General features: G+C 39.9%; 3 protein-coding genes across 3 annotated transcripts; all 3 read right to left on the bottom strand.

The window, feature by feature from the left end:
* Window positions 1-569: 569 nt before the first annotated feature.
* TOPBP1 (DNA topoisomerase II binding protein 1) lies at window positions 570-25,331 on the bottom strand. Its single transcript, XM_018075852.3, has 27 exons — window positions 25,189-25,331; window positions 24,504-24,638; window positions 23,792-23,935; window positions 22,817-22,998; window positions 22,502-22,695; window positions 21,496-21,675; window positions 20,440-20,609; window positions 19,749-19,912; window positions 18,504-18,751; window positions 17,895-18,214; window positions 16,973-17,145; window positions 15,788-15,999; window positions 14,104-14,393; window positions 12,304-12,477; window positions 11,156-11,265; window positions 9,972-10,095; window positions 9,550-9,699; window positions 8,950-9,058; window positions 8,139-8,331; window positions 7,108-7,334; window positions 5,962-6,125; window positions 4,915-5,029; window positions 4,233-4,396; window positions 3,184-3,324; window positions 2,073-2,162; window positions 1,451-1,612; window positions 570-1,119 (listed from the first exon to the last, which is right to left on the bottom strand). Exons 1-27 carry the CDS (start codon window positions 25,267-25,269, stop codon window positions 976-978), a joined length of 4,560 nt encoding a protein of 1,519 aa, XP_017931341.1. The 5' UTR covers window positions 25,270-25,331; the 3' UTR covers window positions 570-975.
* A 4,402-nt stretch (window positions 25,332-29,733) lies between these two features.
* LOC103762872 (C-C chemokine receptor type 5) lies at window positions 29,734-46,673 on the bottom strand. Its single transcript, XM_008929562.2, has 2 exons — window positions 46,581-46,673; window positions 29,734-31,080 (listed from the first exon to the last, which is right to left on the bottom strand). The coding sequence occupies exon 2, from the start codon at window positions 31,067-31,069 to the stop codon at window positions 29,999-30,001; it is 1,071 nt and encodes a 356-aa protein (XP_008927810.1). The 5' UTR covers window positions 31,070-31,080; window positions 46,581-46,673; the 3' UTR covers window positions 29,734-29,998.
* On the bottom strand, window positions 43,264-46,695 carry LOC103762880 (C-C chemokine receptor type 5). Its single transcript, XM_018075866.1, has 2 exons — window positions 46,581-46,695; window positions 43,264-45,951 (listed from the first exon to the last, which is right to left on the bottom strand). The coding sequence occupies exon 2, from the start codon at window positions 45,938-45,940 to the stop codon at window positions 44,870-44,872; it is 1,071 nt and encodes a 356-aa protein (XP_017931355.1). The 5' UTR covers window positions 45,941-45,951; window positions 46,581-46,695; the 3' UTR covers window positions 43,264-44,869.
* Between the last annotated feature and the right edge of the window lie 14,253 nt (window positions 46,696-60,948).

Genomic DNA, 60,948 nt, shown 5'->3' with positions numbered 1-60,948 from the left:
TAAAAGTAGAGTACACCCCCTGCCTTCAAAACAAGGAAGAGATGAACTGAATAGACTTCAACTGTTACTTATATCTTCTGAGACAACTCCACTGGTCCTGTGCATATGGATGCTGTGCTTTTCTGCTCAAACACACTGTGGCAATCCCAGCTGCTTAAATACAGCTCCTCCTTAAATACAGATTCCATGAGCACAGACTAACTCAGTGCACTCACATACACTAAGTTCAGTAAATAGAGACCCAGACCCCACAGTTACTGAAAGGTCAAATACTTTGTCAAATATTGTAGTTGTCTGACTAAGAACATTTCCAGCTGCTGGAAATGGAAGTCTTTGGCTCTGGTTTCTGCCACAGACTCAAACAGGGAGCGTGGTCAGACAAACTTCACCTCTTGGATAACAGAGTTGGCTCTATGTTTGTTGAGCAGATTCATTAGCACTCAGGTCAGCAGCACCTCAACAGCACTCTGATCTATTGAAATAATTTATTACACCCTCTATGAGTACAAAAATGTACAAGCCAGTTTTTTTTGTCTGGCTTCCCCTTCCCCTCCAACAGAAAATACCAAAAGAGGAAAAATTACTGTATTAATGTAAAATCTAAGTCCATTACTGTATGTGAAATGCAAGAAAATTCTTAGCAACTGGTATTTTCCCCAAAACACACAGATAAAAGATGTGATAAGCATCTTACAAAGTATTTCTTAACTATTATTATACAATGGTGTCCCCAAACAAAATCATTAGTGGGACAGTTTGGACATTTATGAGACAAAGAATTTTTTGGATGAGTTCTTGCCACATTTTCAGATGCTACCAGTAACCAAAGCAATCTTTCCTATGAGTATTACTGTAAAGCTATTTTAATCTCAGGACAAATTAGAAGTAAAACTCAAAGCTTTTAGTTTTTCTGATGAGAATGAAAAAATATAAATATGAATTTAAAAATGTACAATTTAAGAACAGAGAATTTGCTCAGTGCATTCTGGATCGCTTGACTCTGCTCATTTCTCCTGGTGCTTTTCTTTTCTGAGATAATCCAGTTCCAAGAGCTGTGTTATCCTGAAGGTGAGACTCAGCTTCTGGCAGGCAGTAAGAATCCACAGGGGGAGGTGGATCCTTCAACAGAGGAAGAAAAAATGAGTGGGTTAGTTCAAGAAGCTTCTGAGAAGAAAGAAACAGCTCATTAGTTGCCTAAAACTGAAAATAACAAAATGAGCATTGCACACCTAACATTTTGAATGTTTTGCGAGCAGTTTCATACCCTGCAACAGATCCCACTGCCAGCACCAGAACGTGCTACAGCAGTTAAATTTGAGGCTACAGATCAAAGCCCTCAATGTAGGCACTCTGTGGCCACAATTCCTGGCAAAGGAGGCATGTGACTGGATTCAGGGGGCTGGGTCTGAGGGGGGCCTGTGGGGTCGAGAGCGCCCTCAGGCATGCACACCTGGATGAGGTAGTCAGCGATGTACTCCGGCTTCAGGCAGTTCACTCCTTGGGCTGCTGCCTCTGCTACATTAACCCTGCTGTCATCTGGCTTCAGCTTACTGAAGTCAGCAAAGAGATGAGTCGCTTCTTTAAAGAGAGAGACAGAATGACCAGAAAACACCTACAGACAAAACACAACAGACAAAAATGAGTTTAGTTTTGTTTCTTCCCCAAGACAAGTGCAGTTCATGACCTTTAATTTCACTCATCAAATTAACTTGAAATCAATGGGAAATAAAATACCATTTACAGCTGTATTCTGTACCATCACATACCTTCCCAGAAGAGTGATCCTTCTCATCAGAGCAGGGCACAGAAATTCTATCCCCAGTTCCCACCAGCACTACTGACTTGTGTTACTTCAGACAAGCTCCTCTGCCTGACCACTTCCAAAGTGAAGATGACATAGCTTTTTCCTCCCACCTTTGACCATATCTCAGCTACCCTGTGCAAGCAGTTTAGTTCATGAAGACCTTTTACTCACATGAAAAATGCCCGGCACAGTTTAACAGAAAGAAAAAAACCTCCATAATTAAAGAAACACACATACATTTCATTATTTTTTTCAAACAATTACATACTTGTGCTCCTCCCGACTGAAGAAGGCGCCTGAATCCTGCTTCCTTGGTTTGATCAACATTCAGGATCACTTTCCAGCCACTGAAAGCTCCCTAGAGAAAAGACAATTTAGTCAAAAGTTTGCTGGTACTGAAAAAGTACAAAGACTTAAGGGATCTATAATTTGTCCCTTTTGAGAATATCCATCAGATAAAGACTTGCAATTACCTAGTTTTGTCTTTAAGTGTAAATGTCAGAAAAAAAATTCACAGAACATACAGCTATTGGGCCACAGTCAGGCAGCTTGCCACCAAACCCTCTCACAGCCTGCACAGCAAGATGAGCAAACCAATCTATGAAAAGACCCTTGGCAATGAGTATGTTTTCCAGAACACTAGACACTCATTTATAGAAACTTACCTTAAAAAAAAAAATTACTTGGAAACATTTCTCCCTGTTCCCCCACCATGCACTTAGTTACAGTAACAGCATCGAGGGCCAAGTGGTTGCCTCCTACAAACACTCACTGTGGTTTCCAAGTAGGCAAAGAGGTAGGCAGGATTTGCTACAAGCATTCATTTAAAAAAGATTATTTTAAACCCCACACAAGTCAAGATTTATCCTGATGTAACTGAAACACCTTCCAATGAATGCTCAACTGCAACGCCTGCTTTGAGAAAAGAGTTAATTTGGGGAGTTCAAGTCCCACTTCCAAAAATCTCACTGTAAGACTTTGGAACTTGCATCACAAAAATGACAGAAGGTGCCTTAGGAAAGGTACCGGTACCAGTTGTGGTTTCCTCATAAAGCTCAGTGAGGTTGGCTCCTCAGTCAGTGCTCTGAAGCATAAATATCATCTTCCTGGCTGAGGGACGTTTACATACATAAGTAGTCACATTCCAGCTTTGCAAAACATGAAAAATGTTTCAGGAGGAGATTAAGACTTTTAATACACCAGCATAGAAAGTTTAAAAAAGAAAATGAAAATTAGTTAACTGGAATATTTTCAGACAAGACATTTTGTTCTTGATAACAAGACAGGTTACCTTCCCCTGCCAGTTAAGTTTCCAAGTTTCTTGGTGACAATCCCTGTCCTGTCCACCCACACTGTACCACTTAAGGAGTGTCTAATACCTCGACAATGCCCGTTTCTTGCCTCCCTTTATGAATTCTTTTCCTCCACCTCATGGCTGCCAGTGCTAGTTTCTTCTGGTTTACATTGATTGCAGGCAAAACATTAAGTATGGAATTACTTCCCCACTCGTAATCTTCTTCCTGGAAGAAGCATAAACTTCAATTACAAAGCATTCCTGCCAACTTTACCAGCAGAAAAATAGATTTAAAAAACCCACACCAAACAGAACCCCCCCCCCCAAAAAAAACCAAAACCAACAAAAAACCCCCAGAACAAATCCCATCCCACTCTAGCTTTATATATGGATTTTATTTGGCCAAAACAGCTCTAGGTAAAATTGGAGATACGGCTCTTAATTGCACATATGTATCTAAATCAACTCACATTTTCTGCAACATCAAATCATGTACACAACCAGATTCCCGTTGCAGTTACCTACAATGGAATTCAACAGCAGGGCAAAGCAACTCACTACACTGCACACCACTGACTTCTTATTTCTGCAGTGTCTTCTAAAAGAATGAAAGTTGGTTTTGCTGCATAAAGATATGAACAGTCTACAGGCATTATTTTAAAGTTCACCTGGTCAATGTAAAAGAACTGCTTGACCCAACAAAAATAACAGGGAGGTGAAGAGTCTGAAGGACTAGCATTCAAAAATGTTTATGCACATGGTCATAAAGTCAGATTATTTAAAACTAATATATGTTCATTTATTGAAAGGATCAACATTTAATTCCTGGTGTAACAAAATCCATGAAAATTTAGCTGATACCAGGGAGAATTTACCAAAAACTACTCAAAACCCTCAATTTTCAAAAGCAACTATAAAAAGTATAGGTATTTCATTTATCTTATATGAGGAGTTTGGTCCAGAACTAGTTTTCAGACAAAAACTTTCCTGACTTTGGATTCTCTAAAACTCCCAAGGCTCAGGCACCGTAAACTGCTAACTGGATTTGAGAGGTTGTCTTTTCCTACTAGTGCAAAACAAGAACAAATGCAAAAAGGTACAACATAGTAATGTCTCAGTAATAGGGTCACATGCCTGAACAAAGCAGCCAGCTCCTCTACATGCCTCCAGGTAGGAACGGTGAAGCACCCACTTTCCAGCTGCCATCGAAGCCAAGAATTTTTCATTTCGAAGAGGATGTCCCACAACAATGTGTGTGCAACTTGGATCAAAGTACTGCTTCTCAAGTACTATTCCACCTTGAAATGAGGAATGAATTTGATTCAAATTACCCAAGAGTCATGCTTGACCACAGAAAGGATCAACTCAAAGTGAGAATTATCTGAATTCAGATAAAAATATACTTAACTCAAATTTACACTGTAAGTATTGTAATTGAAATGACATGGGCAGAAGCTGGCAAGGAAGGAGAAGCAGCTAAGAAAGAGTGGCTCTGTAAAGTGCCACTGCAACACAGACAGGAATGGGAGACACCAGAGGACAGCAGATCCTGGGTACTCCCAACATTAAAGAATGAGGCTGTTGTGGAGACAGCTGTAAGAAAGCTGCCAGAAGACAAACCCATTGCTGTTTTATGGCAAAGCTGATCACTCACACAATAATGATACTATATTCAAAGAATCGCTCACAGGCACAGAAAGCCATAAATTTGAGCCCTCAAATCTGGTAAGTCACTAACAGAAGCCCTTCCTTTTCCCCAACAAGCCACAACTGAGCAGACACATAGTATTCTTTGCATTTCACAAGTATCTGGTACCTAGTTCCTCAATCAGATGGGAGTAATCAAATCTTTCTTGAGGATTAAGAGAAGACAGCTGAAATTTACGGTGTTTTTCTGGTTCTTCATCAGCCTTCTCATCTTCTGTAACAGCCTAGAAATACAGTAACAGATTTTGAAAAATACGACAGAACAATTAGGTTGACAGCTGACTATGTCTCTGCCAAACATTCTGGGTTATTTTTATATTAAGTTTTCTTTTAGCTGGGAAAAGCAGAATCAAACCTGTCAATCACTTGACAAAAAGCCTGGATCTTATAAAATCCTCCTTGGGCTCCTGCTTGAACATCCTCTTGGTTCTCCCTTTCTTCAGGGCACAGTTGAACCAATCTGTCATAAAAACTAATCCTCCATTCACATCTACCGGATGCCAGGTTGAACACATGAGGAAAGCACCACTGATCTAACACACTGCCTTATTCATTCAGAGTTTCCATAAAGTCTGAATTTTATATTCTTTGAGGGCCTTTCCACTAACATGACATATTATGCCCCTGAAGACACAGAGCTGCCTAAAGTTTGAGCATTAGATGATGCATTGCAGACAAAGGACTAACCTCATTGTCCTTTCCCTTTCCAAGGTCACAGTAAAATAGAATTTTAAACCAGGTTTTTGGCAGAAGAATAATTTTCCATTTGTACCGAAACATAAAATTCCAGATAGCACAAAGGAAATCTTGGCCTAACTTTTCTTCCATCATCCTAACGTGGCTGGAGGAGTTCCAATTAATACACATAGTAACTCTTCACTCCAAAGCCTACCTTAGTGTTCCAGCATGAACTAACAGGACAAAAACCTTTATTTGTCTGAACAAACAAGCTTTATCTATTTGAGCAAACACTATTTGTTCAAAATCTCAAAGAAAGGGGGAAAAAGAAATAGTACTGCACAAAAGTAAACCACTTCAAGATTTCAAATGCAGATATTCACCTATTTTATACTCACTGTCAAGTTCAAAATTTCTTAAAGTGTCACTACATCTGTCAGAACACAAATCATCATAAACATTTCTTCATATGACAAACCTTTTCTTTGGGCTGTGGTGCCACAGGAGGGTTAGCCAGTGGGAAAGCAATGGTGGGGGCCTGTGGAGTGGGAATCAAGTTATCTTTAATCGGTGTTTCAGGATCTTTACACACAGGATTCTTTAGATCTTCAATCACCTCTCCATCTCCAGCCTCAGGAACAGCTGTGAAAGTAAAGCACTGTTGCATGACTTGTCTTTGGAAGAATATAATGATGGATAAAGTAAAAAATAAAAATAAATAAAAACCCCCACAACTGCTGCTACAACGTATACAGTTATATTTCACCACTACCTTTCATAAAGATGCTCTTCCTTATACCACAAACCACCAACTGCAGTATTGCAGACTCCTGTCCCCAGATGCCTTGCTTTGAAAAAAACCTGAAAACCTCAAATGAACTAATTTCTCTGGCTAAACTGCACTGATTTGGTTGAACAAAAAAATCAATTGAATGCATTTAGGTAATTTTCTTCAACCCTCTGTAGGACAAGGGCCAGTTTTCAGGAAGACTACTGCCACAAGCAGAAACTCTACAAGTAGACTGGTGGCAGGAGGGAGGAAGTGAGGAGAGAGAAATAAAGGATTCCATTACTCAGAACAGGAAGAAAGCAAAAACAGATAAAAAACCACCTGGTTTTGGCAGAAAAAGCATGTTGCTTCCTTAATCTTAGCAGTACACTTAAGACTTCAAGAAGAACAGGGAATATAGATAAAGTATCTTCACTGAGTCCTGACCCAAGCATGTCCACCAGCAACTCAACACATCTCGTTTTTTGGATGTGTGAGTTATCTTCCTATACCCCCATTCTTCACCTATGAATATGAAAAACATTTTGCTACTGGTATTCCCATTTGAATTCCACTATACCTGCTTAAGGTGTTACCTGGAAACCAGTTGTGGTTCCAAAAAAACCACCAAAAAACTTTGGAAGATTTTATGAAGATCTTTTTTTTTGGAACCATGGCAGTCTATTTTTAGACAGGCACTGCCTTGGTGTTTGGCCACAAATGGACAGGAAAGCTTCTCTCTAAAAAACAGCAACACATAACAGAGCTCAAAGATGTAAAACTGTATTTTAAAAGTCTCAAAGATCAAATGGATGCTGTCACAAAGAACCAAGGATATTGCATTTCTGATTTTACCTATACCAGCAATCTCTGCATCCGGTACAGATCCTCTGAGGGCAGACTCATCCACATTCTTATTGGAGTTACTCTGACCTTGCTCAGTGTACTGGGAAGAACTATTAGGCCACTGAAAGTTGCTGACAAGTCTTGCTCTCTCCTCCCTTGCAGTAGGATCATCCCAGACGATCTGCTCACTCTGGGATGGCTCTGTGTTTATATCTGCGAGTGCCTGACGGGATTGCCTAAAGAAAAAAGCACAGGTACCTTAAATACTCATCCTAGGAGGCAATGTGTTAATGATCACATCAACTCTAACATCCAAGTGACTTCACAGTCACTAGAATGGCTGGGAAAGGGGAAAATTTCAGTATAAGAGCTATTCTGGCATGCTGGCTTTGTGAACCCAAGTGTCAGCTTGGCTGAAAAAAGGCACACAGAATATCAGTAGATGTTTTTATTATGTGCTTATTAATAAATTATTACCAAATCAGTGTACTTTACTCTTTACTGAGCCTATTTATTTGCAAAGAAACACCAAGCTACATGAATAATTTTGCAAGACTTCCATTACTTTTTTAGTGTACCTCAGCATGATAGAATAAAAATTCTATCCTCCATTTAGAAAGAAAAGAAAAATAAAAGAGAAGAACCATTCACAAAGATGCTTTGCAGGAATACCTACTACTTGTATATGACCTACATGCTGAAATATTGCAGTACTGCTTTCTTCAAAATCTATAAGAACATTAATATGAACAAAAAGAAAATAAACCTGTTGGCATAATTCAACTCAAAACTAAAAACCAATCATACTATTCTGTGATTTTTTTGAAAAACAAAAAGGTACCCACTACGGATTAAAACAACGTTCTGGTTTTATCTGGCACATCCAGTTAAAGATTCTGAATTGTAAGAGAAGCAGCTCAAGCACATCAGTAGAGACAGACAATACACTTGAAAATCCTGAGGAGCTATTCACGTTTCAATGAATGTCTAAACATGCACAGGGGGGACAAAATAAGATACTTTGAAACACAAACCAATACCTTAGAGCTTCCAAGACCCTACTGCGGCCATTTCGCACAGACCGTGTGCTATCAGGAGTGGTTGGGGAACCATCAAAACTGCTCCTTGAAAGGGATCCTCTTTGCCCTTGTGGTTTCACCAGTGATGTGGCAGACATGATCTCCTGCAGCTGCCTTTGGAAGTTCTCCCTCATTTCCAGTGCTTGAGTTAAAACTTAAGAGAAGGAACAAAACTCACAATATCACAACTGTTATATTGCAACATGTGAAAAGTGAATGACTGTTCACTGTTTCAGTGAAAACTGGAATTCCAGTCAACTTCCCCTGGCACTGGGACAAAGACTGTACATTAAGAAGAGGAAAAGATACTTGGGAAAAAATATCTAGGAAAACTACATATGCTCCAAGTCACCTATTCTTAGGCACAAGAAGAAACTGCATTGGACTTCTGAATTTGCTCACAGGATCTAACTTAGATCCACAATTCTCCAGGAACACATTTATTTACATAACATATACTCCAAAACAGCAATCTGCCATGTTAAAGATGAACTTCGGTGTTTTAAAAACAAAAACCCAGCAATTAAGTACTTTGCAATGGATGATCATGATTTTCTTGCAGGCTGTCAAAGTCTTTAAAATAGAGAGGAAAACTCTTCCCTCACATCCAGCAACAGTAGCTGTACTTGACCAGTATGTAAATATGGTACCTAAAGCTTCTAGATCTCAACACTCAGCACCTGAAACTGTAAAAGGCTCATATTGATAGTTCGATGTTCCAAAACCATTTTGAAAACATTTGAACAACTGAACACATTTTGAAAACATTTACCTCCTTTGGATTCACTGCTTACACTTTGTTCTTCCCCTGTAGTGATTGTTCCCTTTATTTGGTCAGTAATTATATCACCTTCAGCATCATCTTCATCCACTGGAATTATCTAAAGCCAATGAAGACAAGTTGATTTCTCAAATACCAAATTTTTTTGCTTTTTAACCATGTTTGACACTTTCATAAATTCTGAAGATTATTAATCTTGCCTTAGAGTAAATCTAACATTTCTGCTAATGCAATGACAGTAGAACAGTAGCATCAGTGACAATTCCTATTCCACAGTCTAAATGTCTGCTAAGGAAGTTAACACTTTGGATTTCATTACCTACAAGAGGAGGCTAAGACTGAACCTACATCATCTCAAATTTGGAAAGCAGTTCCTGAAATGCCTGTGTATCCCTCCATCATCCTAGAAGAGGAATATTACAAATGCAAAAAAACCTTAAGGGACATCTGCAATAGCTACTATTAACTACTAGTCAAACCTGATTCAGGACATTGCCGAATAAGCATCAATGTTTTTTATTATTATATTGATATAACTATTAAGTAAACCAAATCACTTCAAAGAACATGAATTCTTATCACACATCATACCTCATTTTCCTCTGCTGGGTTTCCAGTTGATGGAAGTTTACTGGAGGAGGAGAGCCTGATGTCGTGCACTGCACTGATGTCCAGGCTCATTTTGGGATTGTAAGTGTGAGGGAAGAGAGATTCAGGAAGCCGTTTATATGCCTGGGCACTCTGTAATAACATCAGTTAATAAGAGAAAGATGAGGAACTGATTCAGATAAAAGAAATTTCACACCTTAACAGGAAAATTTGTTTTCTCCTCATGGAGAACAAGGTAAAAGTGAAAACAAGCCAGTCGATTTATTAGTTCTAAACAGGATACAAAACATCAGTCCCCATACATGTTCAGGATAAATGCATACAGAAAATCCACTGCCACATAACTGGTTTTAAGTCTCCATTTCCCTTCACTTTTAAAAAAGGGAACAAAACAAGCTTCATACCTCTAAAAGCCAGTGTTCTGAAACAATATGTATACCCCGTTCTTTAACAGATTTGTACTCCTTATTGTTGTCATTCTGTCCTCCCTTGTAGATGAAGTGTGTTACTGTCTCATCAAAGCACCATCTAGAAAAGAAAACAAAATACAAATTGAAGACATCACTTCTATGAGAAAGTATCAGAAATCCAAATCAGAAATTTTCCTGTCCCTTGTTCAGGTTAAAATATTGTTTTGCCTATTTTTTTATGCCGCAATAAACAATAAGCTCACTGTCTTTCCCAAAAAAGACAGCATTCTTAGGCACAAGGATGTTTCACAACAGAACAACTTCTATGCTGTTTGAAAGCGTTCCTGAATAAAACTAAATTGGATAAACATATGGAAGAGGAGGTGTTTTGCTTTAGTTTTTGTTTTATTTTTATTCAAGTAAGTGGAGTTTTAAATCAGTTTCTGAAATGTTCTCATATTGAGCTGCAAGTGAAATACTGACTCTTGAACAATATGTGCCTGTACAATAAGAAGTACAAAATAAACAAAATGAGGAATTCTAACTTTTAAATTGATAAAATCTAGTATTTGCTATTTAATGCTATCTAATGCTAGTATCTTCAGTATTTCTAAGCTACTACAAAACATAAGGCAACTTCCCTCACACGATGAATAATAACACTTACGATATAAGTCAAGTAACAAAACACATAAATCAGATTTATTGGAAGCAGAATTCTGTCTTAAATCACAAATGTTAGTTTGTAGTTTCTCTTCATGATAACCTATTTTTCTAAGCTTTTCTAAGACTGACCTAGCCATGCTTACAGTCCAGAAAACAATTCATTTTGAGCCCAGGAGAAACACACACAAATTCACATCAGATTCAGAATATAAAATATACAGCAAATGTTAAACCATTAAACCATCCAAAAGCTAAACTTCTTCAAATATGAAGAATAAAAAATAAAAAAATTCTGCAAATCAGGAAGACTTTCTGAGATAGACATATCAAGAACACAGAGATTGGGACACGGCAGGGAAAGATGGTCTTACTTCACATTAGAAGAAGATGACTTTAAGATGCTGAAATGTAACGTTTAACTATAGGAAAAGGCATATTAGAATGCGAAGACTCATATTTATTTCAGATCACATCAGTACAGAAGGTTAGAAGCCATTTGTATTGGTTGATACCTGCAGTCTGCTCCAAGAGAAGCTGCTACTGCATTCAGTTCCCTTTGCCTCTCAGCAAGTTTTTTACTAACATATATCACAACATCGGCCAGAGGCTTGGGCTCTTCTTCCTGGTCAAGCAGCAGGGATAAAAAACAGGACAGTCACTATTGGAATGTTTCTGTATCAATAACAAAAATACTACATGCTACATTAAATATTAAAGAAAAATATGTAATAACAACAAAGGTAAGATAAATACATTTCCTCTGTTTTTGCTGCTCCCAAACCCCATGGTCAAAACCCAGCACTATTATTGCACCATACACTAGGTATCCCAAGACAAAAGATTCACTTTCAGCCAATCTCCCGAGAACATATTCTGCTCCTCTCACCACAGACTGAACACTTCCTGAACACTGAAATTAGGGAATTATCAAACCTGATGCCACTGTAGTATTTCACTGTCCTGGAGCGAGAAAATTAAGAATAAGAAGCTACAAAATAAGAAGTGACAGCCTTCCCTTTCTGAAGGTCATTAGCTTTCTTGCCCCTCCTCTACAGTAACCGGTACTAACATGGCAAGCCATACATAAATGCTCCCTTTCCTCCTACATCTTTTTGTTTTCTCTCACTAGGGTGGATTAGACTGAAGAGGTAAGATTACTGCAAGAAAGAATAACATAGTATGTCTTTGTAAGAAGTAAGCAACTGATCACATCTTGTGCTTCCTAGTAAGAAGGAGCACCTTAAAGAGGAAGGGAGGAAAAGAAGACGCATTAAAGATGAACTCCTAACTTTGGTCCAAGACAAAATAGCTAACCCTGTTCAGCTGGAGCCTGGGAATTTCTTAAGTCAGACAAAATCATCTCATTCCAATACTACAAAGTCTAAACTGGTACATATTTATATGCCATGTCACTTAGCAACTGGTTAATATTCAAGACAGTAGTACAGAGAATAGAAGAAGAGTTTAAAATTCGTTCCCTTCCATGAGGAAATTCTTTTATCATACCTTCCTTTAACTGTCATTGACAAATGCATAATCATATGGATTGGTACTCAGATAGATCACAAATAATTCAAGAACTCCTTTGTAACTTAAATCACAACAAGATATGGCCTTTTCCTAATTTATGCTCCAGAAACTAAACCCCAAAATTTCCTACCACTTTCGACTGTGCAGCAGTTAACTGAGGGCTGGCAGTAAGAGCTGCTGTATGCCTTGTGCTGTTTGCCAGTGCCAATTTCAAGTTTCTGCCGATGACTTCAGAGAGAGGTGTGCTCAGTTTCCTGGTTTTTTGATCAGGACCTCTCGGAGTTTCCAAAGCTGCCAGAGCATCCTACCAAAAAAAAAAAAAGAAGAAGAAGAAGATACTTCTCACTCAAGTGCAAGTTTCACAAACACAGTCCACAGTAAGACTTCATACTCCTAAAACCAGGACAGTGTACTAGAGGAGCAGCTAGCAACAGCAACTGTAGTACCACTGCAGAAAAGCAGTACAAGACAATCCCAGTCTTACAGTCTGCATAAGCAAAACAAGAAGAAAATAGTTTATTAATCTCTCTTTTTACTGCCATCACTGAAAACTGCCCTCAGTGGAAAAGCCAGTGGCCAAAACAAGTCACTCACAATTCCAACCAACTACTTTAATCTACTAATACTTCACCCCACAAGAGTTGCATATGAGTATGTGATTTTATCTGCACCTTTAAAATACCATTTCAGACTGCCTTTTTTAAAAAAAAGAGAAATTCTGGTCTAGAATATCTTGTTTTTGAAAATGATCGGAGTGGTGAACTACTAGGATTTTGAAAAGCCAAATACCAACTGAATCATAGATTTACTTGCTCACAGAACGTTTTGGGTTGAAAGGGACCTTACAGTTTATCATCTAGTTTCAATCCCCCTGCCATGGGCAGGGACACCTTTCACCAGACCAGGCTGCTCAGAGTCCCATCCAACCTGGCCTTGAACACTGCCAGCAATGAGGCATCCACGACTTCCCTGGGCCACCTGTGCCAGTGCCTCACTACCCTTACAGTAAAGAATTTCTTCCTAATATCTAATCTAAACTTACATTCTTTAGTTTGAAGCCATCAGTCCTTGTCTTGTCACTACATGTCCTTGTAAAGAGTCCCTCTCCATCCTTCTTTGTAGGCTCCCTTTAAGTACTAAAAGGTTGCTAAAAGGTCTCCCTGGAGCCTTCTCTTCATGAAGCAGAACTAGCTAAAGAGAACACTGGATTCGCAACGCATGCAAACCACAACAGACAACTCACAAACAACCCCCCAGAAAAACCTAACAACTTTGCAGGAATTCAGTGCAACTGATCTTTCAGTTAAGGCCTTGAAAATGAAAATCAAACCTGAATCCTTCCAAAGCACACTTGAAACATTCAAGAGCTATTCCAGCACAGACACTCACTAAGTATCAAGGATGTCTTTGCGCTGGTTTTTTTAGCCCTTTGTGGCCTTCAGAATGAGATGCTGAGCCCAAAACCCCAACACGTTTTTCAATTTGCAATAACAGCTTCATAATTGCTATAAAGCTATTCCATTAAAACATGTATGAAAGTAACATCTCATCACAAAATAAACAAACACTTGTTTCCAAATACCTAGAGCCAATTACAAGCTGCCTTGTTGCTTTCTCAGTCTTTAGATGCAGAGAACACAGACTGTGTACTGTCTGAGGTGTAGGACACACAAGCATATGATGCAATAAGCACAAAGGAGCTTTGTTAAGGACACTACAGGATCTACTAGTCAATAAATTTTGTCCACAGGTTATTAACTAAAACTATATAAATAAATGGAGCCAGTTTTCCTGGCTTTATTCAAAAGGGAAATTCTGTATGTGTACAGTATAAAAATGGATAAGCAAAGGTTTCTGTGCTGCTTTTAAGTTTATGCACATCTTTAACCATACTGGCTCTACAGACTAAAAAATTTGCAAAGACAATCACCTTTACATCAAAAGAAGGCTTGAACAACTTGTCCTTGGAAAGAAATTTTGACGGCGTGTCAAGATGTAAAGACGGTTCTTTCTGTAGTGGTCTGCCTTGTGCAACAGGGGTTGTGTTCCCAATGTGATGAGAGATGACAGCTTGGAAAGCTTTACTCTGGAACCTGTTGATATCAAGTGGGGTCACAGCTGGTTTTTTTCCAGCTTCAAGAAGATAAGCAGGCTGTTCTGAATCAAGATATTTAACAGTTGCTGGTGTCTTGGTAAGCTGAGTAACGAAACTCTCAGTATCTTTAAAAGAAACAAAGAAAACATAAGCAAGCAGACTAATTTTTCTTCTGAACACAGACCTCACATACACTTCTATTTAAACAGCAACCAAAAGTTCACCTGACCTTTCTTTCCCTAAAAGAATAATTCATATCCCCCCCAATAAATGCTCTAAACTACAATTACATTTTAAAAGCCAGTATGTTCAGTGTCTCTTTCAGTTAACTACTTAGTTTGTATTCCGTAGGCATGAGCTTGACCCTAAGTGTCTGAAAAGAAGTGAGCAATCCCTGATCCACTAACACTGTTAGCAGTTCCACACATACCTGTATAGCTCGCATATGTCATACAACAACTATCAAAATTCTAATCCAAGAAAATGATGTAATACACAACAAAATCTTCCCTTTCGACACTAAAGGTAACTCCTCCTTCCTGGCTCCTTACTTCCCATGCAACTTCAGATTTCTTTTGCATTCATAACTCTGAATCCCATCACTTTAGCTCGTCACATATACATCCAGTCCCTCATGCCTTTGGATTAACAGGACCAAGATTTAGCTAGAAATAAACTGTTATAACTTGTCTATCATAAATACTTCCAGATAAGCATGACTCACTGTCTTTATAGCTGAAAAAGATTTAACACAAGAATTGCTTTTACATTTTACTCCTCATTTCCCATGACCTCCCACTTTGTTTCCTTAAAAATGTAATAAACAGATAAGATGTGCCATGCCAATGGCATATCTTCTGTCCTCTGACTTAGTGACCCACATAATTAATTTATGAGGGCACTTTTAAAACAGGTCTGCTAACATTCAGTATTAAATCATTGTAGTCTGCACCTTAATATGGAAGAAATACTGCCAAATAAGAGACTTGAAATAACTGGAAAAGGAGCAGAAGATGGGGTAGGCATGAAGGACTGAACAGAGGGACTTCACTGCAGACTAACAAGTACGAAGTTCCAAGTTGGATCTATCATCAATTCCCACTCAAGCTACAGAGCAGCATAGGTGCCAAAAAGGACAAAGCTGAGATGCTGAGCTTGAATCCCAATGACTGATAACCAAAAGACTCCATTGGCTCCAACAGACTTGCAGCAAATACACAGTATCATTTCTGTAATCATGTCTCAAAAGCAAGAAAAAAATATAGAAAAAGTACGGTTACATTGAGTAACCTGGTCTAGGGGAAGGTGTCCTTGCCCATGGCAGGGGGTTGGAACTAGGTGATCTTTAAGGTCCCTTCCAACCAAACCATTTTATGATTCCATCTTAATATTTGGAAAAATATCCTTTAGCTCTAATACTCTGAAGGTGTTAGGAAAAAACATTTATCATACCTGCCTTTTTTATTGTAAACAAACTCACACAGACACACTCATATTCCCTAACTTGCTGATAACCAACCTTGAGTCTCTGCATTTTCAACCAAGAATTTGCTTTCATCTGCTCTCTTCCCTGTCCTTGCAGACTGCAAAAGCCAAGCTACAGTGACTGCTGGCAAATTCCACTTCTTTGCAGCTTCGTACTTGGAACCATTCGGTTCTCTTACCACAAGATGGGTACTGGCAAACATTCCTTTTTTTGCATTGGCTTTCCGCACAAAGAATTCTTGGACTCTACAATTACATTAATAAAACATTCATTTAGTCATTAAGAAAATTAATCTAGGGCACATTTATACTATTATAAAATGTATTCAAGCAACAGAAAAAGAACTAGTAGAATTAGACATCTAAAGCCACCCACTTTGCACTTTACAGCCTAACCTACAAGTAGAAAAAAAAGAAAAATTAAACAGTAATGTTTTGCTTCTATCAGTATTGAAAACAATATTTCTCTTACTCCAGCACTCCTCACATCTTCATTTTCAAATCATATGCTGGGCCTAACATTCTTCTATAAGATTAATGGAACAGGCTTGATTCCCTTCTGGAGCTAACATGTATCATTTCCAAATAATTAACAGTTTTCTTTGTATTACGGTTTTTCTCTTATCATCAAGGACACAATCTTCCAAAAAGATGGCAGGACTGAGAACTCATAAGCAAATAATTTAGTTCAAACAGCCTACAAATCAGATCAAATGATACTGTAAGCTACACAATTTTGCCATGTCATGATTAAACATGTTTTTCAAAGATCCTGATGAACTGGGAGGAAATAATTCACCATGCCAGCTCCTAAGTAATGGTGCACTATCACTGGTTATGAGGCTGAACCGGACAGTGCTGAAGAAGAGGAAAAATGGTCCTCTCCTGGATAACTGAAGAACAACCCAGAAGGCCTGACACCTGAAAAACTGACTTTTATTACTCTGTTCTAGGGCAGAGTAAAAAGTTACTGAGACTCGAGTCACTGGGAAACACAAGACTGAGCATATTCTGGTAGAAATTAGACTGAGTACAGACCATATTTCTTGAAAGGAAAGGAAAACAGAAGAACTATGTAATGATGTCTCATGCTTCAGCACCAGCTTTTGTAAACAAACAGAATTCAAAAGAATTTTAATCTTTGTAAAGAAAAATGAAATGCACAATGGCAGCACATTGGCTATCTAAGAACAAGAAGAAACGGTGACAGGAGACATACCTGGCTCCCAGCAGTCCTGCCAGATAAGCAAGGGAGTCTCTCTCTGCACCAGTGAACTGGCTAAAAGAAAGAACACAGTCTTCCAGAGGGGTAGCTCCTTCCATTACCAGGACTGGTGTGAAAAGTGGATTGGACCGGAGATCTAAAAAGAGCTGCTGTTCCACACATGCTATCTTTAAGAAGGTGAAAGAGATAAAAACGTAAATCAAGCTAAACAGCAACAAAGCCAACAATATTTCAGCAACTGCACAAGAGCATTCATGGACTCAACAAGCAATCCTGCTTCCATCATTACACCTGATACAAATTATTTCCCAAATTCTTTTTTAGATCACTTCAATTTTGTCAAGTTTGACATACTGAAGCATTATTCAGAACTTTTCATTACTTAAGTTCCAACCCTCTATGTTCCCTTAGAGTAGTTCAAGGCATGATCTGAGGGTCTGTATAGATTTACTTCGCAGAAAGTTACCTCATACTGAAAAATACTAACAGCGGGTAGTCTATATCATATGCCCGCTCTTGGCAAATATGGTTAGTATTTTTTGACTTTTAAGCTGTAAAGGTGACTTCCTCTTCTGCCACAAATTAAAAAAGCTATAAAAAGCATGAAATCCTTATTAGTCAACTACCTCCTTCTACAATTCATCATTTAGAGAGAATACTGTCAGACCTTATAATGACCTTTGAGTCAGGACAATGAAGTCCTCTTTAAGAGTCCTATAGTAAATGAAGTGCAACAGACCAGATACCCTACAGACACACAAGTTTTAAAGCATTTAGTATATTTCAAACGAAACAAGGTTAATCTCTCAGTATCTTATCTATATGTAAGTCACCAATAACTCCGTATTCTGACAAGACAAATTTCTAATATGGATACCTACGTATTTGTGGAATTGAAAAAGTATAACTCCCTTACCAGCCATGTATTTGTGACAACATCACCAACAGTTGGCTCCACTGTGCACCCCAATAAAGGTACCACAGCATAGTCTGCAATGGTTCTGCTGTGCAGTGGTAGAACTTTCCCAGCATTCTCCTTTATAATATCTGCAAGGCAGGACTCCTCCTCTTCACCAAAACCCAAAAGAAGAAAAGTCTTTCTGACAAATACACCTCCCTCAGCCGGTGCAGAAGGCTCTCCCAAAGAACCATTACAGACAGAAGACTGATTCTCTCCTTGAACAGTTGAGTTAGTAACATCATTGAAGGTTCTGGATGTTAGTTTTTCCACTTCATCTGAAAGGTTAAAGAAAAATAAATGAACAATCAAGCATAATAATTGATTGACAAGAACATCAAAGACAACCCAAAACAGTTTCGTGAAGAAATGACAGTATTCTGCTGTTTTCAGCCAGGTTTTAGTTAAAAACTGTTCTACATAGGCCTGTTTAAATTTGATTTCTGAAACACAGTGTAGAAGTTAACATACTAGATGTGGCTAGCTTTTTAATAAGCAAATCCTGAAAACTCAAATGCTAATTATGAGCAGTTAAACTTTATACAGTATGCTGAGCCTAGGACATACCTAATGTAGAACCATTATTTACATATTGAGAGAGGAAGTCATCTTCAACAGCTTTCTGGTGCTTTAGAACGTTCACAGCTTCTTTCTTTGCAAGACTGGCTTTTTTTGGAAGAATTGGCTTCATTTCAGGTTGCTCCAAAATTGGGTTCTCTAACAGCTGATAGTTTAGAGGGATATAGTGCTCCACTGGATGTAGATAGCCTTTACTATATGACTCCAGCAACCATTTTGCTGTCACTATATGAGGCCTAGGAAACGAAGTGTTATAGAAACAAGTTACAGCAGGTTTAAGACTTGTGATTCTTCTTTCCTGCTCCACAAAATACTAGGAAATACACACACATGAAGTCTGTAACTCCCATACTAAGCAAGCTTTGGGCACTCTACAAAACTCAAGTTTTTTTAATTGTTTCAGTCTGAGAACAGCATTTCATACCTATTTTCTGTAACATAAATTATATCTGCCACTGCTGGGTTGCCAAATTCTTCCTCCTCAATACATTAACAAATACATGCTGACACCTCTCTTCACCCATAAGAACACTTGCTTTTCTATTCACTGAAGTGACTCATGGTTACCCAAAAATACAGCATTCAAGAGCACATAAGGATGTACTTATGAACACATGCTGTAAGTCGTTTCATTTAAATCAAGAACCACTTAGTATTTTCAAATGAATATGTGGTTTCAAAGAATCATAGAATGCTTTGGGTTGGAAGGGACCTTATAGTTTATCGTCTAGTTTCAACCCCCCTGCCATGGGCAGGGACACCTTTCACCAGACCAGGCTGCTCAGAGTCCCATCCAACCTGGCCTTGAACACTGCCAGCGATGGGGTATCCACAACTACTCTGGGCAACCTCTGCCAGTGCCTCACTACCCTTACAGTAAAGAATTTCTTCCTAATATCTAATCTAAACTTACACTCTCCCAGATTGAAGCCATCAGTCCTTGTCCTGTCACTACACGCCCTTGTAAAGAGTCCCTTTCCATCTTTCTCTGTAGGCTCCCTCCAGGTACTAGAAGGTTGCAATTAGGTTACCCTGAAGCCTTTTCTTTTCCAGGCTGAACAAACCCAATTTTCTCAGTCTTTCCTGAGGCTGCTTCATCCCTCTAATCAACTTGGTGGCCTCCTCTGGACTCGCTCCAACAGGTTGATGTCCTTTATGTGCTGGGGACCCCAGCAGTGTTGGGAGAAAGAAAACAAGGTGTAAGTAGACCTTAAACAATACAGTTATCACAACCTGTGAGCCGTCTTGTCCAAAAAGTGTTTCAGCTCATCATTATTTTCCCCCAAAATGACATGAGTAACATCTTCATTAAGTTGATTAAATCGAACACCACCACCAAAATTAATAAGTCTTCTCAGTTTGTCCAACTTCCTGCCACTGAAGCCGCATAGATAAATCTACAAAGAGAACAGAGCAATAAATAAGGCTTTAGAAATGCTAAAAAAAAGAAAGAAAAAACAAAGAAGACTATTTTGGTATAATTTGTTTCAACTGCTGCAGAACACAAAGCAGTGGTGCAGCTTCTGAGAAGCAGCAAAAAAGTTAAGCATTTATGATTGGATTAATTTATCTTTGAAAATTAATCTAGCAAAGCTTCAATGTTTACTAATGGAATGGACCCCATAAATTATACAATACAAAACCCCAAAACAAACCTCCACACCAATTCTAGAACCCATTCACTATAGTATTTAAATATACATGTCTACAAATATAGAATTTTATATTTATCATACATATTTAATACAATTGTATACCTACACAAATGTAGGCACATACACAAGCTACAGCATGTGGACACAAATCTGGTATTAGTGGTTGATCATCGAAACAATTTACTCAAGCAGCAAGTGCCAGTGCTCCAACATAGTAGCTTTCACATTGCTAAGACTAAACATGTCAAAATATACATTGTCAAACATACTCGACAACCATCTAACAAATCTTCAGGGGCTTGAAAAGAACTTAGGTCCAAGTTTTCCAGCTCATCAGGAAGAGGATCCAGTCGGCTGCTCATAACAGAGCTACATGCAGTTTCATTAACACCGCTCAAATTGATATTGGAAATGTGGCTGACGTCCGAAAGGGTCTGATCTTTAAATAAAATTAAAATTAAAAAAGAGGCATTAGATTTGGCTCATCCCTCTCTGCCGCTTCACTAAACAACAAAATGTAAAGCCTGAAGAATGAAAAATACTAGGTAAGTAGAACCTTGGTTAAACCAAGGGCTTTATTTAAACACAGATTGAGTACAGTCTTGCTAGCAAGAGTATACACCTTCTGTTTATTCCCAAACAGATGCTACCTATGACATAGCAGCAAATGAGACTGGTTTTCAAGATTTTCATTCCAGTTTTGTAGACACCAATTAGAAACACTCTTACAAATAAACAGGGCTCTCTGTAGTAGAGAAATCAACAAGAAGCTCAGTGATTTAAGAGAAGTAGGAATCAGGATCAGACATTAAAGGTGGCTGTGTCTTTCATGCTACCAACGTGTGCTTAAAAAATACTTTTAACTTTCCTTCTGTTAGAAGCATGGAGTAAGTAAAAACAAGTATATGAAGAAACAAAAATAAAAATAATAAGAAGAAAACTTCAAAACCAGCATTTGTTCACCACCCTCAAGACTGCTGTAAGATTAAATTCATTACAAACAATGCTTTTAAACTTCAAACGTATGAATGTTCATACTCTTACAGGACTTACAGATATACACCATGGATTCTTAAGCAGACAATCATACACCTAATTCAAGTTCATGTTTTTAACAATCATTCACGTTCCAAGTCTATACATGCTGGAATATTCAACGTGTATAAAAGCAATCTATTGGGTTTTGAACTTCAGCAGAATCTAGAACCCAAACTGTCAAACCAGCACTGCAAAAGCAAGCACCTTCCCAATCTTAAACAGTTCTTCCTCCTTAATATAAATGTTTCCTACCTTAGTTTTAACATATTTTAAAATATCTTACTTACTATCAGGCTTGCTGGTATCATTCGTAGGTGTTGATGTACTAGGTGCATTACTCAGTTTTGATCCAGCCTCTATTTTATACATTGTCTCATCCTGACAGAAGCCCTTCTTGATGCTGTCAGAAAACCACTGCACGGACACACAGTGCACATTCCACTTTTTGGCACATTCATACTTCTGACCTTCCAAATGTAAACAAAATTTTAAAAAATCACAATCACTAAAAGGCCGAACCTTCAGATAGTGATCGCAGAAAGATAGCTGGACATTAAGAAAATTTAGAAATTCAAATAACTTATTTTAATGTGCAAGTTGTGTTATCCTGGACTCTGTTGATAAGCTGCTTATTCTCTAATTAAAGTTAGAGTAAAAAATATCATGGATGGCTAGCTCATGGGTACAGTATGACAGGGCACTAAAGAAACAAAAAAGGAAAAAAGGCTTTAAAGCTTTCAAGTACACGGGAAAGAAATGGTTATAAAGTCCCAGGATATTTTACCGTAGAGACAGGGAGGGAAACCGGAGAAAAAAGAAAACCCTTCAATGCTTCTCACAATAAAACTAAAATCCTTTCATCTTCCCAAGAGGAAGGAAAAGGAGCTTTCGTTTTATCTTAGTACGGAGTTCGGAAGGCACAAAGAATAATTAGTTAAAAAAGCATCAGGCTACTATCCAATTTCAATCGCAGTATAAATTAAGTACTATCCAGTTCTCCCAAAAAAATGAGTTTTTCTTTTCTTTACCCCCTCTAGGATTCACCCTTTTTTCTCCCCTTAAATACCAACTGTGTCTCTGGCTTTTTTATCTCTTTTGTTCTCTCTCTCTCACGCCTTTAGACCAAAGCAAGGGTGCCCTGTGTTGTTCCTTCCAACAGCAGTGATTGCCTAAACAGAAGCAGCAAGAGCAACACTGAAGCAGAGCAGGAGACAGTTCCAAACCTTATGCTTATGCGCATTTACACTACTTCAACTCAAGAAGTGAATACAGTATTTACTCTGTCGGTCCTACCTTTTGGCTCTTGAACTATGAGGTGAGTACATTCGTTCATCTTGAGCTGCCCTGTGTATTGCCCCCCGTGTTCGGCAGTAAGGCGCTGGACTTCTCTCCTGTCCGAGCTGCTCAAGCCGGTCACGCAAATCGTGCAGCCAAGGAACACGGGACAGGCATGGTCTGCCGTGTTAACATCCGTGTACCTCACCAGGCTAAACAATGAAAGAGAGAAAAGGAAAGCATACTTTTTCTTCTGGGTAAAATCAACTAGTAGCCTGTGTTAACATAGGAATTACCAGTTCCCAAAATTAAATCAGTTTTGTTTTTTCATACCTTTGCTGAGACTTATCCCACAATGTCTTAACCCAAGAGGGAAGCAAAATAGGTTTCTTCAGAGAAGCAGCTACCAAGTATTTCTTGCTGCCAACTTCTCCAGCTACAAGATGAGTTACTGACACATTGAGGTCTCTGCACACACATCCACCCATCATCTGCACATATTTATGAACTTCTTCCTGGATGGGCAAAAAATATTATTGAAAATTATCAAGAAAAAAGAACCTACATGACAGTCGTGTTCACCTTAAAAAAACCAAAACAACCAAATGTGGATTTCAATTGTCCATGGTTTCCCCTAAAAAAAATATTCAAAAAATACAAAATGGATATGTATGGAAGCCATAAAAACATAACTATAATTTCCATTCTATTTTCATTTACGATAAGTTGAACATAATACATACCCTTAATAAAAACATTACCATCACATTGTATAAGCCAAGTTTGACAGATGGTTGACATCTTAGGTAGCTTTAGAAAGAGCTATCAGAATAAATAAAAAGTAAACTTCTATGATAAACTACTTAAACCACAGTTGACTGGATATTAAACCTTTACCATGCAGTCTGAGTAACCAGAAATGTTGTCTGTAGCATTATAGTCGCAGACAAACTAGCAAGATAAGTGATCCATCTAATCAGTTAATAAAAATCCCTAAAACATACATTTACTCCCATATTAATACCCCTCAAATGATTATATATGCATATACTTATGTGATATACATATGTGCATGCACAGATACACCACTACGTACATGTTTATATACTACATATACTTGCAAGACTCCCTCTTTCTTCATACAACTCTCTACATAAACTACACATACTCTACAAGCCACAGAAGACTAGGTAGATCTAGACACAGGTAGTTAGACATACACAGTATGACTGCTGCCTTAGTAATGAGCCTTCTGAAGCAAACACCAACAACAATCAGCTAAGCAATCCATTTTTTGGAAGGCATTACCCTGACATCTTTCTCCAGGCTGGTACAGGACACCGTCACATCGGCCATGGTCATGTTGTACACAGGATACTCGGCTCTTGGGACACATCTCTGGGACTGCATGCAGTACAGCACTACCTGTGGTCCCACGATCCTGCAACCAAGCTGCGAGAAAGTAACAGAAAAGGCACACAGAAAATAAGCAGAGGGCACACAGGTATCAGGAAGGCTTTCCTTGTCCCTGAATCCCAAGGAAGGCAGGGCCTCTTGGTCTGTCCTCCCCCTCCTCTACCATTTCTGGGTAGCTGACACTTTTGTTTTTGCTTTCAGCGGTGGATTTTCTGTACAATCCTTGTAGATTTTCTGGCCTCAGTAAAAACTGCAGATGCTATGGCTAACATGCCAGAGAATTCCAGCTAGCCTATCTTTGTCTGCTAGACAATTCCTTGCAGCTAAAACCAAATCATGTTTCTCAGGAGATAGAAAAAAGTCTAAGAACCAGCTTAGGGACTCCAGCAGAATCAGAACTGACCACACTATTTTTCCACGTGTTTAAAAATAACGATTATGGTTTGCTAGTCATCTTCACCCAAAAAGAATGCAGCAAAAAGGATGCAGTGAAGTTCATACGACTTCACTCAGTGCAAGAGAGAACGTGCAGGATGTAAGTACAGACATGAGTTCTTCTAGAAAAGAAAGAATATTGCTAGGAGTAAGTTGCTGGGTAGCATACCTTTTTGAGATGACTGAAACCCACGCCTCTAAAAGGATCACAAATGTAAAGTGATTTATCATTTTCTTTTATGTTGAGTACTGCTTCTTCTTCAAGGATCTGGAGATGTTCTTCTGACTGGAATTCTTTTATAGACTGCAGGTAAATGATGCATACAACATTTATTAACAAATCACAAACAGACAGTCCTGTGCAAACTACACAAGTGCATCTCCTTGAAATAGCTCACAACAAAGCTACCATGCAAAACACCTTGTGGGTGTCCTGTTCCCCTGACTCTTTACAACGTTCTGACTCAATCATTCATCATACAAACTTTCAGGACCCGATCCTACCACACGATGCCTTTGGCTCCCACTAAGCTCTCAAGCTGGAAAACAATGCACGGTGTCCTCCCTAAGTTTGCTTAGGGCTTAAATGAGTGACCACCACTCAGACCTTATGGGCTACATCTCTCTTCACTAAACGTCAACAGGGTTTGAAATAGTAGTTACCTCTTGGAATAATTTCTTCAACAAAATTGTTCTTGTTCAGCATACTTTATTAAACATTGGACACCTATGTTATGGAAACAGCTTTATTTCCAGGTGTACACACGCGAGCTAACTCATTATATGGCGCATACAGCTCAGTCAACGACAGAAATCCACCAAGCTCACTGACAGAGGTGACCAAGTCCACTTACCTCAAGAGCTTTGAAAAAATACTCCGAGCTCCCGGAAGACTTTATGAACTTCACAAAAAACGGTTCCTTGCCACCTCTCATCCTTTAACGGAGAAGCAAAACCCAGTGAGCGCCCCGACATTCCTGCCGCACCATGGAAGCCCTCGGGCCCCTCCCCGCCCACGGCCGCCCGGCCTCGGCGCCTACTTCTGACGGGTACGGAGGGCGGGGCAGGCTTGGGCTCACCGGGAGGCCCCTCCTCAGCGGGCCCCAAGGCACCCGGGGCCCCCTGCTGGGCAGAGGTGCCCCGGCGCTCGGTGCCCCACAGCCCCACGCGGCTGGCACCCCCAACGCCACCGCCGACCACAGCCGCCGCCACGGGCGGGAAAGCGGGGATGCTCGCACTGCGCAGGCGCGGGGCGGGGCCGGCACGGCGGGGGCGGAGCGGAGGGCGGGCCTTCGCAGTGGGGGCGGGGGCGTGGGCGGGGCTTTCGCGGAGTTACCCCCGGCTGGGGCGGGGCCGGAGAGGAAGAGGGCGTGGCCTTCGGGCGGGTGGGCGGGGCGGGAGCGGCCGTTACGTGTGCGCGGTGGGAGGGGTCCCGCGAGGGTGCGTGGGGCCGAGGGGAAGGACGGGAGGGGAAAGTACCTGTGGAGTCATAGGGGGATAAGCGGTTGGAATGGGCCTTACAGATCATCTAGTTACAAGCACCCCTGCCATGGGCAGGGACACGTCCCACTAGACCAGGTTGCTCAAGGTCTTTATCCAACCTGGCCATGAACACTGCCGGGTGTGCATCCTATTCCAGTGTCTCTCCACCCTCACAGTAAAGAATTTCATCTTAGTATCTAACCTAAATGACCCCTTTTTCAATCTGTACCCATTACTCCTTCTCCTGTCGGTGCAATTCCTGACAAAGAGTCCCTCTCCAGCTTACAGCAGATACTGGAAGGTTGCTGTGAGGTCTCCATTCAACCTTCTCCAGACCGAACAGCCCCAGCTTTCTCACCCTGTCTTCACAGGGGAGTCCAGTCCCGTTATCAACTTTGTGGCCCTCCTCTGGACTTGCTCCAACAGTTCCATGTCCTTCTTATGTTGTGGACAGCAGAACGGTACTCAGTACTCCATGTGGGTTCTCAGGAGAGCAGAATAGAGGGGGCAAATCACCTCCCTCGCCCTGCTGGCCATGCTCCTTTTGATGCAACCCAGGATTTGGTTGGCTTTATGGGTCGTGAGTGCACATTGCTGGCTCATGTTGAGTTTTTCATCAACCCCCAAGTCCTTCTGCACAGGGCTGCTCTTAATCACTTCTCTGTCCAATCTGTAGGCGTGTCCGGGATTGCCACAACCCAATCCATGTGTAGGACCTTGCACTTCACTTTCATTCATGTAGCTTCCAAGCTCTGGGCAAGAGTGTCAAATGCTCTCCCTCCAGAGCAGGTAGCTGGAACCTGGAACTTGCTCAGGAACAAAAATGTCACTACTCCCACATCACACTGTAACATCTACCTGTGTCATTAAAGGGTGTCATTAAAGGGTCACCTGGCCCATGCATCCAGTGGACCTCCATTCCATTCTTAGTGGCCACAAATGTTCTCTAAGGGTTGCTGCTGTTTGCATAATACTGATAATGCCTATAGTGGGAGAAGTCATTCCGTTAGAGGATCCTCTTAAGAAAATAAATCACAGAATCAATTAGGTTGGAAAAGGCCTCCAAGATCATTGTGTCCAACCTATGACTGAACACCACTATGTCAACTAGACCATGGCATTAAGTGTCTTTCCTTAAACACCTCCAGGGACAGTGACTCCACCACCTCCCTGGGCAGTCCATTCCAGTGTCTAATCACCCCTTCTGTGAAGAAATTCTTCATAAAAAATGTTTCAAAAGAGGAAAGCACCAAAAGCTCTGATAGGACAGTGCATGTTTGTTAGATTGAAACCTTACAGTGAGGCCACATGATGGCACTGTAATCTTATGAACTGAAGTCCAGTGAACTGTGCACAAGTCCACTGTAGTTGTTAGATGTTAACCTTTCCATCTCTAAACACATCAAAATTTTTCTGTATGCTTATGTCTTTTAAAAATGCTTGATATTAGTCACCTAGGACTGGTGTGAATAGTGTGAGATAATGCTTTTCCCATCTGTAAAACAAAGGTAAACAAAACTGAATATAATGAAAAGCAAAATAACATACTTATTAGATTAGTAGTGATAAGATGGTCCTCTGTTATTTGATGATGCTGGTTTTTAGCCCACTTTTAAAACTCTGAATTTGTCCTGCCTGCTCTTTTATTGTTATTTATAGGAATTTATCTTCCTTTTTCAGTCTTCTGGGCTATTCTAAAAAGTACGGAGAAAGGGGGGGTGTTAGTGTTAGTGGTAGTGGTGATGGTAAAAGGATCAAGAAGTCAAACACACAAAAGTTAACCAACTTCAATGGATTGTATAATACAAAATATTATTACAGTTACTGGCAGAGTCCTTAATTGAATGTACCAGCAGTGCTATCAAATACTGTGTTTTCAATTATCTCCTTGAATGTGGATCACAGTTTACTGCTGAAATCTGGTTTGATTTCATTTGCTGAAATGTGGTGCCTTCTCAGTGAAGGAATAGAAACTCTTGGAAAGATGCTGATCCACTGGGCCACCAATCTCAAAGTCCCACTTCTTTCCTCTGGAGGCTGCTTGTTGCTTGGAAAGATCCATGATGTATAAGAGAACACTGCAAAGGAACAGGGCTGCTTTTTTACATTCCTCTCAGGCAACTTGTCAGCGTGTTCAAGCATGTTTGGTTGTTGCACTTTTTTCCTGCAGGGATGGTGAAGATACATACCCTGTCTGGCATCAGAGCCCTCCAGAGAAAGAAAAGGCCAAATGAAAGTTCTTGTCAAGAGCAGAATAAAACATAAAATTGTTTTCATAAAGTCATTTTAAAAGTAAAAAAAAAAAAAAAAGGCAACCACTCTGGAAGTTCCTGCATGTAGCTTCATATTTCTTTTAAAAATAAATGCATATGTCATTATATGCTGAAATTGCCCAATTTCTGCTTATGCTGATATATTTACCCATTTTAAAACCATATACAAAAGTAATTGATGCACAGGGTCTTTAAGAAGAGTATGCAGCTGAAGATCTTGTAAATTAGAAGGTGTGGTATACTTCTGTTACACTTCCCATAAAGGTATAATTCACAAGGGTTGCTTAATATGACAAAATTGAATAATTAAAAACAACTGGTCTGATAAAGTTTTGTCTATTTCACTTCCTGTTTTCACAAGCACTTGGCACTTTAAAATCTCTCTGGGACAGTTTGAAACTTTTGTTTCTTTGAAAATTATTTAAAAGGTGGTTTAGAGAAGTTGGGAATCAGAAATTACCTTGCTGGATAAGAACAGCAAACAAAACATTCACTTTTCATTTCCTTTCTCCAAATTTGTCCAATACCATATGTGTTAGGGGAAATATCAGAAATGCTAGAAAGGAGAACTTGGCCAAAATCAATTAATAGCATGATTATGGTATGGCTGAAATCAAAGCATGATTATAGTATGTTCTTAAGCACTTGAGTAGCCCCATATTTATTTTATGTTTTCTATGTATTCACATTCTTTACAGGTTCTGAACTTTACGGAGAATCAGTCATATTTAACCATCAGTTATGGAAGTTTTTACACTCCATGAAACTTGTAAATGGCAGGAAAAAAACATTGTCATAGCCCCCAAATGATACTTGCTTCTAAAACAAAAAAGAGATCCTCTATGCCCTTGAATCTGTAGAATAGGGAATATTTTTATTTATTCAGATGTTTTGATAAATGATTATAACATATACTTATATCTCTAAAAACATCTGTGTCAACCCTGTTCAGGAATCATTTTCACACCTCTAATGCTGTTGTGGTTTTGCAGCCATTGCGACTGCATTAATTTCTTATTTTAAAGTTTTTCTCTTATGTAGGCTAGAAAAATGGCAAGCAAAATCACTGCACTAAAAAGCTAAAACCCTTTTGAGTAATTTTTCTTGTTTGATCTAACCTGGTTAAAGCTCCATGTGCAATACTTTATTTTTAAAATATGGTTACCACACTGATTTTGTGATCAATGATAGGACATTATGTTAGCTTTTTTAGTATGAATAGCAGATGATTAAGAGTGCCTTCTGAAATATCAAGGTCACTCAGTTATCCATCCCTACTAGTTAGAACTATTATGAGAAAGATCTGAGGTTAGTACTCGACCATACACAAAGGAAAATACACCTTGAAATATCAAAGTCTGTTCTAAGTGTATGAAATTTTCCATACCACTCATAAAGATTCTGTATCACAGACCTCAGTAATTTAGCATTGTTTACAGAGATACACAACTAGTAAAAAATGTGACTGAGACTGACTTGAGTGAGGTATCTTGTGTAACATATGGTCAAGAGATGTTTCCAAAGAACCAGTGTAAATTTCTAACCACTAGTCCAGTTCAAAAAAACAGTTTATGAGACTGCTAGCTCAGGCCCTCAATCTTTATATGAAGATTGAGGTTTTCTTTATATGTTGTTTTTTTTATATGAAACTATAATTTTACATTCACAAAGAGAACACTTTTTTCCCTACAGAATCCCACATTTGCGTACCTGTGTAGCTAAGTTGATACATCCTTTTCATTTGTTTACAAATACCCAAATCTATGAGCAAATGCAAGCTTTGGTATGTATTCTTTGATTTATTTTTTTTTGCAGCTGCCTTAGAGCCAGTATACAGGACAGATTTTGCAGGCTTTCATGACAGACTTGATTTCACAAGAGTCAATTCCAGTCTTTCACTAGACACAATTTACAATGCAGCAGAAACCTCTTGTTCTCCAGTAGACTGTGTGTAGGTGGAGCTAGCTCTCTCAGCTGTGTCAACATAGAAAACAGGACAGTATTTAGAGAAGCGGGATGCAATCTGCTTTCGGAAAAAGCTGTGAAGATACTTCCTAAATTTTTCTCCGGCAAAGGCGTAAATCACAGGGTTGACACAACAGTGGATCATTGAGATTGTTTCTGTCACCTGGATTACTTTGTGCATTTGACTATTGCCTTCACAAGTAGTGATGGAAAACGCAATTTCAAAGTCACGCAGGAGAATGCAAATGTTGTATGGTGCCCAGAAAAAAAAGTAGATAATCATGATAATGAAAATAAGCCGGACTGCTTTATGTTTCTTCTCATTCCTACATTGCAGTAATGTCTTTATTATTTGTGTGTAGCTGCAAATCATAATTAACATTGGAATAATAAGTCCCAGAATGTTCATCTTTAAAGTCAGGAATTTCTTCCATACATCTCTGTGCTCTGAGGGATAATAAGGGCTGCAAGTGTAGCCTGAGCTTTCCTCCTGAGTTTTGTGAAATACTATCCCAGGAACAGAAGCTAAAACAGCAACAGCCCAGGTGACGATGCTGGTGAGGGTGCCGTAGGCAACTGTCCTGGCCTTTAAAGCAAACACCGCGTGCACTATGGCCAGGTACCTGTCCAGGGTCAACAGGATTATGAAAAAGATGCCACTGTAGAAGCCAAGGAGGTAGACACCTGAGAGAATTCGACACAGCGCCTCCCCAAAAATCCAGCTGTGAACTGCGTAATAAGCCCAAAAAGGGAGAGAAAATACAAACAGCAGATCGGAAATTGCCAAGTTGAGCAGGTAGATGTCAGTCATACTCTTCAACTTCTTATATTTTACCAGGATAAGGATAACAAGCATGTTGCCTGTCAGGCCAAATATCACTACCAAAGAATAAAGTGGTGGCAAAAGTTTTGCTGCCAAGTGCTTTTCTTCAGTTCCAGGACAAGGTGTGGAATCACCGTAGTCGAATTCTGTTGTATATGGCAAGTCGATGAAGTCTGTTGTATCATTTCCCATGGTGTTTTGGTCTGGAAAGGAAGACAAGGATGGTAAACCAGAGGAATCTCCAAGCTTGGCAGCGAGGAAAATGAAACGTTTTGATGTTCTCATTTGGAATGTGTTGCTGGTGAGGACACAAACATTACTACGTTCAGTGTGAAAGGGAATGATATTGCAGATCTCCCAGGAAACCCATCTATACATCTGTGAAATCACATTGTTGCATGTTGGAAGTGTTGTGTGTCACTTCCCATATGTAGACTGCCTGGTGCTTTTTTCCTTCTCAGTAGAGCCTGTCAGCTGCCTGACTCAACCAGAAGCAGTGGAATGATGAATATATTCAGAGCCATGGCTACTTTTGATTTGGGGGCTGTTGTGGGGACTGCTGTAGGGACTGAGCTTCCCTTGCAAGAAGGAGCCAGGGCCTGGGAGGTGAGTGTGCAGCAAAACTGTGAAAGCCCCCAGGCCAGTTCTGTTACAGTGGGAGGCCCTCCAGTCACCAAAGTCTTCCCCTTTCCCAAGTCCCAGGTAGGACTGTGAGCCAGGTGCAGAAGAATAGCTATCTTTGTGTAACTTGGCCTCTGAAAAGTTGAGGAGAACAGTCTTCTCACAGGTCTCTGGAGAACATGGAAGAATTCCCATGTGTCCCATGAGAAGCTGGGAAGAGGAGTGTCAGAGTGGCCAAATTGCTCCCTGGTCACTTAGTGGGGAAGTGAAATCAATGCCTTTGGTAGCCACTCAAATAGAGCTACTTGCTGTCTGATTGAAGGGCTGCTCACTCTTGCTGTGCCATCATGACTGCTTTTCTCAGGCACTTCATGGCAGAGTGGTGACTGCCCAAGGCAAGTTGATGGTTTTGAAATGAGCACCTTCCTGTCAATTTGATGCCAGTTCTTAGACAAAGGCAACAGACTGCTCCTGACACAGAAGACCAGGTAGGGCCTCTGCCCCAGCTTGCTGTGTGATCTCTGACCGCTCATGTCCCACAGCAGTGTTTGCTCCTTTCCTGAATGCACTTTTTTCAATGGTGTGGTCTACCCTGTGTGATTGCAGATGTCTTTTGCAGACACCACACTCTCAAAACCACGACTTCATTCTCTCTGCACCCAAGTTCTGCAAGACTAAATGTAACTGAAGAAACTCGGCCCTTGGTTGGAGTGACACAGAGACAGGCCTTTGATCTGCTTTTTGGTAGAAGCTGTTGGTTGGCCATTCTGACTTAGAGGCTGTGAAATCCCCAAAGCATCTCTTTGTGTCTGTCAACAAAACTGTTCCGGAGAAAGGACTATTTTCTGCTGTAAAAACTGATCTCTTAGCATACTAATGTCCTTAAGCTGTGTCAAAGTGGTTAACTTAGCTAAACCTAAGCTGATGTCTTAGAGAAAGGGCTCTTTGATAGGTCTTTTTTCACTTCCCTGTAATCTTACAAATGAGGTTCTGCTGCCAACTCCTGATGGAGATTCTTATGCTATACAGTGCAGACATGAATCTGCTCCAAAAGAGGAAGCTTTATTGGAGCAAAGTCTGCATCTTGTAAACAAAAAGTGTTGCTTTTGCAAACCTTCTTCCCCAAGTTCTTCTTGAGTCTGGCTGTTAACACTGCTCCATACAATAATGAGGACATCCATATTCAGACAGTAGTTTGGCATGCTGAGTGTGGTGTAAACTTTTCTTCTGGAGAACAAGGAACAAGAGAAAATCAGCAAATTGTAACAGTTAAGATCTCAGCTTTGCCCACAATCAACTTGGAGAAAATAAGTTTTGTCAAACTCCACAAAGACCATCTTTAGAAATGCTGGCAATCTCTGTGAAACAGTTTTTTTCCACAGCCATACTAACTACATAGTTATTACAATACAGAGATAATGGTTTTGTTGGTAAAGGAAGTGGCTGTGGCTCCAGTCTGTTGCCAGTAAATAAGCTGATTTTAAAGTATCTAAGGGCTTATATTTCTTAAATGCTTTCAGCAACGCTTTAAAAAAAAAAAAAAAGGCACCTTTATAAAACACTATTTGGTGCAAAACATTAACTTCTTTATTTCAAAATATGATGAGACTTGAGCACCATGTAAATATTTAATATTCCCTTCAGCTAGACCTTGTAGATCCATGTTGCATGCCCTGACAGTATGTTCCTGCTACTACCTGTAGCTAAATATCCTCATTTACTACGTACCAGTAGCTATAGTGTCTACTGGGATTATGGGGTGAGGGACTGGCTGCTACACAGTGCCGGACCCACCACTTCCTGTCTTGCTAATTTTGCACCAGCAGGATGCTCGTGAATAAAAATGGGTATGAAAAACACCTTAGTCATAAACCCAGAGTGGGATTTTATGAGTATGTGATTGACAGGTTTCATGCAAATATCATTGCAAAATGCTGCCTTGATATTACTGTGATAATTCTTTTTGCAACAACCCCTTCTTCCTGCTAACTGCTGTCTCAGTGCCATCTCTGCTTTTCATTGGCCTTATTGGAATGACAGCCGCATCTTCCCTGCATCTTATCTTCTCCTTTACAACCCTCTTTGCGTGCTTAAATCATAGTGTCCCCTCTGAGAGGTTCCTTCTGCTACCCGAGCCCTATTCCTCTAGCCTAGCCTTTGCTTCAGAAGCCTCTCTGCAAAAGTACTTGCTACTCTGGATTGTGTATACTATCCAGCACATGCTGACAATGGAAACTGCAGATACTAATTTGGAAACCAGAAAAGGGAACTGTAAGTGGGTTTGTGCTTTATCCTATAATCTTGATGGTTTAGGAAACAATGTTGGCCACTGGCTAGAATGCTTCATTGGGTTAATCAGCCTAGGTTGTTTATCCAACTAGAGGTATCTGACTGGGCTTATGTTTCCTGAGCATTAAAAAAACTCAAAAATATAGTCCATGAAAATCTCTGAAGAAAAGATGTTTCAAAAAGAGGTCTATATTATTTTGAATACAGTTTAGATAAATGCAATATTTCTAGAACCCCACAATCTGCTGTATGAATCTACTAGTCTCTGTTGCTCTGCTTGAGACTAGCAGACATGCAGTTTTCAAGAGAAAGGTTCGCCATAGAAAAGATGAGCAAACTCATGTCACTGTTTTGTGCTGAGTTTCAAGTCACAGCTTTCTGTTTTAAAAGAGGCAAAGATTTTATTAAAGTGAGTTTCAGTTAATTTGTATAGTGCTATAAAATAATAATAATTATAAAGCTGTAGCAAATGGAGGTAAAATGCTAAGCTATGCTGCATGTAAACAGGATCCATGAGTCAGAGTGTCTAAAATACAACACTGGATTTTCTGTAGTCATCCTAGGAGAAGAATAAGTACTCTTGACTCAAATAAGCTGTTTTATCTTACTGTAACAGTTTTAAAATCTGTATTTCCAACATTGCACATCATTTTCAGGGAAAAAAATCAGAGAGGCACACTCCATTATACTTCTTACTCAGCTCAATCTCTAGATATTTATTTCTTGGCTTACCTGGATTGTCTGCTCAAGTCTTCCAGTGATTTTGCCCTTTAAAATTAGTGTATTCCATTTAACATATCCTATACATTTCCCCAGGGTAATTTTTAAAGATGAATACACTGGCAAGATTCCACTAGTATTTTTCACTTTAGGCTTCAAACTACCTAAACACCTACCAAAGTTAAAAAAAAAAAAAGGAAAAAAGAAAAAGAGAGGCAAAAATTACTTACCATATATCTTACAGAGCAAGTGATGTCTTGTATTATTACAACAGGAGTAATGCTAAACTGATTTGTCAGTCACAAGACTAAGGTCAAAAACACCTCTTCCTGCGTGAAGAAGGATGTATCGGTTTGAAAACTTCTAGCAAAAAAAATATCTGTTTTCATTTTAAAAAAATGAAGGAGCAGTTCTCTGGTTCTCTTTTTCTAAAAATGGGTCATCAGATGTTACTCTGCGAGATGTGCAGAGATGTTGAAATTGTAGAGGATCCTGCAAGGAGCTGAACTCAAAGTTTCACAACTCACAGCTGTAATTCTAGAAAAAGGGGTTTATTTTGTTATTTTATCTTTTTCTTTTAGCTAATGTCTTTGATCAAAAACAGTTTACATGAGGTTCATCCCTTTACATTTTTAATCATTAAATTTCATTTATGTTTTTCTGTCCCTTAACAAAAAGTGGAGCTTTTAAATAAAGTTCATGCTTCTATTCAGAATTACCTGCACTTTCTTTGTCTTGGTCTGAGTTGCAGTCCTTATATTTTGAGAAATTTGACTGATTCTATTTTTCTTTAACCTGGCCTTCTGGACTATGTTTTTTATTTTAATCCCTCTCGTAAGACCATGACTTAGTCTATATCGTGAGTTTGACCTTTTAAAACAGCACTGTTGCTTAGTTTTTGGAATTAAGTTTCAAAAAAGCCTGATAAAATCTGATGTCATGTCTCTTTCCTTGTGTCTGATTCTGGTGGTTTTCAGAGTTAGACTGAAGCTGCACCGTAAGCAGATTTTTAGATCCTTCTTGGACATCAAAGAAACCACACAGGAGGTAGGAAAGATACACAAAAAGCAAGAAAAAGATTGTGTCTTACCAGATACTTGAGAGCCCCTGAGAGAGAAACCCTGAGAAGATAGCCCCTCCTCCCCTTGACATCTCCTTGGAGGATTCTGGAGTATCTCATCCTATCAACCTATTGAAGGCACTAAAGGGTTGTCTTTTCTGCACTCAGTTCTTAGTATCCTTAAAAGATTTTAAAATGCCAAAAGCACAGTGGAGATGTCTTTCTTTGGATGCTGCTATCCCTTAACAGAAGTCAAGGGAATCACAGTTTCTGAGTTACATCTCAGATTTTGGGGAGAGACAGTAAGAAAGCTAAAAGCTCACCCTGTTTCCCTTGTCAACCCTTCTTTGCATGAGGGATTAATCTTTATTCCATAGGACAAATAGATTAGCTGTTCCAATGAGTTCTTTAAAGGCTGGAGTCACAGGGTCAAAACTAATGACCCCATAGAGTATTCTAAGGGTATATTCACACTACCTTGCTCGATGGACTACACTCGACCCTCTACACAGTCAGTGGAAAGAGCTGCCTCTGAAAATGTTTCGACTACACCTAAAACAAGCTCCCAATTACTGCCAAACTTTTCTGGCAAAAAAAATCCACTTTTATAACGAATTCCTATAATTCTCAAACAAGGTATTGTATCAAATTAATTTTTCAATGTATAATTCCTAATCAGTCTACATCCTAAAATTAACAGACATTTTAAGTATTTCTTTATGAAGCCTGCTTTGTTGTTTGTTACTTGTTATATGTTATTGAACCCACTGAAGACTCTAAAACCTTTCCTAATATCACACTATAGGAACAGGGGAAACAGTTTTAAACCTGTTGCTGGTTCTGAAACATGCTCCCATAAAACTTGACCCCATCCTTTGAACAACAACAACTTAAAACTAAGATCTGTGATAGGCTGGTCTTCAGAAATAGTCCCTTGTTCCCACAGATTGATTGGCTTTAGTAATCTGATTTTGTTGATTATAGATTTTTGTTCTCATGGCTCAGTCTGGTCAGCAAGCATAGCGGGGCATTTTATTTACTGATTCAAGGTACTGCACACCAACAGAGGGCCTCTGTCACTCAGGGATATAGCAGCTGAATAAGGGTAATGCTCTTGGTCTGCTCACCAGCTGCATCTTACAGCCAAATGAGAGACTCCCCAGAGTGAGTGTGCATTGTTGGACACTTGGCAGCCCAAATACTGGGCTCACTCTGGCAGCAAGTGCCTAGGCTGTGATTTTATTATCCACACCTGCGGGATAGGTACAATTAGCTCTACACCAGCAGTAGATAAGCAGGGCTGCTGGGAAACCAGATTTGATCAGGTCTTACATGTGGCTGTAGGCGAGCCCCGGCCCCTCGTGCTGTTTGTGGGGCACTGGAGTGCTGGTGGTAAGCTTTTCGTCAGTGCTGTTGGGATAAGATCTTTCTTTCTCTGCTCCCCTACTCCCCTCAGGTTCTCTCCATGGGCCCTTGCAAGAGCTGGTCTCCCATCCAGTCTGAAGCTCCATCACACCAGCCTGGGACTGGCCATCTTAATGCTGTCTCACCTCCTCTTCCCTGCTGCCTTCAGATTGCCTCTGTCTAGTGTGTGTGAACACTGAGGCAGGGACAATGCAAGCAGCCCATGTGTTGTTACAAGTCAGATTTTTCAGCTTTTCTCAATCCCTTGCCCAACATCTTGTTGAAAAAATGCACTGCTTCTTGCAGTGAGTAACAGTGGATTTTAAGGATCTTTACCTACAGGTGAACCTCATAATTTTACCAAAAAATTGAAGCTATTGTTCAGTAATAAAAGTATTAATTCAGTGGATTGGTGTAGCTTTGAATTTTACCTATTATGGTTTTACATTCAGACATAAGGAGAAGTTATTTTCAGTGATGTGATACTCATTCTCTCCATAAAGACATTCTTGGAAATGGAAGTGAGTTTCGTTCCTCACCTGTGTGGGGCTCAAGTTGATGTACTCAGCAAGTGTGCAGTCACATACGCTGTCAAATCAAACTACATTTGTCAATCTCTGCTATCTAATGACTGGTTATATGACACATCTTCACAGTAATCAGGCCATCACATTGAATTATCTGGTATCTAAGTGGTATGGCCCTCCCACAAGGAGATATTGTCATTTCTGTCAGGTCTCCACCAGTACTGACATGTCTGCTAGGAACATACCAAAAACTCATGTACCAGTGTGACACACAAATGTCATCAAGTAGATTTGTGGGTACAGAAATCTGAAAATGCAACTAATAGTTTCCATTCAATTTATTGCAAACTTGCACCATCTGAAGAAAAAAGACTTGGGGAAAAAAGAGTCCTGGGACAGAACGACAAATACCTTTTTTAGGTAGACATGTTATGATAGTGCACAACACTTTTTAAAAGTCTATAACTACAGCAAAGCATATTAATCCTTTTCATTTGGAGAAAAGGTCTAATGAAGACAAGTGAACACAGACTGTGCTGTTACTTGTTCTATTCATAACAGAATATTCAATATGTCCAAATTAGGTTAGTATTGGCATATACTTTAATTCATGAGTAACATAAAATTGTTTTGAAGAGGCTGATTAAAGACATTCAGCTAAAACTGCTTTATTGCTTAGGGTATTTATACTTATCAACTTTTTCTTTAAGATTCTCAAGTTCTGGTGACTAAACTTTTGCTACCACCGTAACAATCATACCCAGTCTTAGCATCTGTGAGGTGTATTCTTCTGAGGAAAACAGGGAAAAAAATACTATGTACCACACGTAAAGATTTCTATCATGGAGACTAGTGAAAAAAACCAAGCAAAACATTTTACACATAGATGTAAAGGAAGCTGGGTTACAAACAACGAACTCTGCGAGGCATAAGCATTTCTAATCTGAATTAACACTTCTTCACATGGTTGTTTACTGGTGGGAAGGACAATGGTTTTTTTCCCCCCCTACTATTCTTAGGTTCTGTGTTTGTTTCTCTATTGTAAATCTTGCACGTACATAATTGTACATTGCAGCACATATTAATTCCATTGTCATGGTATTATTTTTGTTTTGGCTTTCTCCAACCTGCTCTTACTGAACCAACTGTTTCCTCATGCAGTGAGGAGGAGGAGAATGTTGCTCCCTTCTACTATTTTTATTCAGGCTTCTGATGTATGCTACCTGTTTTTTATAGATAAGGGCTTGTCATAGTACAACAGACTTTACTTTTGGGTCACAGTTAAGCATTTCACAAATTTTCAGGTCTCAGAATCTCATTTTTACATAGGCCTTTAATTCTCACACTTCAGGCTTTTTTGAGTACATTTATACTACATAAATTCTAGGTCTAGAGGTTGTGTTTGGGGCTATCACAACTGTACATTGGAAATGCTCCTCATTATACATGTAAATCCTGGACTTTTTATCAGGCAGGTTAGGAAAATCACATACCAAATTTCTTCCCAGAAGGTCACAGAAAGGATGAATGGAATCTGTACAATTGCAAGGTATGTGCTGGTATTGAAATAAAATACCTTGAGAGGGTTGAAAATTCACTGAAGTATAGTACAGGTGAAATAAAATAACTTTTGAAAAACAGCAGAATAATCAAAGCTGCAGGAACAAAGAGCTGTGGGCCAAGAAATAAGAACAAGAGGACACTAAATCAAAATACAAAGGAAACGAAACTGTTGCTAAAGACGAAGAAGTCTGCTTGAGCTTAGTGCTTAGTCATTAACATAAAGTACCCACCTATAGGCTGTGATCACTCCTTATTCACAAAAACCCCTTCTTCACAGAGCATGCAGGGTAAAGTAAGCATACACTGTATCTTGAAATGGAGTTGAGAGAATGCTAAGGCAAGGACTCCAGCTTTAAGTTGTTACCTATAAGGGAAATGTCGGATTTTTATGGTTTGAAATGTATAAAAATGAGCACGTGGCATACTGAAAGTGTGCTAGCTTTGTGGATTTACCACCTAGCACCCATCTCTGTGCAGATATGAAAGGAGCAAATACCTCAACTCTGTGTGTGTGAACTGGCTTCTTGCACACCAGGTGGAAAAACCCATATTCAGGACAACACCAGGACCCAGGAATGAGAAAGTACTTTTGGGTGCCAAAGATTAGATATTGTCTGTAATTGTGCATACCTTATATTAGCAACCCTGAAAGTTATGTTCAAATGACTCTTTTACTTCTATCCATTTGGTTTCTATTCCATTCTAAAGGTCTGGTATCAGGCCAGGTTGTGTGTTTCATGTCGTAAGGATAGCATCCTACTGGCATAATCTTGTAGACAGTTCTGAAAAGCTGGGCGTCACTTGGAGGTTTGTGCAGTTTTGCATACTGACCTGTGTTTCTCATAATGCTGACCTCCTCCACCTCAGGGTTGGGGTCCCACCTTCCCAGAATCAGTCATTTCAGACTTCAAACACTCAAACCGAGATTGCTCTCGCTGTCACCAGACTTACAAACCTCTTAGCAGCTATACAAACTTACAAAACACTTTTTTTGCCCTACCATTCCATTTTCTGAATGAAGTACAGTTCCTAATAAGCAAATGTCACCAGAATATGGGTACAAAGACATGCCTACACTCCTTTGTTTTAACTTGGTTCTTATTGATATTTTAAATGCACTAGAAATTTCCAGTTCACTTTTGTTTCCCCTGTTAGCTTAATGTTTTTTAATTACTGTACTGTTGAATAATGCTTCTAAGGCCACAGTAACCACAGTAGCCACTAGGAGAAGACCAGTAGGCATCAGCAGTTGAAATCAGCAGCAAAATTAAACTTCAAAATGAGCAGTATCTGCCTGTTGTGCTGTTTAACCTGGTCAGCATCATGTTATTCTCCTGGCACTTCCTTTGTTTCTTATTAACTGCAACAAGATATCATGTAAATTTGTCCTCATGTTCTCTGAATTTATCCTCATTATAATTTTCACTGGAAGGAGCAATATTTATTTTGGAGCTTCAGAGCTGAAAGTCTCTCGTACTCACCTAAACCTTTGAATGTTCTGCTTAAAGTATTTGCCTCTGGTCTTCCCATTACTTTATTATATTGATTTATTAGCCTCTGTTAGACCTAATAAAGTAATTCTTTCATTTTTTGCTGTTACTTTTTCCCGTTTTTCCATTTTCATTTACTCCTCTTCCCTTATATCCCATTTACGTTTAACTTATGTAAAATATGTACACATAAGACTACAGTTGGATTAACAAACAAGAAAGTCTTATGGCAGGAACATCCCTATGTGCTGGTTACCAGAAGTTTTATTATATCTATGTTCGTACATCATATACTTATTACAGACAAACCAATGGCAGTGATTATAAATCTGGTGGTTGCTTGTGAGCACTGTTCAGCACTCACCAACACCATACATGCACTTCTGCTACGTTTCCTTTTGCCCCTTAGGAAGTCTTCCTGACCACTGGCAGAGTTATCTTTTGCTGTGTGAGACATTTCTCCCTACATGTTTCTGGACGTGACAGAAGCATCTCCTAAGAGGAAGGTCAGACTTTGTCCTGTTCGGTGCATAAACTAAACTGTGTGATGGGTTTCGGGGCTATGCACATAACCTTGTCCATGGCACATAGACATTCTTTTCATAAGCATGCTGGAAGCCCAGTCAACACATTACCTCTTCAGAAGTTCAGTTCCAAAAGTTTTGAACTTGCAACAATTTCCACTTAGCTGTTCAACATTTGCTGTAAAGCAACAATTTACATGTGGAGTTTACAGAGGTCTTGTCTTGAATCTGATGTTCTGATGCTACTTGCACACTATCTCAAATGCTTACTTTTGTTTCCTCAATATCTCACCAGAACTGCTCAGATGCCTCAAAAACACTGCAGTGGTTCTTCTTCCTTGTGTTAGTTTCTTCTCTTCTGTAGTTACAATCGTGGCATATTTGCAAATCCTTGCCATTTTCTTAGCATACCTCTAGTTCCTCACACAGTTTCTGTACATCTGCCTGCATCTCTAGCTCTCACATATGCATTGTATCTTCATCTCAATGTTTTTTTCACTGCAGACCTTGAGTTATGGAGTATTTTCCTCCAGTATGTAAAATTTCTGCAACCTCTCTGCCAAGGTGACTTGTGTTCTCTTTCATGGGGACTGTAAATCTTATTAAACCTTCCCCATGAGTAACTCCATCCCACTGTAACCAGTCTGCTAATTTGAGGCTACCTGGCCTGCAACTATACTAAGGTGCAGCCACATCTGACCAATTAAGACTCAAAAACTTCCACAAAGCTATCTAGAGCCCTGTATATCTCAGTGCAAAGCTACAATGAAGAACCAATGAGCACATAATAACAAGCTAATCTTTAGGTTTAATTTATTTGTGTTTCTGCCAGCACAAAATATAAAATCAAAATCAGAGAAAAACAGGAGTGGGTATAGAATTTGGCTTATCCCATGGTGGACAGATGAGGAGAGTGTGCAGGGGATATGAGGAGGGATCATAGGCCGAAAAAAGGAATGGATACAATGAAGCAGGGAGAATTACATGGTAAAGGAGCAGCATATTTTCACACTGAACTTTGAGTGCTTAAGTCCCTCACACATAGAACTTGGGAGATCAGGCACATGGCTTGACTGGAGTCACTCTGGACAGTGCAAGAAGATCTGAAATTGGCTGCAGAAAGTCTATGGAGAATCCTGTCTTTATTCCAATATTAATAAAGTGACATCTTTTGTTGCTCTTTTTTATTCCTTCTCTTTCCTTATTTATAGCACACACAACCCTCTTTCTCCAAATTTCACTCATCTAAAATCTGTGGCCACAGACATTCCCCAAAGCTATTGTAGCTCACTCTTCTCAAGCTTGCTGGTGGATAAAAGGTGTATCAGCTGCAGTAGCTTCTGGACTGGGCAAGCAGTTCTATGCTTGCTTGGTTTGAAGTGTGGTATTGAGAGTGTTTAAGCCCATGGCTGCCTCTTTTTTCCACCTCCGCTCTGAGAACAGAGCCAATGCCCTTTTGCTTACAGAAGAGAACACGGGCTACAGAGTACATACAATTTTCCAGACACAGATTTTATTAATTTCACTGCATTAACATGAAAACAGGAAGAGACTTAATTCCAAAAAGATAATGATTTAAAATAGAACACAGCAGTAGTAATATCACAGTTACAGTAGAGTTTGTATTACGCTGAACTAATTTATGCTTTAATATTGAAAAGGTGCTTTTGCTTTGTTTCAATAAGAAGTACAAAATAAAAGAAAATATTATTTCCAAGCAAGAAAGTTTACTGTGAGGGTAGATTTTGGTCTTTCATTTGGTCTTTCATTTATTCTATCTGTGGCTATAAACCACACAAGGTAGTGGCCAGGTAATAACAGCTGATGGGACCAGATAATAGCAGCTGATAGGATAAGAGCTAACAACTAATAGAAACGTGCCTAGACATTATAAGGCTATAGGGGGAAGAGTATCTACACCACCTAGATTAAGGCATGTGATACCTAAATTAAGAGGCTGGCATTTCCAGGTCCTTCTACAGCTGGACAGGTAATCTTCCTCTCAGACTATTTAAATCCTATGTCTGCTTCTGCCCCAGGCACTTCTTATTCTCTACTGAGTGCCTCACTGAGGCACCCTGAAGCGATTTGCTGTAATTTAGACATCTGCATCACATGCACAATGTTAAGTAGTGTGGAGTCCCCTCTGGTATCCTTACCTTGCTGGAAGTTGGTTGAACTTGATTTCCATAAGCAAGTCCTTACATGCATGAGCAGTGCCTTTTGAAATAAATGGGGAGAAAAAGGGAAGGACAGCTCACTTGCATAAGGAGTGCTCCCCTGCACTTCCATACAGTTTGAAGTAAGAAACTCTCTGCTACGCCCCTCCTTCCTCTCCGTTGTTAGCACCATGTCCCTAGAATAGCACTTTCTTTTACAGGGAAACTCCTAATAATTGAATAAGTGTATGGCCATAGGACAACACAGAGCATAAAGGTCTTGCGTCTTCAATCACCATGCAGTTCTGATTGAGGCACCAGTTGGCCAGAGGCACTCTTCTCCTGGGAAGACAGAGCAAGTATGACTCCTCTGGAGTTGGCTGCTTTTGCAGTTCCAAGTCTACTGTCTTCCTAAAAGTGTATCCCAAACATCAAACTTACTGTATGTGTGAAGAACATGTTTCTCTCATACAGAAACCTAACCTGACACACTTGTGTCGTGTGTTGCCACATAAACTCTTCTTCTACACACTTGATTTATCTATCCAGAACTAGGAAGGCCTCCTCTCAGTACTGTGTCATAGTCTCCAAAATCCTTCAGATGTTTTTTTCATACTGAATCTTGCATAGCAAATGCTGAGGTAATTTTCATTCTGGCCTCGTAGATCTTTGCTGAAGTGCTTTTATTGGTTAATTTTTTTTTTCTTGGAGGGATATGATTTGTCAGAAACAAGCTCATGTTTTTTAGGCTGGCATCATTGTCTTGTGCAGTTGGTGTGTGCAGTTACATGAAAAATTTCACCCACAAAAATCACAATGTTGCTGATTAACAGCCCACTTTGGAAAATGTCAGTAACAGAACAGTGATATGGCAGACATAAAATTAAAAAACTAAAATCAAAATACTATAACTTAGTCTGTAGTTGAGAGGATTATGTTCAAAAATGGCTACACTGTTGGCTAACTGATAGACCCTTGGGTTAAATGGTCCCAGTAAGATAAAGGTCAGTCAACTCTCCCATCAAAGGAGTGATATTATCTTGATATAACTCATATTAATCCTTAAATTCCTTTTTCTTTAAACATCTTTTATTCACATGGGGAAAATAAGGAGTAGGAGGGAAAAAGGAAGAAAACTAAAAGCCTCTCCTTATCAAATGCTTGACCATGTTACAGAAAGAATACAGACATTTCCAAGAGGTACTTCACTAATATTGAATAATAAACAGGTAGATCAATCCCCAAAGCTTCCTCCCAGTGTTTATCTTACAGTGTTCACATAACAGAAATGGATCTTGTGAGATGACCTATTACTCCTTACTCTTTGCAATATTGTATTTCTCCGGGGTAAATCTCACTGGATAGAATTTTTGTAAAGAAACAGAATCATACTATTCTGGGTACCATTCAAATCTTGATGTGCTACAGCTATGGTATTAATATTTCCTGGAGAACTCATTGATTCTCTTAGTTTAACAATGGAAAATGCTGTAATTCCAGGGAACAGTTAACCACAAGAATTGAGGGTCGTACAGTTTTCAGTAGTGATCGACATAAAGATCTTAAATAACATCAGGCAGTCCTTAAGGCAAAGCAAGTGGTGCAACATTTACTAACTAATGTTCTGATGTAATTTTACAGTCCAGTAGAGATGTCGTGCTCTGCAGTGGATGCTGTGAACGTGGAACTGACTCTTTCTAATTTTTCCTGATAAAGACTTGGACACTTTCTGCAAAGGTGAGCTGCAACGTGCTTTCGGAAAAAGGCGTGAAGATATTTCCTAAATTTTTCTCCAACAAATGCATAGATCACAGGATTGATACAGCAGTGGATCATTGATATTGTTTCTGTCACTTGAATTGCTTTCTCCAGTTGGCCTTTGATATCACAATTTGGAGTGAAAAGTGAACCTTGAAATGTATGCAAAAAAGAAGAAATATGGAATGGTGTCCAGAAGATGAAGTAAAAGATCATGATCACAAAAATAAGTCTGACTGCCTTCTGTTTTTTCTCACTCTTTGATCTCAATAATATTTTAAGAATTTGTGAGTAACTGAAGATCATAATGAGCATTGGAACAATAAGTCCCAGAATGTTCATCTTTAAAATAAAGGAGTACTTCCAATTTATTGTGGAATCACTTGGATAATGAGCACTGCAAGTATAACGTAAACCTTCCTTCTGAGTTTTGTGAAATACTATCCCAGGAACAGAAGCTAAAACAGCAACAGCCCAGGTGACGATGCTGGTGAGGGTGCCGTAGGCAACTGTCCTGGCCTTTAAAGCAAACACCGCGTGCACTATGGCCAGGTACCTGTCCAGGGTCAACAGGATTATGAAAAAGATACCACTGTAGAAGCCAAGGAGGTAGACACCTGAGAGAATTCGACACAGCGCCTCCCCAAAAATCCAGCTGTGAACTGCGTAATAGGCCCAAAAAGGGAGAGAAAATACAAACAGCAGATCGGAAATTGCCAAGTTGAGCAGGTAGATGTCAGTCATACTCTTCAACCTCTTATATTTTACCAGGATAAGGATAACAAGCATGTTGCCTGTCAGGCCAAATATCACTACTAAAGAATAAAGTGGTGGCAAAAGTTTTGCTGCCAAGTGCTTTTCTTCAGTTCCAGGACAAGGTGTTGAATCATCATAGTCAAATGGTGTTGTATATGGCAAGTCGGTGAAGTCTGTTGTATCACTTCCCATGGTGTTTTGGTCTGGAAAGGAAGACAAGGATGGTAAACCAGAGGAATCTCCAAGCTTGGCAGCGAGGAAAATGAAACGTTTTGATGTTCTCATTTGTAATGTGTTGCTGGTGAGGACACATACATTACTACGTTCAGTGTGAAAGGGAATGATATTGCAGATCTCCCAGGAAACCCATCTATACATCTGTGAAATCACATTGTTGCATGTTGGAAGTGTTGTGTGTCACTTCCCATATGTACACTGCCTGGTGCTTTTTTCCTTCTCAGTAGAGCCTGTCAGCTGCCTGACTCAACCAGAAGCAGAGGGAAGATGAATTGTGGGTAGTTTGGGGCTGTTGTGCTCACCAGTGGCTTTCCAATGGAGTGTAGAAAGCCAGGAAGGCAGCCACAGGAAAGCACAGTATCTGGTACACAGAGCATAGTTGTGCTTCTCCTTGGGACTTGGCCACCAGCTCACTGGGCCAGTCCATCCTGTACTCCTCACCCAAGGAGGACCAGGCACTGTCCAGGTGTAAATGGTGCCTGCAAAGGCACTGTGGCATGGGTGAAAAACAGCTGACACCAGTTTTTTAGGTTGCTTGTGACCTGGGAGCCTTAATGCCTATGGGAAACAGGACACTGGAAAATACTAAACATACCTGCTGTCCTGGGTGTTGCAGAGCGAGAACTCAGCAGCGTTGGTCTGAGTTAAAATGGCAAACACTGTGTCCTTTAGAGACCCTCTGCCAGGCGTAGGCAATGGCAGCGTGTTGGTTTCAGGTTGCTTTGGAATGAAAACAGTGCACAGTCCTGTAGAGAGAACGGAGAGACAAACACATTGGCAAATGGCACAAAAGATGAGAGTTGCTGTCAGGATGGCCTCTGACACCTGTGTCTGTTGTGGCATCTTACTGTCAGTTGAAAGACCTCCCCAGTGCTGCTTGGGGATGTAAGGAGTTTTAATTCCTTGTTTCAGTAGCTGTTTACAGGCATGATTCAGGAGCTGCAAAGTTAAGACTTGGCTGAGTGTCTGAGAGGAAGCACAAAGGCGAAAGGCAGATATGAACATTGCTATCTGTGTGCACTACAGTTCTTCATGTGATGTTGTTCTTCACCCTTTGTTATTCAGTGTTTCCAGTGAGGCGGCACTGAGGAAGTGCAACCTCTCTGTCCCTTCAGTTTTGGTTTGGGAACTGTTGTAGAGACTGAACTTCCCGTGCAAGAAGGAGCCAGGGCCTGGGAGGTGAGTGTGCAGCAAAGCTGTGAAAGCCCCCAGGCCAGTTCTGTTACAGTGGGAGGCCCTCCAGTCACCAAAGTCTTCCCCTTTCCCGAGTCCCAAGTAGGACTGTGAGCCAGGTGCAGAAGAATAGCTATCTTTGTGTAACTTGGTCTCTGAAAAGTTGAGGAGAACAGTCTTCTCACAGACCTCTGGAGAACATGGAAGAATTCCCGTGTGTCCCATGAGAAGCTGGGAAGAGGATTTTGTGAAGATGAGTGTCAGAGTGGCCAAATGTGCTCCCTGGTCACTTAGTGGGGAAGTGAAATCAATGCCTTTGGTAGCCACTCAAATAGAACTACTTGCTGTCTGATTGAAGAACTGCTCGCTCTTGCTGTGCCATCATGACTGCTTTTCTCAGGCACTTCATGGCAGAGTGGTGACTGCCCATGGCAGGCTGATGGTTTTGAAATGAGCACCTTCCTGTCAATTTGATGCCAGTTCTTAGACAAAGGCAACAGACTGCTCCTGACACAGAAGACCAGGCAGGGCCTCTGCCCCAGCTTGCTGTGTGATCTCTGACCGCTCATGTCCCACAGCAGTGTTTGCTCCTTTCCTGAATGCACTTTTTTCAATGGTGTGGTCTACCCTGTGTGATTGCAGATGTCTTTTGCAGACACCACACTCTCAAAACCACGACTTCATTCTCTCTGCACCCAAGTTCTGCAAGACTAAATGTAACTGAAGAAACTCAGCCCGTGGTTGGAGTGACACAGAGACAGGCCTCTGGTCTGCTTTTTGGTAGATAGTCAATTCAATTACATGGTGGGCCATTCTGAGCTGTAGCATGTGAAATTTCTAAAGTGTCTTACGCTCATGTCGGCCTACTCAGCAGTTTGAGCAAAAGCTTATTTCCTGATATGTAATTACAGACATTCAGGATCCAGAGGACTTAGTTTTGATCTGGATTTTTGTCTCAGTGGATATATATAATGCAAATGATCTTCTTGAATAAATTTTTTTGGTTACACAGAGTTAAAACAATTTTCTCTGTGTGCATGTGCACAAGTAAACATTCACATATATACACTCATATATATAGAATTGTAATATTGTAGAATCATAGAATAATTTAGATTAGAAAAGACTTCTAATATCATTGAGTCCAACCATTAACATGACAGTACCAAGTCCACCATGTACCTAAGCACCACATCTACACACCTTTTAAATATCTCCAAGGATGGTGACTCAACTGTTTCCCTGGGCAGCCTGTTCCAATGCTTGATATCCCTTTCACTGAAGAAATCTTTCCTAGCATTTGATATAAATCTCCCCTTGTTGAATCTTTGTATTTATATACAAAGAAAATAATTAATTTTTTTCTTTTTAGTTTGGAACTTATTCTGAGTTGTAACACCAGCAGAAAATAATTGTGGAAGCAGCAGAACTAAAGTTAACTGATTCCCTAAAGATTTGTCTCCTTTGCTGTCCAAGTCTTAAGTCCTGTGAGGGGTTGATCGCGGCCGGCAGCTAAGCCCATATCGAGTCACCCACCCACATCCCCTGACAGCAGGATGGGGGAAAGAATCAGAAGTGTTGAAGCAAGATAAACTTGCAGGCTAAGATAAAGACAGTTGAATAAGAAAATGAAACTGAAAAAGACCACAAGAGATGAGACAACGACAAATGCTTGTCACCTGCTAACAAGCAGATGGATGGCCAGCCAGTCTCTGAGCAATGCCTACTTTGGAAAAACTTCCCCTTGTTTTTTGCTGAGTATGATCCTTTTGGTCAGTTTGGGTCACTTGTTCTAGCTGTGGTCGCAAGTCTAAAAGGCATCACCATAAGAGCTGCTGTGAAGAAAAGTAAGTCCATCCCAACCAGAGCAAGTTCACCTCTCCACTACCAAAACTGAGCTCCTGTGCTATACAATTCCCACTGATGCTGGCTAGAAAGACAGCATGTACTGTGACTGTTTTGTTTACTGTCACTGACCTGTTGGGAAAACTCTGAGCATTTGCATGGGTGAGAAGCCAGATACTCCTCTTCACGACAAGCACAAAATATTAAAAATATTTTCTGAAATGATTTATAAAAAATTCCTTCTCCTTCGCATGCAGGCAATGTTAATCACAAAGAACTCTAGAAAACTGACCTGGCTAAAAAATTCTTCTGGAAATTACTTGTTTGCATTTGACCTGATGATCTCGGAGGTCTTTTCCAGCCTGGTTGATTTTATGGTTCTATGGTTCTATGACTTTTTTTTTTAATTTATCTTTAATCATTTTTCCAATTTTCATTTTCATGCAGAAAGGAACATCTTCTGCAGAAGCTGTAGCCCTTGAAAAGAAGTCTGGTTTTAACTCTTAAATTATTTAGGCACAAGCCTTCAAAGATTAGTGTGTTACAACAAAGAAATTTCCAGGTTTATCTCAACCCTTGTGCTTTTTAAACATAATCTTCTGAAACATTCTGATTTGGGAACTTTTGATTATTTCATTTATTTCTCTCTTTTTTTTCATTCCAAAATTACAAATGAATATCCAGAAAGTCTTAATTATTTTAATTTGAGGGGCTTTTGCATTTTCTGGACTGCGTGTGGGCATCAGTGCCCACTGTCTTGCCCACAATCCCACAGTTTCTGCATGCACAGGGTAGTTTTATTGCTAACACAAATTCTGAATGATTTTTGCAAAATTGGGCAACAATGTCAAGCCTAATGTAGCAATCAATATAAGATTCTCCTTTGTGCCCTCCTTCCTTTCTAATTTATTCTGTGTTCTAAGCATGCAAAAGCATCTACATACATGAGCAGTCCAATAAGAGGCTACTGTTGTTTCACCTTTGAGGACTGGTTATGTTCAGAGTTGCCAAAGAAGCTGGATACAGAGAGGTGTGACCAAGCCATGGGCCAAATGCCTGCACCCTGGAAAAGAGTTCTTGCAGAGAAAATGGGGCTACATCTTGGATGGGAGAAAATTTGGTCTGCTTAATAATTGAAGCTTTGTGGTCCCAAATAAACATAATTTCATTTCTTTAAGTTTTAACAAAACTGCACTCGTGGCAGCATCACAGATTCCTGTAACGAAAATGTAGCTCTGAATCATGTCTTTTCTGTATTTTGGGTGCTTTGAGAGAAGCCTTGCTAGCTCTTGAGCATTAGTTGCTATCTATACTGTGTCACCTTTAGCTGTAAAATGCCTGGGTGCCAGTATGACTATCAGACATTTCCATGTAATTCAAGCAGAAAGGCTCCTGAGTTGCTACAGTGACTTACTCAGGTATGACAGTTGTCACAGCTCAATGAGTCTGCAGTACCCTAAAGGGGATTTGGGCAAAGTTTCCTTACAGAAATCAGAGTAAATAATAACTAGTTAGAAGAGCACCTGTGCATTAATGGAGCCACTTAGCTCAAAATTTAATGACCCCAAAAGTTCCCTTTCCCTTGTTACAGTCTAAGACAAGATTTCTCTTTTGAAATGCATGAGTAGGTAACACAGTGCTACTGCTCCTGCCCTCACTCTCCTCCTTTTACAAATGACAGTACTTGTCATACAGAAAAAGAAACTGCTTAATGACTTCTAGTCAGCTTAAAAGTGTGTCAGCAGCTTCTAGGGCATTTTATAGAGAGATGTATAATGTAGCACAGAGTAAAACTGATACTCAAATAACAAAAAATAATACCCCATATTCTGATAGCAGGTGTTGCAAGAGGAGTAGCCAGTGTTTCCCACTAATAGTTCTATCTCTTTAACTTTGACTTTCCAGGAGGAGAAAAACTACAGAGAAAACTCTGCGCAGACACCTGCACTTTCTTGGAGAGCAAGCATAGATGTAGGAACATTTCTTGTTACCAAAAAAGATGAAGAAAAAGATGAAAGTGTAAACTAAATGCTCCATGTAAGTCTCTGAACTGATAGTTTCCTTCAAACACATCTTTTCATGTGGTAGTTGCCACAGTCTTTCTTTCTATGATTTGACTAGGGAAAGAGCCCTTTCCTTGCTTGGAAAACCTCACCTGGAAAACCTCTTCCTCTTTTATAACAGCTGAGCATTAGAAACATTAAGAATTGCTTGCCTCCTAACTGGTGAGGTTTTTTCAACCTTGTAGAACTTTCAAGGAAAAATGTCTTCTGGGCTGGAAAAAACAGGCTTAATTCTCTGTGAGCCCTCAAGATCCTATTCTTTCCATTCCCCATCAAAAACAGAGAGACAGTCCTGCAAAAATTCTGAGCTTTTCTGAAGTTAAATAGAGTGAGTCTATGTGGTCCCAAGAAAAGAGAAGTAGGAATATATTCTTACCCAAACAAATGCACAGTAAAAGAATAGTGTAAGTACTGAAAATAAGCATTCTGAGAATGAGAAACTCGAGACAGATATTAAATGTCTTCCTCCTAATCATGAATACATGTATAAGTGTGCTCTTCTCTTGTGTAGGCTAAGTTCTGGGCTAGTATGTCTGTTGAGGGGTTTTTGTTGTGCTTTGGATTTTTGAGGGTTTTTTTTCAGTGTCTTTGCTTACAGTGCCTCAGATAAAACATTGAATTCAGAGTAATTCAAACAACAGTCGTAGTCACAACCATTCTGTGAATGAACTCAAGTACAAAAAGAAAGTTAATAATCTGGAGTGGAGGTTGCCAAGATATGGCATAGGATCATATGATGTCCTGTTATTGCTATAAGGGCTTCAAGCTCACTGCTCTGACACTGCCAACCATTCCAGGCAAATGACAAGGAGCTCACCTTTCCTTGTGTAAGTACAATTGTGAGTACAATTCCAGTGTAGTACTGATTATTTTTATTCATGTAAAACCTCATTAACAAAAATTGCAACCCAGATCATGGCTGGGCATAAAACCGATATCTTTAGCTGAGGTATGGAATACAGGCTTTCTAATGTGGTGACTCAGAGACATCACATTAAAAAGAAGACTCAGTCGCAAAGAGCATATCCTTTTAAAATATGATACTGAAATAGTTCCTTTAACAGATTAAATGCTTGAATAATACAGAGAAACCATGTGATAGGATAGTGATGAAGAACATCTGCCATCTGCATCTGATAGGGCAAGATGTGACTTAGATATGGAGAGATTAGATTAAGTGTGCAGGATTTAATGTCTGACAAGTTTCTATCCTTAGCAGAATACATTTGCAAGCTGTTGACCTCCTGGAACAGCTTTGAAACCAAGACCCTGTAAGTTTCGGTAGAAAAAAAGATTATTTTCTACAACACTTGTCCAGTTCAATTCTCTACTTTCATATTTCACCTTATCCACACTGTAAACTAGTTACAAGACCCAACTGTTTTTACAGATAGTATTAGCTCTACTACTACTGTCATTAGGCACCTATGCTTCCCCACATAGTGAATCTGTATCTATATATACACATTAAGATGTAAAAATAAGGAAAAAAAAATTAGTTACTCACTGATTTATCAAGCTGGTTTTGTCTCACTGTGTCTTCTTCTCCTTTGTGAACAGACACATACTTAAACCCTATATCTGAAAATAGGAAACAGCACTTCCTGTGTGATCTATTGCAAAACATTATTACAGGAATCAAGGGTCACATTCTTCTTTTCTGAAAGAGCTCAGTTTCCAGGCTGAGGTAAGAACTGAGGGATGAAGACTTCATGGGTGTCTACTTGTTCTACTCCAGATGGAACTGGAGCACTCAGTATCCGAACTACTGCATCTCTACAAGGGTAAGACTGGTTGGTTAAATTCAATAAAATCCCATTGTCAGGATGATAAGTATTTCTATCTGCTCTAGACACTTCTAATCTAAACTTAGGATCAGTTTAAAGCCATTGCCCCTTGTTCAGTCACTATATGCCCTTGTAAATAATTTCTTTCCATCTTTCTTTTAGGCTCCCTTTAGTTACTGGAAAGCAGCAGTTAGGTCACTCCAAAGCCTTCTCTTTTCCAGGTTGAACAAACATAATTCCCTCAGCCTTTCCTCATAGGAAAGGTGCTCCATCCCTCTAAGCATCTTGGTGGGCCTCCTCTGCACTCGCTCCAACAGGTCCATGTCTTTCCTGTGCTGGGGAGCCCGGAGCTGGATGCAGAGTTCCAGGTGGGGTCTCACCAGATTGGAGTAAAGCAGCAGAATCACCTCTCTCGCCCTTCTGGCCACGCTGCTTTTGGTGCAAACCAGGACACACTTGGTTTTCTGGCAGTGAACACACATGGCTGGGTCATGTCCAGCCTTTCATCCATCAGCATCCCTCAAATCCTTCTCAGCAGGGCTGCTCTCGGTATGTTCATCCACCAGCCTGTATTGATACGGGGGGTTGCCCAAACCCAAGTGTAGCACCTTACACTTGGTCTCGTTAATCCTCATGAGATTCCCATGGGCCCATTTCTCAAGCTTGTCCAAGTCCTTCTGGATGGCATCCCGTCCTTCAGCTTGGTGTCATCTGCAGATTTGGTGGGGGTGCACTCAATTCCTTTGTCTACATAATTAATGAAGATATTAAATAGTGCTGCTCCCAATATGAACACTGAGTGACACCACTCATCACTGATGTCCACTGGGACTCTGAACCATTGACCGCTACCCTCCAGATGGGACCGTCCAGACATTTTCTAATTCATCTAAGAGTTTACCCATTGAATCCGTCTCTCTCCAATTTAGAGAGAAGGATGTTGTGGGGGACAGTGTCAAAGACTTTTCAGAAGTCCAGATACATAACATCTGTAACCTTTCCCTTGCCCACTGTTGTAGTTACTCCAGAATAGAAGGCCACTGAGTTGGTCAGGCAGGATTTGCCCTTGGTGAAGCCGTGCTGGCTGCCCTGAATCACCTCCCTGTTCTCCATGTACCTTACCTTAGCATAGCTGCCAGGAGGATCTGGTATCTGTGATCTTCCCAGGCACAGAGGTAAGTCTGACAGGTTGGTAGTTACCAGGGTCCTCCTTTCTACCCTTTCTAAAGATAGGTGCAATGTTTCCCTTTTTCCAGTCACCTGGGATTTCCCCTGTTGCCCTGAATTTTCAAATGTCATGGAGAGTGGCTTGGCAACTGCATCAGCTAATTCTCTCAGGACTCTGGGATACATATCAGTGTGTCCCATAGATCATTATAAACCAGAAGTGATGAATAATATGGCCACTTCTCTGCTCCCTGTGGAGTCTTTTCCAATTTTATAGGAAAGCTGCATTTTTCAAATCTGTAGGCTTTTGGCAACAGTTCTTGACTATTCTAAGACTTCAGGGTGTTTTCCTATAGTATTCTTGAAAAGTTGTAAGACTGGCTTGTGCTACAATTATAGCTGTCGTCATTTGCTAAGGACAGAAAAATCTACGTGGAGTTTCAATAAAACCAGGGATACATAACCTGACCACATGTGTTCCAGGGTGTACAAAAGAGACTCATAAAGCTGTTTCAGAAAGAGCACCTAAGCAAGGCTTTAGGAAGAGGAGTCTGATGGCTTAAAGCACAAAAATGTTTCCTGTTGATCTGGAAGGGGCTGCCTAGATTTTGCTGTAAGTATAGACAGCAAACCATGGAAAACTTTCAAGCCTGAGCAGAAAGTGCCTTCCCTACAGGGACAGAGCGAATAACAGTGAAACAGAAACCACATTTTCTTTCTACACCCTCTCCCTTCGTTTTTCTGTCTGAATTTGAAAAGCTATGGGTTTTGCCACTCAGGACATCTCTTCCTACTCAATGTACAGGCTGCTAGTTCAGAAGTCTTGTTTGCACATTTAATCTTTTGTGAACCACTGGTAAAGAATTGCTTGGCTTGCAGGATCAAAAATCTTGCCTAAGGCACTTCATTTTTGCTGCCCCATGAAAAAGAGGGGTGGACACCTGGAAAAGGGGCTTATCTCAGGTCTTGAAAGTGGAACTCCTTTGGAATTCATTGGTCAGGGGCTGTGCATGGGTATAATTGTCTGGGAGTACCAGAAGTAACCCTTGACCTCTTCTCTCCCTGTTTGGTGAAACTGGGGCTTCCTTCTGCCTTACTCAGGGATTTTCTGAAGTAACCAAGCTCCAGACCACTTCTAGGGAAGATCAAAGAAGAAGTCTGCCTTGGAAGACCTAGGTACTATTTTCACGATCTGTGAGGTAAGCAACAGTCTTGAGTCTGGCATAGTGAGTTTGATGGTTGCTTGAGGTGGTGACTCCTGACTGACAACTCTGTTCTAATCTGAGAAAAAAAGAACAGTTTTGCCCACATTGCTTGAAAGAATTTTAATTCTTTGTGCCTCCAATCTGGATGATTAGATTGAAGTCAAATGGACAGTATTTTCAGGCTGCCTGAGCTCAAATTACTCTGACTTTTGAAAATCAGGAACGGTTTATTTCTGAAATGGCAATCCAAATAATCTGAAGATACTTCAGGAAGTCTGATCAAGACTAAACTACAGGGAAAAAAAAGAGAAACGTTCAAAAGAAAAGAAACCTTTCATATTAGACACTTTATTTTAGGCATCTGTGACTACATTTTGAATTGTAGCTAAATTATTATTGTATTATGGAAGACAGAGCCTGTTAAAAAGGAGAATAGAGCCCCCTGAAAACGTCTTTTTCAGATATGTTGAGACTCTGAAGAAATCCAGGGGAAAGAAATTATGTTCATTGGTCTAGAAAGCATCACCTACAAGAAACGATTGGGAAAGGACTAGATGATCTCTGGAGAGATCTCTCAGAGTTAATTTCTATGAATTTACTCTTAGTATTTTTCCTGTATGGGTTTAATGGGCATTATATACATTAGCTAATCCATATAACTGCCTAGGAGACAGAAGTAGAGGAAGTAGTGGGAGAAAAGCCTTCCAAAGTCAAAGACATTACCAGGTGAAGATTGCTTGCTGTATAAAATTAGAGCGCTGTTTAGGTTCTCCATGTCCATATAAAATTAGAAAGAACAGTAAGAAAAGAGTACATATACTTTACCATGCTAATCAATTGAAAATCTGTACTGCTTGACTGTACCAAAGAGAAAAATCAAAAAGGAACAAAAAATTTCTGCAACAAAACTGTCTTATTCAGCTGGGGCTTTCTACAAGCTGTCGCAACACTACCACTGAAAAAACTGAACCATGGTGTGCTATTATGACTCCATCAACTACTGAATGTAAGATAATAACAATAATACTCTTGCCTAAAATTTAAAATGTTATGTGAATACTGAAGTCAAGGCGTAGAGATACGTAGAGGGCACTAAAATAATTTTCCTTGTTTCTGGAAGAAGTATCTTTTCCTGTGGAGGGAAAGGGATAGTTAGAAACAGATCATTGATGGCAAAACTAATGGTAAAATTACCAACCAGACTGCCTGAATAGAAATGACTGGACCTCAGCTATATGCCACTAAGACCATAGCTAAGTGATGGCTTTGCAGTTCATCTCATATTCTAGGCTTTCCACATTGAAGGAGAAATGATGCCCTCAGTCCCTGTGTCAAAGCATGTTTAAGAACGTTAAGCAAAGCAGGACAGCATGAAGAGGGAATGTGTGTACCAATGGAGTTGCTTCCCCATTCCTCTGGTGTGCTTCAGCCTACCCTTTCATGGTGAAAATAAATGAAGTAGATGTTTTCTGTTAAAAAAGGAGTACAACATCTTAACAAGACCTGTACTGTAGACTCCTCCTGAGCACCCTCGCCCACAACAATCCTCAGCAGGCATTTTGCTGACTGTCCTCAAGCTCAGAGGGGTGAGTATGTGACAACTTTGATTGAGCACAAGGAGGAGTCCACAGGAAGACTTTGCAAGGTCTATTAGTAGGTAATCCATTCCCAACTCCTTCAAACGGAATGTAGGAATTGTCTCTCCCACCCTTAGTTGGCAGTCGGCTAGCTAATCTAAGGGCTCCCTCTATAGTCAAGGGATAGAGGTAGGTATTTGCAGAGGGTGGCAGATTGTTTTAAGTTACTCCACCTCAGGCTAGAATTAATCACCTTACAGAGGGAGCTCTCTTTAATGATATAAACAGCCTAGACAACAAGTTCTTAGTAGACAGCCAGCCTGTACATTGACAGAACTGTTTCAGATAACAGTTTTCAGGGCTTTTCAGAAATCTTCAGGGCTTTTGGTGATGAGAAGCCATTTATTTTGGAAAAACAAGTATTTTTGATTTTCTGTTCTTAGAGGCTGAGGTGTTTTTTTTAACATGTAAGCCTGATAATGCTGTCTACATCCTTTGCTGAAGAGGAATAGGCCTATTCTGTAGATTTAAAGACCAGTTTAGCTGCTGACACCCCCAGAAGCAGGATCAGATTTATCGTGGCACTACGAAGACTGTCGCCTGCTCATGCCCAGGAAAACTGTATGTGCTACCTGTCATGGCACAGAAGTAAGGCTGTCCTCCTCTTCCCCTACACCTCATATCCATGTAGGTGTTTTATAGGGCACCATGTTTTAGAAGAGGTGGGAAGATACACAAAAGCAAAGCAGTTTCAACTGAAGGTATATGAAAGTTGCATTGTTAGCTGCTCAGGTGTCACAGCACTTGCTCAGCTATTCAGAGTGGCTCATAGGAAGAACTGCACAAGGAAATATCAATGCAATCTGCCCTTCATGTTAGCCTCTTGAGTACAAACATTGTGATTCCTAGTACACACATCAGAATGCTTTATTCAGTTTGCAGAAGGTATCCTCCCAGCTGAGGGACTGGTTATTCAGAATTTTATTTTTGTTGCGCTTCACTACTGTGCAGGATCAGGCCTTATTTAATGTACACTACCCAGGCCTTTCTTGGACTGCAGAATTTTGCTTTTCCCTCATGATCATGCCTCTAGTTCTGTTAGGGTAATATCTGAGTGCTTCACAGGTATTACAGTATTTGTCTTCTCACCATATATATAGGAAGAATGAATACAATTATCTCAATTGTGAAATGAGGAAGCTGAAGTGCCAAGATCACGAATAACACTGTCAAGCATCTCTCAGTTTGGGAAACCTGTTTTGTGAACTGTTTTTCTCCAAAGCAAAGTATTGTGCTGGAGCAAGGCTCCCATCTGTTGTAGCTGCTGGTTCTTTGTCTTCATATTGAGCCTTGGAACATGAGGAACACAACTGCAGAGGTTATCTATGAAAATCTGTGTAGAAAGGAAAGGTGCTTAAGTGATGTCCTAGAAGTAGACATTTAAGGGTGGGCAGAATAAATTCAGGCCTAAATCCCTTGATGGAACTTGTGCCTGTCCTGTGACAAGCTTGAAGATTCCAGTGGTATTTGTGGCACAGGACTTGGCATCTCTGAAATGTAAGTCTTCAAGGATTTTGCTTCTCAGGTATCTGTGGGACTGCTCAATGAAACTGAACCTGAAAGACACAACCAGATTCAGATAGTCTTCAGTCTTCTCAGAGACTGGCCTTATACTCCTGTGCATCTGTCTGGTGAAACCTCCTTTATTTCTCAGAGAAGTCCCCATGGAGAGTCCAGCCTGAAGCCAGCTTGGAAGACACATTAAACTAATTTATACACATAATGAATCTGATTCTAATCATCTTCTGACAAGTTTTATTTACAAGGTGGAGACACCATTTCCTTAGTAACTTCTGTAGAGAAAATAGAAGAAAACACTGGGCTTTAGACAAGTCATCATAACCTCCTTTCTCACAGTCCACAGCAAACTAACCACACACAGTCTGTGGTACCACAGACTGCATACTCTTCTCCATTCTCAGCAAATGAGAATCGCTGTGGTATCTTCTGTACTGTGGTGTGTTAAACTTTATTACATTCTCTCTCTCCCTTTTTTTTTTTATAAAGGCAGTACTAATTGCTGTCTCATAATGGGAATTGAAGAACTAGCTTACAGTTTTGTCCACAAGTGAGATGTTTTTCACCTGTTCTGTCAGTGGAATGGCTGTGGATAGGCTGTTTGTGCCACTGTGCAAAACACCATCAGTGTTAGCAAGACTGGTGGGAAGCCAAGTCAGTCTGTATTTGTGAAGGACTCAGATCACATTGTTGTTTTATGCCAGCATATTTAGTACATGCAAACTAGTCTGCCATTCTTCTTAGAAGAGATTGTGTAAGTGTTAAGATGAAAACAAGCCACAGAGAAGTGATAAAAATAACTTCAACTGAAAAGCCATATGAACAAGAGAATTCAAAGGAAAGCTGGTATTTCTGCCCAAGCTCTGCTAAGGTATGCTGAGATAAAAGCCTACATAAAGACTGAGTGAATATTAGCAAAAAAAAAAGTATTTTCATTGCCTGAAGTGCATTTAGTTTCACCTGAAATCTCAAAACCAAACTAACACTGGTGTTTTTGTTTCAGGAATTAACACTGCCCACTGCACTCCATTTTACCAGATTTCTTCAAGTCATAATAGATTTTCAATATTATTGGATATTGGAGAAGTTTACTATTACTGTTTTTCACACTGACCAGGGACCATTTCTTGTGTCCTAGTTGTTCATATGTTAAATGCGTTAAACACTAAATGCTTGCACAGTGCTTACCACTGACACTTCCAACTTCCCTCCCTCCACACATTTAAAGACTGTCAGGGAAGTCTAAGCCCCACAAGCCTGTGGTTTTTTTCTCTGAAATCACAGAGTCTCTGCCTGAGAAAAAAGCTTAAAAAAATTAGGATCAAGGGCTCTGGACCTCATCTACAACCTGGAAAAGCTGTATCAGAAAGCTGTGACGAATGAAAACACAATTTGTCAGCTAACTTGAGAATCAGGGTGAAGGAAGAGAACAGAATGACCCATTAAGGGGGAAGACAGGCTGACCAGCTGACACTGGAGTGCACTGGGATGGATGAGAGAAGACACCTGATTATCTTCTCCCAGTCAAGAGAAGGAAAGGAACTGCAGACAGAAGGGGAGAGAGAGAGAGTAGTTGGGCATAGAAGTCATCTAAAGGCCACCAGAGTTTGAGCAGACCTGTGAGATTTTCGAGTTCTTAAAGAAAGTTGAAGTTAACAAGCTTCAGAATTTAGTGGCATCATGAGGTCATTTCAGCAGAAATTGCAAACCACAGAAAGTTTTGTATCTCACTTCTGGGTTGATTTATTAATGCATTTGGGATTTGCACGAGATAATGTATTTTGGTTATAATGTATTTCTAATTAAGAAGAGCAAAACCCACATAAGGTATGAGAAAGAAAACAGTGTGAGGTGTGTTTCTATAGCCAAGATTCAAGCCAAATACTACAAATAGTTATAGTGCATAGCTACAAATGAACAATGTCATTGATTTTAGCTAATACAACTCTTCTTCTTTATAATTTGAGCTTAAATTGGAGAAGAAGGTAATATGTAGTTCTTTCCTCGATCTTTTTAACTCTAATGTCAATCCCTGGAAAATATTATGCAAATCCCGATGACTGTTGTGTCCTGCCTTACTGAATTCAGTGATTGAGCTCAAACACTTGACAGAACCTGGCTTTAAATTGATTATCATACACAGACCTGTGTAATCTCAGGCTTTCAGGGCAAAGCACATTCCCTCTCTCACACCCGTTTTGAGTTTCCCCAAAGGGCTGCTGTACCTCATAGATTTGTGGTACTACAACTCAGCCTGTCTACCAAGGTGTTCAGTGTGGTCCAGTTGGCCTCATTTGTGGGGCAAATGTAATGCTCACAGTGGTCAGAAAAGAAACACTTTATACACAAAAAAAAATAATTTATTTTTAGTATGATTGAACTTATCAGCACTGTAATAACAGCAATCATTATTAGTCCAGATCTAATTATCTCAAAAAAAAGAAAGAAAGGAGGGAAAAATAATAAAGACATGAATACATCTGGGTAGAAACAACAATGAAGTAATAGTGATACTAATAATGATCCTAATACTATGATTACTACTACTAATAGTAATAATGCTGCATC

The sequence above is a fragment of the Manacus vitellinus genome, unplaced genomic scaffold, assembly GCF_001715985.3.
Source record: "Manacus vitellinus isolate BGI_N305 unplaced genomic scaffold, ASM171598v3 scaffold_3_pilon, whole genome shotgun sequence".
Lineage (NCBI taxonomy): Eukaryota > Metazoa > Chordata > Aves > Passeriformes > Pipridae > Manacus > Manacus vitellinus.
The sequence above is the reverse complement of the archived record's forward strand: the minus strand, read 5'-3'. Positions and strand labels throughout refer to the sequence as shown.

What these genes read in the sequence shown, in the direction of transcription:
- TOPBP1 (XM_018075852.3), bottom strand. Translation starts at nt 25,269, where the DNA reads ATGAGAGGTGGCAAGGAACCGTTTTTTGTGAAGTTCATAAAGTCTTCC. An exon ending in TGGGATAAGTCTCAGCAAAG is followed by an intron (nt 22,696 to 22,816) that starts GTATGAAAAAAC and finishes TTCATTGTTTAG; the next exon opens with CCTGGTGAGGTACACGGATG. An exon ending in AGCCTTCTTTTGATGTAAAG is followed by an intron (nt 12,478 to 14,103) that starts GTGATTGTCTTT and finishes TTTTTTTGGTAG; the next exon opens with GATGCTCTGGCAGCTTTGGA.
- LOC103762872 (XM_008929562.2), bottom strand. Translation starts at nt 31,069, where the DNA reads ATGGGAAATGATACAACAGACTTCATCGACTTGCCATATACAACAGAA.
- LOC103762880 (XM_018075866.1), bottom strand. Translation starts at nt 45,940, where the DNA reads ATGGGAAGTGATACAACAGACTTCACCGACTTGCCATATACAACACCA.